The sequence below is a fragment of the Panicum hallii genome, chromosome 6 (genome assembly GCF_002211085.1).
Source record: "Panicum hallii strain FIL2 chromosome 6, PHallii_v3.1, whole genome shotgun sequence".
In the NCBI taxonomy this organism is placed as follows: Eukaryota; Viridiplantae; Streptophyta; class Magnoliopsida; order Poales; family Poaceae; genus Panicum; species Panicum hallii.
Genome location: NC_038047.1, coordinates 37,553,536 through 37,622,905, shown reverse-complemented (window position 1 = coordinate 37,622,905; position 69,370 = coordinate 37,553,536). Strand labels below are relative to the sequence as shown.

Sequence of the window (69,370 nt, the reverse complement as noted above, 5' to 3'; positions counted from 1 at the left end):
GACCTAGTCGTACCCCCAAGTTGTACCCCTCCCTTGCAGTAATAAAAGGGTTTGTGCTTGTTGCTTGTTATGTTGTGTGCTGGTTTGTTGTGTACTACTTGTTTATACCGGCAGAAGGTGGATTCTGCCTTATATACGAGTTAAACAACTTAAACATCACATAATCGTAACCCAAATTTACCCAATCAACAGGTGACCCCCCGGAACGTCGCGAGGGCCTCCCGTGGCCAGAACCCCGTAGCCGCTAGTGCCGGAGCACAGCCCGTTGAACAAGATTTTCCCCAAGGAGAACAAGAAGTAAGCTAGAACTGAGGAAGAAGTCAAGAAGGAGAACAACTACGACCACCCCCACCCCTCGGAGACTTGGCGCAGATAATCCACAACCAGACCCTCATACTGGAGACGCTGGCCAATGCCCTCATTAACCGGCAGCCACGAGGGCAGAATATGAATGACAAGCTGACGGCCTTTCTAAGGACCAAGCCGCCCACCTTTGCCGGATCCTGCAACCCGTTGGATGCAGATGACTGGTTGCGAGTGATTCAGAGGAAGCTCGAACCATTCGAGTGCCAGGACCGGGACAAAGTCCTTCTAGCAGCCCACCAGCTCACCGGAACAGCATTATCCTGGTGGGAAAACTATTGTGCCGCAGCCGAGGATGCCTCTACTATCACCTGGGGAGAATTCGTAAGGGAGTTCCGCCGCTACCACATCCCTTCGGCCACCATGAAGCGCAAGGCGGATGAATTCCACACACTACAACAGGGAAGCATGACGGTGGAGGAGTACACCCACCGGTTCATAGAATTGGCCCGATATGCGCCGGAAGAAGTGAACGACGACGATAAGAAACAAGACATGTTCAAGAAGGGATTAAGCCCAGAACTCCGGACCTTGCTTACCCCACAGATCTATCCGGACTTCAATACCCTGATGAACAAGGCTATCCTCACGGAAAGGGCCAAAGCCGAAGAAAAGAAGGATAATAAACGCAAATTCCTGGAAAGTAAGGCCCGCCAACAGGACTGCTTCCAAAAGCCGAGGAACTCCACCTACACTGCACCAAGATCTCAGGCCCCAATGCAGTATAGGACTCAGTCCCAAGTGACAGGATCACGGACCCCTGAAGCACAGCCTAAGAGTCAGAATACCATGAGGGCCCCGCAGAGCAACACAAGCCTGGTCGCCTCCGACAACAACAATGTTAGGGCCTGTTTCAACTGCCGTGAGACAGGGCACTTCATCGCCAATTGCCCTTATGCCAAGAATAAGCCGGCAACATCGGCCTTCTCCAACACGGTGAATGGGCCCAGACCAGCCCTGACCGGTGCCAACCGAGTGCCCATCCGCAACAACGACAACAGCCAGCAGATGAAGCAGCAATCATTTGGACGAGCCCGCGTCAATCACATCGACGCGCAGGAGGCTCAAGAAGCTCAGGGCGTAGTGCTCGGTGAGTACCTAGTCAACTCAGCTCTGGCAACAGTATTATTTGATTCTGGAGCATCGCACTCGTTTATATCCTCGAGCTATGTGGAGAAACACAAAATACCTACAGTACTACTAAAAACACCCCTATTAACCCGGACGCCTGGAGGCGACATTAATTGTCAGTTAGGTTGTCCATGGGTAAGGATCAATTTAAGTGGGGTAGACTTTCTAGCAGATTTGGTAGTACTTAAGTCTGGGGGAATAGACGTGATCCTTGGAATGGACTGGTTAAGCCGACACAATGGTCTCATAGGCTGCACCGACAAAGTGGTACACCTAACAAACCCCGAAGGAGTTCAAGTGATCTGCCATACCCGGGACAGTGAGTTCGACCCAATGGTGTTTAGCGTGGAAGCCAATCCCTTAGAAGGAGTCCCGGTAGTAAGCGAATACCCAGATGTGTTCCCCGAAGAACTTCCCGGTATGCCGCCGGACAGGGATATAGAGTTCGTCATAGACCTTATCCCCGGGACATACCCTATAGCCAAAAGACCTTATAGGATGGCGGCCTCTGAGCTAACAGAATTAAAGAAACAACTAGAAGAACTGCAGCGAATTGGCTTCATTAGACCAAGCTCGTCACCGTGGGGAGCCCCAGTGCTGTTTGTCAAAAAGAAGGATGGGAGTATGAGGCTGTGTGTAGATTACCGAGCACTGAATGAAGTTACCATTAAGAATAAGTACCCCCTCCCCAGGATTGATGACCTGTTCGATCAGTTAAAAGGAGCCAAGTACTTTTCCAAGGTCGCCCTAAGGTCGGGATATTTCCAGCTCAAAATTAGAGAAAGTGACATCCCTAAGACAGCTTTTGTCACCCGCTACGGGCAGTTTGAGTTCACCGTAATATCCTTCGGACTAACCAATGCCCCTGCCTATTTTATGAATCTTATGAACAAAGTATTTATGGATGAGCTGGATAAGTTTGTCGTAGTCTTTATCGACGACATACTTATCTACTCCAAGAGTGTTCAGGAACATGAGCAACATCTGCGAGTAGTGTTGGAAAAGCTAAGGATACATAAACTATATGCCAAATTTAGCAAGTGTGAATTCTGGCTAGAGAGAGTAGCTTTCCTTGGTCACATTCTGACCGCTGAAGGCGTAGCAGTGGACCCAGAGAAGGTCGAAGCGGTCTCCAACTGGCAGCGGCCGACCAACGTTAGTGAAATTAGAAGTTTTCTTGGACTGGCCGGGTACTATCGGAGGTTTATTGAGGGATTTTCTAAGATAGCCCGACCCATGACGGAACTTCTTAAGAAGGAGAAGAAGTTCGCCTGGACGAAAAATTGTGAAAGAAGTTTTCAAGAATTGAAGCAAAGGTTGACAACCGCCCCAGTGCTGACCCTACCGGACATTCATCGGGACTTTGTCATTTATTGTGACGCATCCCGACAAGGATTAGGGTGTGTACTGATGCAAGACGGGAAAGTCGTTGCATATGCTTCCCGCCAACTCAGGACTCATGAGCAGAATTATCCGACCCATGATTTGGAATTAGCAGCCGTAGTGCATGCCCTTAAGATTTGGAGACATTACCTGATTGGAAATAAATGTGAGGTTTACACCGACCACAAGAGCCTGAAGTATATCTTCACCCAGCCGGATTTAAATCTAAGGCAAAGGAGATGGTTGGAGTTGGTCAAGGACTATAATCTGGAAATTCAGTATCACCCCGGAAAGGCGAACGTGGTAGCCGACGCCTTAAGCCGGAAAACCTATGGACCCAAGGATGACCATCTATGCGAGGAAATGGCACGATTAAATGTGCATGTTGTCCCTAGAGGCTCCAGTCAGGTGCTGAACGTCCGATCAACACTAGAGGATAGGATCAGAGAGGCTCAAGGATCGGATCAAGAGTTAGTAAAGATTTGCAAACAAACTGGAGAAAACAAAGCACCGGGTTTCAGAGTGGACGATAAGGGAATGTTATGGTACGAGAACAGGATTTGTGTACCCCAGAATGGAGATTTCCGGCAAATAATCATGGACGAAGCCCATAACTCGGCCTACTCCATCCACCCAGGATCCACCAAAATGTATATGGACATAAGGCAAAAATATTGGTCGAATGGAATGAAGGCGGATATTGCAAGATTCGTGGCTCATTGTGATACTTGCCAAAGGATCAAAGCCGAACACCAGAAACCGGCAGGATTATTGCAACCCTTGCCCATCCCGGTGTGGAAGTGGGATGAGATAGGAATGGACTTTGTAGTGGGTCTACCCCGAACACAGAAGGGACACGATTCCATATGGGTAATAGTGGATCGACTCACTAAATCGGCTCATTTTATACCCGTACGAACCACTTATGGTGGAGAAAAGCTGGCAAAGCTTTATGTAGAAAACATAGTAAAGTTACATGGAGTGCCTAGCCGAATTGTCTCGGATAGAGGAACCCAATTCACCTCTAGGTTTTGGAGGAGCTTGCATCAAGCCATGGGCACCAAGTTAGATTTCAGCTCCGCATATCACCCACAAACGGACGGTCAAACCGAAAGGGTGAATCAGATTGTGGAAGATATGTTGAGAGCATGTGTTCTGACCTACGGAAATGACTGGGAGCAGAGTCTGCCTTATGCAGAATTCTCGTACAATAATAGTTACCAAGCCAATTTGGGCATGTCGCCATTTGAAGCTCTCTATGGAAGAAAGTGCAAAACTCCCCTAATGTGGTCGGAAGTGGGGGAACGTACCCTAGTAGGACCCGCACTCATAAAAGAAGCAGAAAAAAGAGTAGCGGAGATCCGCGAGAAATTGAGGGCAGCCCAGTCGCGACAAAAGAGCTACGCAGACAAGAAGAGGCGGGAAATAAGTTTCAACCCAGGAGATTTTGTTTATCTCAAGGTCTCACCCATTTGAGGAACGCGAAGGTTTCAAGTGCAAGGAAAATTGGCCCCTCGATACATTGGACCGTATCGGGTTCTAAAGAGAGTCGGAGCAGTAGCATACCAACTGGAGTTACCAGAAGAAATGTCGGATATACATCCAGTGTTTCACGTCTCGCAATTAAGGAGATGCTTGAGAGTGCCCGAAGGTGAACACGTGCCGGTGGAAACAATAGACCTGCAACCGGATCTGCGATACCAGGAAGTACCGGTCAAAATCCTGGACACTGTCACTAGAAGGACAAGAAACTCTGAGGTGCGGATATGCAGGGTTCAATGGAGCAGACACGGAATAGAAGAAGCAACCTGGGAACGCGAGGAGGCGCTAAAGAAGGAGTTTCCCCATCTATTTAGGAATCAGCCGAATCTCGAGGACGAGATTCATTTAAGTGGGGTAGGTTTGTGACGCCCCGAAAATTTCAAATTTAAACTACGCGTTAAAGTGTCCTGACCGAAAATTTATTCGTCGTAAAACCCTGACTCTCTCCGTTTCACCGTCACACTGACGGCCGACGTGAGCCTGACCGCCGTCCCATCCCGCATCGCTCACGCGCTAGAGTAATTCGTAAAAACGGTTCGACGTCAAAACCCTAACCCTAACCGGATCGCTGTCCCGTTCCACATCGCTCGATGGCTTGTCGCTCACGCGCGACCGCCCGCCGCGATTAGCGCCGGTGCTCCTCGTGCAGCGCACGAAATCCGCGTGCGCGTGGCTGACCGGCCACGGTCGCCGCCGTGACCGGCGCCGACGCGCCCCCCCCCTCTCCCTCTCTCCTTTTCCTTTTCCTCTCTCCCATTTCTTTTCCCCAATCTCTTTTTCTCTTTTTCTCTTTTCCTTTCTTCCTTTTTCCTTCCTTCTTTCTTTTTCCCCTTCCTCCCTTCTCTCTTTCTTTCCTGTTTCCCCTGCCGCGTGCCTGAACGCCGGCCGGCCGCGCGCCCGCGCTGCCCCAGCCGTGCTGCGCGCACGCGCCCGCCCCGCGTGACCCGCGTGGACGTGCGCCGTGCCGCGCCGTCCGCGCATCGCGCCGTGCGCCTGGCCCGCGCACGCGCGTGCTCGCCCCCGAGCGCGGCCGAGCCGCCCGCCGCGACGCCGCGCCGTCCGTCGCTGGCCCCGGCCCGGCCACTGCCTCCCCGTGCGCACGCTGCGGTACGCACCGCCCCGCCCCCTGGCCGCGCGCCACGCCACGCCACCCGCGCACGCGCGCGCGCCCGTCGTCAGCCGCGCCGCCGCCGCTCTTCCCCGCGCACCCGCGCGCGCGCCCGCCCTGTGCTCGCACAGCCCCTTCCCCACGTGCCCTACGACGCCTCGACGCCCTCGCCGCACGCCGCGTCGCGACGACAGCAAGCGGCCGGGCGGCGAGGGGCGGCGGAGAGCTTCGGTGCACGTCGCGCAGGCACGGGAGAGGGGGAGGGAGAGGGAAAAACGGCCGGAAGATTCCTCACCACCACGCGGTGCACCGGGGATGGTCGATTGACGGCGAGCGCAGCGGGGCGGCGGGCGGGCGGCCCGAGGTGCAAGCGGCAGAGGCGGCGGCGGCGCGGCTGCTAGGTTAGGGCGCGAAGGGCGGCTACGGCTAGGGTTTAGGGAGCGGGGGAGGTCGAGCGGCCGCTTAAAAAGGGGGCGGCCGCGGCGCCTGGCGTGGCGGGCCCGAGGCGGAGACGGCGCGGAGGTGCGGTCGAGCTCGGACTCGAAACAGAGCCCCGGTCGGTGCGGGGAAGGAGGATCCGACCGCGGGGCCACGCGCCAGAGAGAAAGCGGGGAGAGAGCGAGGCCGCGGGGGAGAGAGCGAGGCCGCGGGGGAGAGAGCGGGTTGGGCCGGGGCGAGGAAAAAGAATGGGCCGCGCGCGCGAGGGAAGGAAAGAAGAGAGGGAAAGGCCGCGAACGGCTGGGCCGGGGAGTTGGCGGGCTGCGCGAGGGGAGAGAGGAGGAAGGAGAGGGGGACTGCGGGCCGGGCTGCAGAGGAAGAAGGAGAGGAGGGGGTGGCCAGCCGGGCTGGGCCCAAAGGAGAAGAGAGAGAGGAAAAGGAGACAAACAAACAAAAAGCTTTGAGTTTGAAATATGAAATTGGAATTCAAAGAAAGACAACCAAATATCAATGCAAAGAGCATGAGATGCACAAAATATGGTTTTCCCTATATTTATTTATACTTTAAGAAAATTGTTATCAAAAATCATGTAACCCTTTAACCTAACATGCCATTCAATTTATTTTTGTACTTTGCAAATTAGGGTGTTACAAACCTACCCCCTTAAAAGGAATCTCGTCCTCGAGATTCGGCTGGGCTAGCAAAGAGCTGGGGAAAATTGCCTGTAACTCATCCTCTCGTTCCCAGGTAGCCTATCCTCTGAATGGTGACTCCACTGAACTCTGCACATTCGTATCCTCTTACTCCGGGTAGCCCTCTCTGCTATGTCCAGTATTTTGATCGGGGTGCTCCTCATAAGTCAAGTCTCCTGCACATCAGTTCTTCCAGTGGCAACTGCTCCTCGGGTACCCTCAAGTATTTCTTCAACTGAGAGATATGAAACACATTGTGCACGTCTGACAACCGTGCAGGTAACTCTAGTTGGTAAGCCACCTCGCCTTTCCGTTCTAGAATCTTGAACGGACCAATGTAACGAGGCGACAATTTCCTTTTGACCTTGAATCTGCGCAAACCTCTGATAGGTGACACCTTCAATATACGTAGTCACCTTCCTCGAAGGTCAACTCTCGTCGTCGAGTATCTGCATAGCTTTTCTGCCTCGACTGAGCCACCTTCAGGTTCTCACGTACAACCTGTACCTGCCTTTCAGCCTCTTCAATGATCTCAGGCCCGAACAACTGACTTTCACCTGTCTCACTCCAATACAGCGGAGTCCTGCACTTCCTGCCATATAGTGCCTCAAACGGTGCCATCTTTAGACTGGCCTGATAACTGTTGTTATAGGAGAACTCTGCGAACGGCAAACTCTTATCCCAACTGCCTCCATGTTTCAATGCACAAGCTCTGAGCATATCCTCTAACACCTGATTTGTCCTTTCGGTCTGCCCATCTGTCTGCGGATGATAAGCGGGAGCTGAAGTTCAACTTCGTATCCATTGACTCATGCAACTTTTGCCAGAATCGAGACGTAACTGAGTACCCCTGTCTGATACTATCTTCTTAGGTACCCCATGCAAGCACACAATTCGCGAGATGTACAACTCTGCCAATCGTGCACCTGTATATGTAGTCTTTACCGGTATAAAGTGAGCCACCTTGGTCAGTCGGTCCACTATGACCCATATAGAATCGTAACCATCTCGTGTTCGTGGCAACCCCACAATGAATCCATACCGATTTCTTCCATTTCCACTCCGGCACCTTCAAGGGTTGTAACAATCCGGCTGGTCTCTGATGTTCTGCCTTAACTCTCTGACACACATCACACAATGCCACATGAGCTGCAACGTCACGTTTCATGCCATAACCACCAATACCTTTCCTTCAAATCCTGATACATCTTAGTACTGCCAGGATGTATAGAATAAGCTGAGTCATGAGCTTCCTGCAGAATTTTCTCTCGGAGGTGATCCACATCTGGCACACATATCCTCTTTCTGAACCATACTGTTCCACGTTCATCCTCGGTAAAATCTGGTGCCTTACCTGCTTCTATCATTTCCTTTATCTCCTGTATCTTAGAATCCTCAAGCTGACCCTTCCGTATGTCTTGGTCAAGGGTCGGCTCCACTTCTATAGTGATTCCTTCCGTATGAGCGATGAACCCCAGGTTGAGTCGTTCAAATTCCTTATACAATTCCCGAGGCATCTGACTAATCATCGTCGCATTCACATAGCTCTTGCGACTCAAGGCATCCGCAACCATATTTGCCTTCCCTGGGTGGTAGTGTATCTCCAGATCATAATCCTTGATCAGCTCTAACCACCTTCGCTGCCTTAAATTGACGTCATTCTGAGTGAAAATGTACTTCAAACTCTTATGATCGGTGTATATCTGGCATCGGTGACCCAACAAATAGTGCCTCCAAATTTTCAGAGCATGTACCACTGCTGCCAACTCCAGATCATGCGTGGGATAGTTCTGTTCATGCTTCCGCAATTGACGGGATGCATATGCAATCACGTGTCCCTCTTGCATCAATACACAACCAAGACCCTGCTTAGAAGCGTCACAATAGATATCGAAACTTTTGTAAATATCGGGCATAGCCAACACCGGTGCAGTCGTCAACCTCTTTTTTAGCTCCTCGAAGCTGTCCTGACAAGCCGCTGACCATATAAATTTCTTGTCCTTCTCTAGTAGTGATGTAAGGGGTTTCACTATCTTGGAGAAGCCTTCAATAAATCTCCTGTAGTATCCCGCAAGTCCTAGGAAACTCCGAATTTCCGAAACTGTCGTGGGTGGCTCCCATTTCAACACATCTTTTACTTTCCCTGGATCCACTGCAATAACTCCGCCTGTGATGACATGACCCAGAAATGAGACCTCATTCAGCCAAAATTCACACTTGCTGAGCTTAGCATACAACTGATTATCCCTGAGCTTCTGCAAAACGAGCCTCAAGTGCTCCTCATGTTCCTCCTCATCCTTGGAGTATACCAGAATATCATCAATGAATACCACCACAAACTTGTCGAGATACTCCATGATCACTTTGTTCATCAGGTACATAAAGTAGGCTGGAGCATTAGTCAACCCGAACGACATCACCGTATATTCATATAATCCATATCTGGTAGTGAATGCTGTCTTGGCAATATCTGAAGGCCGTATCCTCAGCTGATGATAACCTGACCTCAAATCAATCTTTGAGAATACCTTGGCTCCCCTCAGCTGACAAAACAAGTCTTCTATACGCGGCAATGGATACTTGTTCTTGATAGTTACCTCATTCAAGGCCCTGTAGTCAACACACATCCGCTGTGTACCATCTTTCTTTTCAACGAATATCACAGGTGCTCCCCACGGTGATGAACTAGGATGAATGTACCCCTTACCTAGCAATTCTTTCAGTTGTTTCTTAAGTTCCTCTAATTCATCAACTGACATTCTATATGGCCTCTTAGCAATAGGTGCAGTACCAGGTAAAAGATCTATAATAAATTCAATATCACGTTCGGGTGGCATACCTGGCAAATCATCCGGGAAGACATCCGGGTACTCGCTGACAACTCTGATATCCTCCATCGAACTTGCCTTCAACTGATTCACGGCACAATCTGCTGCCGACGGAAGTGTTGCAACAAACTCGAATCTTTCACCTTCTGGACTAGTGAGAAGTACTGACCTTTTGGCACACTGAATTACTGCATCAACTTTGCTCAGCCATCCCATTCCGAGTATGACATCGATTCCCTTGGAATCCAGCACCACAAAGTTTGCACGGAACTCTCTGCCCACAATTTTGAAATTGACCCCAAGACACTGATACATGGCCTTCATATTTCCCCCAGGTGAACTAACTAGCATGTGGTTTGACATAGAATGCACGGGAATGCCATGTTTTGCAACAAACTGAGCGGAAATAAAAGAATGCGATGCGCCGGAATCAAACAAAACTAAAGCAGGGGCAGAGTTGACTAGGAACATACCAAACACAACGTCCTGAGCTTCCTGAGCGGTCTCCGCAGCGACATGATTCACATGCCCGCGGACGTAGTTTTGCTGACCCTTGTTGCTCTGGGGTGTCTGCATGTTGTTTCGGGGCTGTTGCTGCTGCTGCGGTGTCTGCCTCTGTCCACTGTTGTTAAACTGGCCTGGAGTGTTCTGGCCATTTCCCTTGGGACAACGGTTTGCATAGTGTCCCGCTTCACCACATCTGTAGCAAGTATTACCACCGACGGGAGCAGTGGCATTGTTTCTCATCGGTGTGCCCGTAGGGGTGCCCTGGCGATTCTGCTGAAAGTTGGAGCGCTGCACTGACTGACTGGCATGTTGAGCTTGCTGCTGCTGCTGCCCCTGTTGGTTGAAGCGCGGGTACTGACTCTGCCCGAAGTTGACATTCTGTCCCCCTGAGCGGAAAGGTGTTCCCTGCGGGGCGTTGAAGCGAGGACGTGCATTACTGCTGAACTGCGTCGGTGACTCGTACTTCCTTTTCTGCTCACCCATCTCCTTGCGAGCATGCTCCACCATGATGGCTTTGTCCACCATCTTCTGGAAACTGTCAAAGATGTGCACCATTAGTTGATATTTGATGGGACCAATCAGACCCTCCCTGAAGTGATCCTGCTTCTCCTCATCATCTGCGACATCTGCAGGGGCGTAACGAGACAGTTGGATGAACTTGTCACGATACTCACTCACGGACATTGCCCCTTGTTTCAATGCAAGGAACTCCTGCTTCTTGAGCTTCATCAGGCCCTTGGGTATGTGCTGCTCCCTGAATTTGCTCCTGAACTCCTGCCAGCTGATAGTGTCGGGGTTGTCATGAGCTGCTGTGTAAGCATCCCACCAATCTGCAGCGGTCCCTTCCAGTCTGCCCGAAGCATAAAGAACCTTCTCCCTGTCGGTACACTGGGCGAGGTTGAGCATCTTCTCCACAGTCTTGATCCAGTCATCAGCTTGGAGTGGATCTGGTGAATGAGAGAATGTGGGAGGCTTGTGACTCATGAACTCCCTGTGCCTGTCCCTTGCTGGTGGTGGTGGAGGTGGTGGCGCTTGGTTCATCTGAGCCTGCATGTTGGCGATAGTGTTCGCCATGTTGGTCAGCAGCTGAGTCTGGGCGGCGAGGAACTGCTCCATTCCTGCAGGTGGCGTCTGGTGCGGTTGACTTGGTGGCGGGTTGGGGTTGGTGTTGTTGCGCACCCTCCGTCGCGGCGCTGCAGGCTGATCAACTCCTGACCCGGACCTGGTGTTCACCATCTGATTGGGTTAGAGAAAAGAGACTCATGAATTCAATCATGGAAAATGGATAGGAACAAGGGCAAGATAAAGATAGCAACGAAAAAAAAAACAACCCCAAAATTTTACTAAACTATATATTTGTATTAATAACTTGATATGGTTGTGGTCATCACTCCACAACTTATCGCAATCATTACAAAGATCCAACTCAATCATTGTCACAAAACCAAGCACACTTTCACATTAATCTAATTTAACACACTATTAAGATCGTTCGTACTAACGATTACAAAAGACTCTTAGAAAACTCCTATCTAGAAAGATAATTTACTCCTATCTTAACTCCTAAATCTATCCTCTAACGGTAGCTGGTGCGGTAGCCGGGCTCTCCATAGTGAATGCGCTTGCGAGGGGGTGACTCCGGCAAATACTCCTTTGGTTCAATGCTGTCACACTCCGGAGGTAACACTGGATCTCCTCTCAGCCGAGCCTCCAGAATTGCCTTCTCCCTGATGGTCCTCATCAGCTTCTTCTTGACCTCCTGGATCTCTGCCCCGGCTGCATCTAGATCCGTGCTGAGAGCGGCGACCAGCTCCTGTGTAGTATCCATGAGCAGGCTTCCTTCCCCAGGGGGTGGAGCAGGAATCTGCGCACAAGTAGCTCCCCTCTTGCGCTGTGGAAACTGCGCCCTGGAGCTCTTCCTTGTAGGCGTAGCAAAGAAAGTAGAGTGCCCTCCTGGCAGCTTCACTAATCCCTGCCTCCAAAGTCCTCCTGGGCACCTCGTCAATGTGCTTAGAGTATTCCACCCAACATCCAGGTCTCTCATCCGGGACGCAAATCAACACAGACACCAACCATTCTTCTTCCTGCTGTGCATTCCTGAACAAGTGAGCCCCAAAATGTGGCTTTCGCGGAAAGCCAATCCTCTGCATGGCCCTCCAGAGAAGTGCGGGGAATGGACCCTCGGTAGATTCCAAGTGAAGTATCTGCTTCTCGTAGCGAGGCTCAGGTGGTGGTGGGTTTGTGGTGACAGCTGGCTCCGGACCATCATCTGGATCGTCATCGTCATCTCCTGGCGCATCGGAGTCCTCAGCATCACCCTTATCCTTGTCTCCATCTGCAGCACCTGAATCACCTCCATCCCCTCCTGCAGGGCCCTCATTGCTGCCACTTGAGACCTCTGGGTGGTCGTCTGGCAACTCCATGGGCTCCTCCTCAGTGTCAGTGTCCACCCATCCTCCATTGGAATGGTCGTAGTGATGGTCATCCAGTGGGTCGGACACTTCCTGCGAGTGATGAATTGGATGCGGTGGTCCACGGGTGCTCTTACGGGCAGTCTGCCTGATTCTGACCATCTGCAACAGAAGAGGACAACGCAAGAAATAGGACATTTTAAGAGAGTGCTATGGGTGACCTTAAAGCAAGATAGCATTTTTGTAAACATCAACACACTTGAGAGACAAGCATGAGTTCGAGGACAAAAAGATAGAAATAGTGATATAACCAAGAAATAAGCAGTTTTCAAAAACAAGCAGGCAGAAGCTTGGCTACTAAGCAAGATAAGACTTAAAATTCGACCATTACTAGCTAGGCTAACGTCCTACAGTCAACACGGCTCTGATACCACTTTTGTCACACCCGGTTTGGAAAAAGTAACCGAATGCATCCCATATGTGCGCCAGGATCAAGTTCCGCACATACAGTAGACGTCACAAGCGAATATCCGAACAATGCATTAACGAATAAGAGTATAATAGTACTTTATTACATGACCGACAGTCTTAACCTTAAATGAATAAACAAACGTCGATAAATAGCAGCGGACTTCAACTTCACAGGCAGTTGACTGGAAGACACTCGCCTAGAAATCTCCAATATCTTCGGGAAACTCCGGAAAGTTATCTTGTTCTGAGCAGCATTGGTTTTAATAAAGCAAGCGTGAGTACACTTATGGTTGGTACCCAGCAAGTGGAGTAAATTATATGACATGCAAGGCCAAATCAAGGATAAGCTGACATGGTTTGACTGCGATAAGCATTTTAGTTGGTCCAGTTTTATTTAGCAAGCATTAACTAGGTTTAAGTTTATACCAACCCTTATATAAAAACTGATTAAATAAATAACAACATCAAATAAAGAACATCAGCTTAATTCATTCTTCAAGTTCAATTATCATGTGAGGGTCCAAGCCGCTCTTAACCGTGAGCACGGCTGATATATCAGTTTTCACTCTGCAGAGGTTGTACACTTTACCCACAGCTCGTGTTTCCCTTTATGCCCGGGTTTGCAAGGCCCTTAAACACTTCCAAGGTGAGTGGCAGGGATTCACTACGAGGCCTTTACAAAGATTCCCTAACTCATGATAATCCGCTAAGGTTTCAAGTCAAAGCGGTCATAACTCCTCCTAATGAGGTGGACGCCTTACCCAGGATCATATCACACCCTCAAGAGGAACGAGCTATACCCCGACGATGCAACCCCTCTTGCCCTTTCGGTAAGATCATCATAAGCCAAGGTTTCTAATTAATTAGCCAAGACCAGAGCCATATAGTACTGTGGTTGTACTGTTTTCCTGGGTGGTTCTCCATGTTCCAATTCATTCGATAATCTTATTCATCGCCATAACAGTATTCCAAAGGACATGAAAGATATAGGGGGCAACATGATTTCCAACCATCCAAAAACTATTAATAAGCAACTAGCGTAGCTATAACATAAATAAAACAACCCAGGTTTAAACAAGGAAGTTAAATAAAATCTAGTCATATCCTTAATTGGGTTCCATCATATTCTAGACACATGCATGCATAAAAAGTAAAGGTGTAATTGTGATATTAATAGGACGGAAATATGATCAAGGACCACTTGCCTTCATTAGCAAACTGCTGCTGCTCAGGAAATTCTTCAAAGTCTTGCCCCTGCGGATCCTCGAACTGCGCACCGTCTAACATCGCACACAAGCACATACAAACAAGCAAACAAAATAAAATAAGAACAGTACACCAATCAATGAAAACAGAACAAAATAATATTTTAAAAACATTGTACAAGTCGTAAGGATCGCGTGAGCGCAAGAATCGATGAAATCGGAGTTAAAACGGAGAAGTTAGGGCTAAAACAGGGTTTCAGGGGCTTATCTGCGAAGATTTGGATCTAAAAGGACCTAAAACAGAGAAACTAGGGGCTAGATCGTAATTAAACCCTAAACAGAGGGGTTAGAACGCAAAACCTAAGGATATTGGACGGCGGGTTCGATTTTGAAAAACCTCAGGGGCCTAAACAGAAGAATTAGGACCTAAACGCTAATACTTTTGAGCTGGAAAGGACGGCGGGTTGATTTCGGGGAAACTTAAGGGCTCATCTGCAAAAATGCCTCGGTTGACCGGTACCCAACTCTTTTGACCCGAGGCTGGATCTGTTGCGGGCCGATGGATCTAGATCGGACGGTGGGGCCAATCATAAGTACAATCCGTTTCAATCTGAACTGCACAAGCCAGCCGAAGCCAGCATATAACCATCTCTCTCACCAGACTCGGTCGTATAGTGACCAGCACTAGCCAACTGGATCCGTTTCAATCCAAGCCGCATAAGCCGGCCGAAGCCAGCATATAACCATATCCCTCACCAAATTCAGTCATATAGTGACCAGCCTTAGCCTACCGATGCAAATATTCACAAGCTCGAGGACTGGGTTCAAGCACAAGTGAAGCGTCCCCCCATTAGGGAAGACATAAAAGTGTTACTTTATCAGTCCCAGGAGGCTGATAACACTTTTATTACATCAGATGGTACATCACCGTACAACTCTTCGCGGCAATGGGCAGTGAAGCGCCACTATCGCGAGGATTACAACTAAACCCCACACTACTACACTAGCTACGAAAAGGGGATCATCAGAGTCTTGCGCCATGCGGAGTTCCAATGGTGACCTCACCCACAGGCAAGACTGGGTGCAGGACGGAACCCTACTCGACGTCTTCGGGGATGTAGTCTGGATCTTCCACTGCAACAGTAAGAATGGGGTGAGTACGAACGTACTCAGCAAGTCCAATCGCACCCGCGGAGGGGGTATAACAGAATTAAATGCACAGGATAATCCAATGATAAGGTTATAGTTCATTTGCGGTAAAACTCGGTTTTATGCAAAGGTTCGTTTAAAACATTTTTAAAACAAGTTGTTAAGCATCAAGGGGCACATGGTATTGACCCACACAGGATCCAAGTTTAAAACTGCTACCGGACTCCTCGTCCGTCGTAGCACACGGCACAGCTGCCGGACACTTCCTAAACAACCCACGCCAGTCCAACCATTCCCCGAGAGAAACACTAGTTATGTGACCACACCGTAACTTGCCCAATACCGTGGGCACGGCTATTCGAATAGATTTTAACTCTGCAGAGGTGTGCAACTTTACCCACAGGTGGGGTACCACAGCACGAACACCTTGGTGCCGGTGCAGATCCCATCAAAACCCTTACCCACCTTAGCTAGACCTGGCTAGCCACCACGGGATCTATCAAGGGGTCATTTGACCTATCACCGAGGTTTAATCGGGGCATAAGTCACACAGAGCTTACCCCGTCTCCTTGATCACCCGTTGCTCCCAGCTCTCCTAATGGCTATCAGACTAACTAGTGGGGTTAGGCTAAGTCGTTGCCCATACAACGGTCAAGTGGTTTGCACGACAGGAAGCTAGGTGAGACGACACATCAACTCGGTCCTTAGGGGTGACAAGATGGATATCTCCCTTCCTCGCTCAACCACACAGGTACGAGCACACCAACGGCAAATCACACAGAATTGCCATCCATCCCGCCTAACTCGTTTTTCAAAACACATTTTATCCCTTCCCACACACACACACACTTTCTTTACAACACCAGGTGGTCAAGGTATGGGTATCACAAACAAGGGTGGCTATCCTACCATGTTTTCAATAAGCAAATCCATGCAATTTTATAAAGCAGGCCACTGGGTTGTGTTTTATAAAAACTAGGACAGAAACATGCATCAAAGGGTGGAGTTGAACTTGCCATCATCAAACCCTTGCGGGAGGTCCTGATCGAAGCACTGTCCCTCGGGTTCGGGGTCGCAGAACTGGTCCTCGTTCGCTTGGTCACGGTCAGGACCTTCCTCGTTCACTTCGTGTCCTACGACGCAAACAAACAGGCATACAATCAAGCAAACGAACTAAAAGCTTTTATCGTTAAGCTTGAATCGGAAATAATTTAGTTATGGAGATAGGGTTAATATTTTTGGGTGGTTTCTTAATGGCATGGCTAGAACTATACTAGAAAGAGCGTGGTAAAGTTTCAGGTCGATCGGAGGTCGTTTGGCACATAAAATGACGAGGCGAAGGGGGTTTCAGGGGCTAAACAGGGGTCCAGGGGCTTATTCGTAACTATCTGGAAAGAGCAAGGACCTATTTGCAATTTCTAGGAATACTCAGGGCACGCTAAAGGGTGTCGAGTGTATCTAGATTTATGTATTAGAGGGTTCAATTTAAATTAATAGAAAGAGCGAGGCCTCTTTTGCAAAAAGGGAGTGAATAGAGGGGTGTTCATGGAAGGGGGGTTTTGGGTAATACAGGGAAAGGGAGGGGGCTCTGGGCAAAAAGCCCTTTCTTCCTCCCCCTTCACGGGAAACAGAGGAAGGGGGAGGGAGCCTCTGCGCCGGCCGATTCCGGCGGCCAGGCTCGGCGGCGGCTCGGGGTTTGGGGGGGGGAAGGGAGAGGGAGAGGAGGGGACTCGATCCCCGGCCTCACCTCGGGTCGGGGCGGCGCGGGGAGGCGTGCCCACGGTGAGCGGCGGACTGCGGCAGAGCTGCGGGTGGCGGTGGTGCTGCGAGCTAGGGGAGGCGGCGGGTGGTTGCGGTGGAGGCTGTGGGGGAACGAGGAGCGGGGCAGGGGCCTATTTATAGGCGGGTTAAGGCGGTGGGGAGGCGGGCGGCGTGCGGTGGCTCGGCGGGCGCCATTAATGGCGTGCGGCCGCTTGCGGCCATCGTGAAGCGGCGTGCGGGCGGCGGGGTCGTCGAGGCGTCGTCAAGCACGTGGGGAGGAGGGGCCGGCGCTGTGCGGTACAGGGGCGGCGCGGGCGGCGAGGCCGGGGCGGCAGTGGCGGGCGGCGCGGCGGTCGTGCGGTTGTGCGTGCGTGCCGTGGCCGTGCGCGTGGATCGCATGTGCGCGCGGTCCGGCGGTGCGCGTGCGTACGGCGGCGTGCGCGCGAGGGCGGGGCGGCGTGGCCGGGGGCCAGAGGCCGGGCGGCGCGGCTCGGGAGCTCGGGAGCAGGGGAAGGAGGGAGGAACAGGAAGGAAGAAAGGAGAAAGGAAAAGGGAGGGAAGGAAGAAAAAGGAAAAAGGAAAAAAAGAAAAGGGAAGGGAAGGAAAAGAGAGGGAAAAAGAAAAGGAAAAAGGGAGAGGAAAGAAATGGTGTGAAAAAGGAAAATTTAACGCGCGCCGGCGGTATTCGCGGTGGCGACCGCGCGGCGAAATTTCGCGGTGGCGACCGCGGCTGGTCGGCCACGCGCGCGCGGCGTTTGCGCGCTGCGCGAAGAGGAAAAGGTGACGTGACCGCGATTGGATTCGGGTGTCGGCTTCGGCTCCCGGGGAGTTAGGGTTTCGACAAAACGGTTCTTGAAAACGAAAATTTTAGCGTGTAATTTATGGGTAAGTTTTCGGGATGTCACAACATGTCACATTCTGTCAACTCCCTAGGCACATACTTTGGAAACGAGAATAAAATCCTCAAGAATCCTTTGTGCGATTTTGGGAAATGAGGTCAACGACACATGATTGACCATCCAAATCGTCGAACAATAGAAACCCACTCTGGCTAGCCTTAGCAAGCCCCTGTACCACCTTGTCTGTTGGTGCAGTGCTGCGAGGCATAGGGACTGATTCAAGCACATGACGCATTCCGTCAACTCCCCAAGCACATACGCTGGAAACGAGGATAAAATCCTCAAGGAACCTTTGTGCGATTTTGGGAAATGAGGTCGACAACACATGACCATCTCAATCTCTAAGCACACGAAACCCAGGGACTGATTCAAGCACATGTCACATTCCGTCAACTCCCCAAGCACGTACGCTGGAAACAAGAATAAATTTCTCAAGAATCCTTTGTACAAACTTGGGAAATGAGGTCAATGATACATGACCATCTCAATCCCTAAGCACACGAAGCCCACACCGGCTGACCGAACGAATTCGGTTTGCCTAGCCGAAAACCATGATGTTGCCGGCTATGGCCGAACACACCGTGGTTAGGAGGGTGTAGCTACGAGTGCTGGAAACAACCTGAAACACATGGCCAGACATTGTTTCCCCATCACCCGTTCACCACATCGGCTCCCCCCTACTATACCCGGGGGGCATCCCCCCACCCAAAAGTTCTGGGAAATTTTCAGCCTTCTGGGCGCATAGTTTTGGGGGTTTGCCTGAAATGCCTATGATAAGGCGAGATAACAGGTCTGGGCTCAAAACCTGGGCAGTTTTCTGTTTGGGGTCACGTGAGAGTTCGTAAACTCAGCCTCCGTCAGTCGTAGGCTGTTTTTTTCCATTCTTGAGCCGTTTTGTCCCCGTTGAACCTAATTGCATGTTTTAGAGCCGTTTTGGGTCATTTCCATTTTTTTGCCAAGTTGACATACCGATTGGCCGTTCGGCCTAGGTTTTTTTGCCTCTCGTGACCTACAACACACGTGTCACGGCTAAATTCATCCCTCCATCTTCCGTTTCTACCCGTTTGCATATAATTCCATGTCTGGGTGTCGTTTCCAAACATTTTCACCGAAATCGGCTGCTTTCGTTCCGGTCACCCGTCAGCCCGTTTTTGGCCTCCCGTGAGCTATAGCACACGGTTTTCGACCGTTTTCACCCGTGGCCGTTTTCATCCCTCCATCCTCCGTCTCCACCCGTTTGCATATGATTCCATGTCTAGGTGTCGTTTCCAAACGTTTTCACCGAAATCGGCTGCTTTCGTTCCGGTCACCCATCAACCCATTTTTGGCCTCCCGTGAGCTATAGCACACGGTTTTCGACCGTTTTCACCCGTGGCCGTTTTCATCCCTCCATGTTCCGTCTCCACCCGTTTGCGTATGATTCCATGTCTAGGTGTCGTTTCCAAACGTTTTCACCGAAATCGGCTGCTTTCGTTCTGATCACCCGTCAGCCCGTTTTTGCCTCCCGTGAGCTATAGCACACGGTTTTCGATTGTTTCACCCGTGGCCGTTTTCACGGAGTTTTCACCGAAATCGGCTGCTTTCATTCCGGTCACCCGTCAGCCCATTTTTGGCCTCCCGTGAGCTATAGCACACGGTTTTCGACCATTTTCACCCGTGGCCGTTTTCATCCCTCCATGTTCCGTCTCCACCCGTTTGCATATGATTCCATGTGTGGGTATCATTTCCAAACGTTTTCTCCGAAATCGACTGTTTTGGTCCGATCGTCGCCTAAGGTGAATAGTACGTTCTTAACCGTCCAAGTACTTGGGTACTTGCTGACTTGTGTTGTTTTTGCCTTGTGTGTTTCGCTTATTTTCACTATGGCTTACTCGCAACGTCTTTGCCCGTCGCGGCGAGCTCGAGCCTGAAGATGTGAATGGGGGTAGAGGGGGGAGGGACGAATCCGTGCGACGCGGGGCTGGCTCTCAGTGGATCGTGGCAGCAAGACCACTCCTTGGTCCGTGTTATATTAATAGGGACATCCGTATCGATGGTTTTATCATAAGGTGCCGGCGGAGTCCTATCCGTTAACGAAACCCAGTGGCCATCTTCTAGTTACTCGACAGCAGGACTAGTTTACACGGCAATTAATCTTTTTAAAAGAACACTGAAGCACAATGGACTGCAAACCTTGGAGCCCCCCGTTTTTTGAGGCCATACCTTAAAAAGGCTTGAAGGCGCATTTTGGAGATGAATTGATTTTTGAAGCATCGATCGAACTGGGAGCAAACTTAAAGCAGACTAGTACGTATAACAGTACACAGTTCTTCTCTTCCCCTCCGTACCGTTTCTTGTTTGCAAGTTCATGCACCTGATGCCAGATTTTGTAGCTCAAAACCAGCATCTACCATAAATGCATTCCCAACAGCTTGTTAACCACTCCTGCGACCATTACAAGCGCATGGATAGATACTGCAGAACAGCATTAGCTTTTTTTTGTTACCTATGACACTAAGGTAATCAACATCAGCTGGATTTGGTGGCTTGCTGCTTTGACACTGCACCTTGGTTAAAAAGAAAAAAGAAACACAGGGGTGTGGACTCAGGCATGGGTTAGCCTCCAACAGTCCAACCTCTCACCTAATGCTGGATGGATCCGATAAGGCCACTCCACCAGCTGTGGGCGCCGCTTGACGGACGGCGAATGAAGCGGCGAAGCAACAACTACTTAGTAAAGATCACAAGCTTTCATTGATGATGGAGCATGCGCAGGACTCGCTTTTTGGCAGAGAAGAAACAAGCTTGTGACAGTGCCTTCAAGAATGTGATCCCCATCATCAGTGAACAGGAAGGAGCTCAGTGAGCCATGAAGGCCTCATCTTTGAGAGTTTTTTTTAAAAAAGGGATAAAAAAAACTAAAATTCGAAAAAGGGGTGGCCGTTGGAAAAATTTAGAGAAATGGGTGCCTCCCGCCCGCTGAACGGGCGGGACGCGTGGGGCCCGGGACATCCCGCCCACCCAGAGGGCGGGATGTCACCCGAGGACCTCTTCGCAAATAAATTATTTGCGAAGAGGTCCCTGGGAGGGCATCCCGCCCAACCAAAGGGCGGGATGCTATGCTGATGAGCATCCCGCCCTTTGGTCGGGCGGGAGGTCCCCCCACCGGCTATTTAAGCCCCAACCTGCCCCAAAAATGCCATTTTATCCAGCAAAAATCAGAAAAAAGAGAAAGAGAGGAGAGGAAGAGAGAAGAGGAAGCGGCGAAGCCCTGTCCACACGTCGATTTTGAGGTATATTCTCGTTCTAGCCATATAAGTACTTGAAAATAACTATAATTTAGGAAATATTTGTTAGAGTAGTTATGTTTGGAATAGTTTTAGTATTTTCATTTGTTTTTAGTATAATTTATAATCTGAATAGTTTAGAATCTGTAAAATATAATCTGAGAGTCGCTGAAATTTAGGATCGTCGTTCGTTGTGTATTAATATGTAGTATAACTAGTTTATTAATGATTGACAGATATGTCTTCCGAGAAGGGTATTTTCAGTATATATTACGGAGAAGGAAATGTGATTTATGGGCCGAATGGGGTAGATTTAAGTGAATTCAACTGTGCGGTCAGAGGAATTACCAGACCGCACGAGAGGACATTTGAATCCCTATGCAACTGGTTAATGAGGGGACTAAGGATTAATCAGGAGACACACACTGTGAGTGTTCAATGCGTCATAAATCTTACCACTCACGCTTTGATCTGGGAGCTTATGCCACTTGCAAGCAACGAGGACTGGTTAACTTATCTGCAAAATGCAAGTCATTGGCAGTGGCCACTGGTACTCCTTGTCAGTGTGCACCAAAACCCTCCTTTGATAAACATTGAAGCTGGTCCGGGGGATGAAAATATTGATGAAGAAGTCGAGGAGGCAAACATTGAGGCAGGTGGCACCGCAGCACCTCAATGCGTGGCTGATGAGGGGGAGAACATACCCTTTATTGTTGAACAGCTGCAAGACGAAGAACGTGAATTGGATGAAGCAATGAATGCCGATTCGTCTGATGATGACGATGATGTGCCTCAAGATTGGGTAAGCAGCGACTTCAGTCATCTTGTCGTAGATGACGGATGTAGCTGGCCTTCGGATTGCAGGGAGAATGAAATTATCCAGGGTGCAAGGTACCACTCAATTGAAGAGGTGAAGGAAGCTGTTAAGTGCTGGTCTCTCTCTCTTATGCGAGAGTTTAAGACAGTCGAGTGCAAATCTCGTAAGTACGATGTGGTATGTGTGAAGGATGGCTGTCCATGGCGGGTGCATGCCTACAAGGGTAAATGGAAAGATTATTGGGAATGCTCCATTGTCACTCAGCACACTTGTCATTTGCCTGGGGTGCAGAAGAGCCATCGCAACCTCACGTCGCAATACATCGCAAATGAGATGTACGGGACGATAGTACAGAACTTGTCATATGAACCAAAGTCTATTATCAGGTACATTCAGGAAAAGTACAAGTATACCATCTCATACAGTAAGGCGTGGAGTGCAAAACAAAAGGTGTTGGAGATGAGGTTTGGTACGTTCGAGGCTGCATATGATAATGTTCCTCGAATGCTGGCCGTCCTATGTCAGAGAAATCCTGAAAGCTACTATGACCTGAAAACTCTAGACAGAGGAGAAGGTCCGCCCCACATATTGCAGCGGGTCTTTTTCAGCTTGGGTCCATGCATTAACGCATTCCATCACTGCCGGCCTATCCTGTGCATCGACGGGACCTTTCTCACAGGAAAGTATAGATTGCAAATGCTGACAGCTATTGGAGTGGATGGAAATAATCAATTGCTGCCTGTTGCTTTTGCTTTTGTTGAGAGTGAGAACACAGACAGTTGGTACTGGTTTCTGGAACGGGTTAAGCTTGCAGTCATTCGGGATAGGGAAGATGTCTGCCTGATTCATGATCGTCACGCCGGCATACTGAGGGCAATTCTAGATTTGCAGCAGGGGTGTGTGGAGACCGGAGAGCCGCCCAAGTGGCGTGATATTCGCAGTAGGTGGTGCATGAGGCATATCGGTGCAAACTTTTTCAGGCAATTCAAGAACAAGCACCTTATGGATATGTTCAAGAGGCTATGCAAGGAAACGAATCAGCAAAAATTTAACAAGCAGTGGCAGAAACTTGATGAACTGACCGGGAAGAAAAGAGCCGAGGACGCATCAAAAAACATAACTGCACAGGATGAAGCAGAGGCTTTGTGCTCTTTGCCAACAGATACTGCACGTACTCGCAGAAGATCTGGGTCAGCGGTGAAAAAATTTTCTGAATGGATTGAGAATGAACCTAAGGAGAAGTGGGCGTTACTTTATGATACCGATGGTGCAAGGTACGGTATAATGACCACCAACTTCGCCGAAGTTTACAATTGGGTGCTGCGAGGTGTTCGTGGGCTTCCACTGGTTGCAATTGTTGAATTCATTGTCCGCGGGTGTACCGATTACTTTCGGGAGCGGTTCACTAAAAATCAGATATTCATGCGAGATCCAGACAGAAATTTTGGATTCAAGGTAACAGAATATATGACTAAGAAGGCAGAAAGCGCCCGGCTACACCATGTACGGCAATGTGGAACACAGGAGCTCAAGTTTGAGGTATCTCCTAAAGATAGGGCGCGACATGGCATGAGACGTCAAACTCCTGTAAAGGAGTGCATTCTGAAGTTCGATGGAACTTGTTGTTGCTCATGCATGAGGCCCAAGTTGCTGCACTTCCCTTGTTCTCATGTAATGGCTGCTTGTGCGGATATTGGACATCCTGTCGATATATATGTTTCACATTACTTCAGAAAGGAGACAATTGCTAGCACCTGGCAGTATGAGATCTATGGGTTCCGTTTGGTTGGATCGTTCACTGAGACAGCGAATCCTGTTATCTATATTCCAGACCCAAGATCATCACGGGTTAAGAGAGGACGCCGTCAGTCACGGCGTATTCGTAATGATATGGATGAGTCAGAGCTCCGTCCGAGGATACAATGCTGCAGTGCATGTAATCAGATTGGACACACGTATAAACGTTGTCCAACCAATGATGCTGGCCCCAGTTGTGCTGAAGCTGGCCCTACAGGTGATGCTACAGATGGAAGACCTCCGGTTGCATCAAGAAGTGGGAGACGTCGCCGATCGAGTGCTAGTACGTCATCAGGCATCATTTAGTTGTAATTTTATTTAAACGTTGTTTGCTCATATGTAATATTTGCTGCGTTGAGATTCTATCAGACCTAGATACGTATTTGTAATATTTGCCGCATTGACTGAAGACACAATATTTGGATTCATGTATTTGTAATATTTGTAATGTTTATTATCATATTATTTTATTTTAAATGGCTTCATGTATTGTACTACCGTAATATTTAGATTCTACGTTGCAAACGTTATCGTTTAACTATCTTCGTACGAGTTTTAGATACCGTAATCTTCTTTGGAAAATTGAATTAAAATTTTATGTGCATACATAAGAGTATGGCGAATGAATCTTATATTTGAAAAAATTCTGAATTTCAAATAGTTTCTGAAACAAATAATCTAAGAAAAAATATAACAAAAATGGACCAGGAGCATAAGATTATAGGTTTTAGAACTTTATAGGTTTTAGAACTTTGACTATATATTAGATATTAAATAATATCACATTAGAGAATAACAATAGATTTTAATTAGAAAAGGGTTATAATTAGGTTTAGTTAACATTTCAAATTTGAAAAATTCAAGACAAAAGAAGTTAAATTTATATCAAATTTGAGTTTGAAACTTTGCACAAAGGTACCTAGAGTTTATAGAATAGTCATACCAAACTTCATAAACAACAAAGCATGAAATCCTAAAGTTATGCATAAACTTTTCTTAATCTTAGTTTTAAAATAGGAGTAAAAGTATTTTGTTTCAAACTAAACTCCATTAACAAAAGTTATAGAGTTTGAAATCTACTTTCTAACAAAACTAGTTTTGCTATTTTTGGATTTTTCTGTGAATTGTTACGAATTTTGGAAGCCAGAAAACACATACACATGAAATAACAATGCACCAGGAGGCATCCCGCCCAGTGGCCGGGCGGGAGGCATCCCGCCCAGTGGCCGGGCGGGAGGCCTCCTTCAGGGACCACTTCGCGAATGAAAAAAGTTTTCTTATTCGCGAAGAGGTCCCTGGAAATTTTTTTTGAGCATCCCGCCCTATGGTTGGGCGGGATGTCCCTTTCCGCCCTCCCAGCGGGCGGGAGGCACCCATTTCCCTAAATTTCTCCAACTGGCACCCCTTTTTCGAATTTTGTTTTTTTTTTATCCCCTTTTTAAAAAAAAGTCTCATCTTTGATTCTTTCCATACTCTTGCGCATCCGCCGGCGACGACATTGGCTGACGAGCGAGTTACAGGCCCAGCCCAACTTCAAAACATGGGCTTAGATCAGTTACTTACGAGCGGGCTCGGCTCGTTCAGATAACGGGCCTCGGCCCTCGGGTCAGCTCGCTACCACCACTGTTTTCTGTTCTGATCTGATGGCAACACCAGTTTGATTGCAGCCCCTCAAAAAAAAAAACTGTTTGATTGCCACAATGCAAATTTTTACAACACCACGCCAAGGAGACTCTGAAGGTTGAAATTCAAGGTTCAGCAGTAGTCCCGTGGTGTAAATTGGACTTTACCCCCGGCTTAATTTAGAAAACAGAGTTTACATATGCTTAATAGATTGCTCAGGTTGTTGCTCATCATACATGTCTGCACTGAGTTTTCAAAAAAAAAATACATGTGTGCATTGCACGCGTACATTTATGATGAGTACGTTCTTTGTCGTCAGCAAACAGTACTAGCCCGGAACCGGAGAAGCATGATCATGAGGGCATGTATTTGGAGAAGGTGGATGAGTGGCTCCCTCCATTTTTTCCTATCTTTATAGCAAAGCCAAAGCCAAAGCCGACAGTACGTACTAGTCTTAGCTTAAAAGAAGGAACACTAGTCAATAATGACCAGCATGCAGAAAGGCACCTTGCCAAGTCTCCATCTGTGCATGCCATCTGACTGAATGCCAATGCCATTTTATAGTACTGATTGGTAACACACACTGTGATTTTCCATTCCCACTGATCGGAGGATTCAGGATTGGATCAGTCAGTTCGCTAGGCGACTTTTGATTTTGATGCAAACAAAGCAGAGAGAGAGAGAGAGAGAGAGAGAGAGAGAGAGAGAGAGAGAGAGAGAGAGAGAGAGAGAGAGAGAGGGAGACGCACTCGCGTGCTGCATGCTAGCTACAATGCTTGATGCATCATGGAGTGGTGTCTGAAACCGTGCACGGATGCTGCTTTTTTGATACTTGTGATGATGCCCAGGAGGCTGGCCATCTAAGTAAAAAGTTGCGGGAATAATACAGGGGGGGGGGGGGAGATGTGCGTCTGAAACTCGACCAGCGAAGCGACAATGATGTCCAAAGGCAAAGCTGAGACCTGAGAGGTAGATCCAATCCTCCATCCAGTGCATCTGAGAGGAACAACATTGACCATGGTAAATGTTACTGTGTCAGCCAACGACTGACTCCTTTCTCATAGCCCCCAATGCAGCTTGATCAAGGCGGCAGCTGTTGGTTCGGGCAACCGGAGCGTCTGGAACAGCAAATGTTGGCACCAAACTTGATTAGATTCGATCTGACCTTCCATCAGGAGCTGGCTGAGGAATCCTCCATTTCGCACAGAATCGCACCCGCCCAGCCCAACCGAACCTTTTTCTTCCCCGTCTGCACATGGACTGGACCTTCTCCTCTCGGACATTCGCTCTCTTCGGTCCCCGATGCCCGTCCTCTGTCTGTCGGGATTTTTTTATCGCGTACTTATACTAATCGACCACTTTATCACTAGTTAACGACAAGGTTACCGTGGAGATGGAGAAGTAGAAAAGCTGGATTTCATCTCCTTGCTCTTCGTCCTGTCCAGTTTCTTCTGCTGCTGCTCCGGCGGCGGCGGCGGCGAGCAGGCTGTGCGGGCCGCTTCGTGCCTCGGGCAGCCAGGTAGGCTGCCGAGCTTCGGGTTGGGGAGAAAAGGAGGCCCTGCCCTCCCCTCGCTGTGGCTGAGACAGAGGCGGACCTCGCAAGTCCCATGGCTTCCGCCTTCACCGCCGCGGCTCTCCTCCACTTCCAGATGTTGGTGCTCCTCCTCCTCCCTCTCCTTCCACCGTCCGCTGCGCAGCCTGGTGAGCCGCCTTCCATCCCCATTCTCTGCTTCTCGTCTCCAAAGATTCGGTTTTTGCTTACGGCGCCGCCGCCCTTTTTCCGCCCCGCTTACGCGTTCACAGTTCTTGGTCATGCTCATGCGTGAGGAGATTTGTGAAATTGCAGGCCGCGGCATGGCAGCAGTAATTCCCTGCTTGATTTGCGCCCACAGCTTGCGTTCCACACCTAAATCTAAGCTGACTAAGCAAGCTAGTGTAGTGGCTTGTACTGTGTTAGTTCTGCATCTAAACCTCACCACCTTTCCCCTTCCCATCACGCGCTGCAGGTTTCATCAGCTTGGACTGCGGGGGAGCTCGTGATCACACAGATGCCATCGGGATCCAGTGGACCTCCGACGCCACCTTCGTCTCCGGTGGCCAGACAGCACAATTGCTGGTCCAGAACGGCCTGCAGGGCCAGCAGTTCAATACCGTGCGCTATTTCCCCGCGGACAACAGGAAGTACTGCTACACCATGAACGTCAGGAACAGGACGCGCTACCTCGTCAGAGCCACCTTCCTCTATGGCAACTTCGACAACAGCAACGTCTATCCAAAGTTCGACATTTCCCTAGGAGCGTCTCCCTGGTCCACCATTGTCGTAGATGACGCCACCACCCCCGTGGTTGAGGAAGCAATTATCTTGGCTGCTGCTCCAACGCTCAGCGTCTGCCTCTCCAATGCCAGCACAGGACAGCCCTTCATCTCTACTCTCGAGCTCCGCCAGTTTAATGGTTCACTCTACTACACCACTGATGAGACGCGCTTCTTTCTTGCACTGTCTGCAAGGATAAATTTTGGAGCAGAAAGCAATGATTCAGTCAGGTACTAATAACAACACCATGCTCATGCCTTTACATTATACTTAGCTTCATACCAGAGTTCTTAACTAGAGTTCTATGCCCAACTATAAACTTAATATCCTGTATGGCTGCATGTGATTGTTGTTATGGTTCTCTGTCCTGATGAGCTCAAAGGTCCATGAATGCTGTGCTGCCACATGTCAAATTTCTGATCATGCTTCACTTTACTGTCATAACTAAGTTGTAATGAAAACAGATGATTGAAGAGCAACCTTTTCTTGTTCCACAGATACCCTGATGACCCATTTGATAGAATCTGGGAATCTGATTCTGTGAGGAGAGCAAATTACCTTGTCGATGTTGCTCCAGGGACTGAAAGAATATCAACTACAAAGCCCATATTTGTCAGTATCAATGAAGAACCGCCCGAAAAGGTCATGCAAACAGCAGTAGTTGGCCAGGATGGGTCCTTGAACTACCGACTTGATTTGGAAGGTTTCCCAGCAAATGCATGGGGCGTCTCATATTTTGCAGAAATTGAAGATTTAGCACCAAATGAAACGAGGAAATTTAAGTTAGACGTCCCTGGCATGCCGGCACTCAGTAAACCGACTGTTGACGTTGAAGAGAATGCTCAGGGAAAATACCGTTTGTATGAACCAGGCTACACGAACTTGTCACTTCCGTTTGTTTTCTCCTTCGGGTTCAGGAAGACAAATGATTCTTCAAAGGGGCCTATTTTGAATGCCTTGGAGATTTACAAATATGTCCAAATTACTATGGGATCTCAAGATGGTGAGCAATTGTCCATGTTTCGGCGACCTTTTCTTTTTCCTAGCTACAAGAGTCCCTTATGTTTCAACATTGTACATCAAACAAAGATTTCCATTTTTGACTAAATTGATGTATGTAACATTGACAGCAAGTATCATGGCCAGCATGGTGTCACGATATTCAGAAGCAGGTTGGGCACAAGAGGGTGGCGATCCTTGCTTACCAGCATCATGGTCCTGGGTGCAATGCAGTTCAGAAGATGCTCCAAGGGTGTTCTCAATGTATGATAGCTAGGATATCATTCCACCTTCAGGTTTTTGTCTTCCTTAGTAAAACAGTATGTGACACCTGATAATTTGTTTTCGTGCAGCACATTGTCTGGGAAGAACATTACAGGAAGTATCCCAGTGGAACTGACAAAGTTATCAGGGCTGGTTGAGCTGTAAGGACTGAAAACTTTATCTTTATCTTGTCCAAGTATATGTTCTATTGACTGATCTACTTATTTCTGTAAATGCAGAAGGCTTGATGGTAATTCATTTTCTGGCCAAATTCCTGATTTCAGCGCATGCCGTAATTTGCAGTATATGTGAGTTTCCAGTTATTTTGATAATATGTTATTCTGAAATGATTCTACTAATACGTGGTGCTTTTCTTCATTCCAGTCACCTTGAGAACAATCAGTTGACTGGTGAATTGCCACCTTCTTTGGGAGACCTGCCTAACTTGAAAGAGCTGTAAGTTTAATTCTTGTGTGCACCTTTTCTTAATCTGTTCCATACTTTGGAGATCATAGTACAGTATTTCTTCAATTTCCTTTCCTTTCTATTTTATCTTTAATTCTTTATTAGTTTACAATTCTGTCTTTTCCTGCTCAAGAAACTCGAACGACCGTTGATGATAGTGATTTAGTATTTTTTTTTCATATGACTACATCTGTGCAAGGGTCTTATGGAAAGGGCCACTCTTATGAACTAAATCTTTTGCAGGTATGTCCAAAACAACAAGCTGTCTGGACAGGTTCCAAAATCACTTTTCAAGAGAAGCATTATTTTGAAGTTAGTTTCATTTTCCTTCAAGCAGATTATTTATTTCAGATCATAGTTTCATTTTCCTTCAAGCAGATTATTTATTTCAGATCATGCTTTTGAGCACTACTGTGGCTTGAGAACCTTCACTCTTCAGTGGCACCAAAATGCTTACATATGTAGATCAAATAGTTATGTTGTTCTTAGGATGGTCGCATGACTCCCATCTGTTCTAATTTGTTACATGCCTGCAGCTTCTCAGGCAACAGTGACCTTCACATCGTAAACAATGGCATTAGCCACACCATATTAATTATATGTGTGGTGATTGGGGCCATTGTGTTACTGGGTGCTGCATTTGGATGTTATTTCTTTACATGTAGGAGAAAGAAGAAACCTCATGAAGGTACACACTCTTCAGCTCAATTGACACATCTGATATTATGCTAGGGCATGCAGTGATTCTTTTTCCATCTCCAGACACGGTTGTTATTGCAGCACCTGCAAAAAAACTTGGCTCATATTTTAGTGAAGTAGCTACAGAATCAGCACACAGATTTTCTTTATCTGAAATTGAAGATGCTACTGACAAATTTGAGAGAAGAATTGGCTCTGGAGGGTTTGGCATAGTATACTACGGAAAGTTGGCTGATGGGAGAGAGATTGCAGTCAAACTTCTCACAAATGACTCCTATCAGGGCATCCGAGAATTCTTGAATGAGGTGTGTTTCTATAATAACCTTATCGTCTCCTATGAATGTTTGGGAAAACGAATAGTCTGAGATGCTAGAGCCTGATCTGATGCGATTATCCCTGTTTCTTTATGATGTAATCACCCACTAAGTGGAAAAACAGTTGCATAACTTACATAGCCTCAGTCTGTTCTAAAATTAGTCGAAGGCAACACTTCTGTATATTTTTATGCAATTCGCAATTACTGGCAGCCTTAAATCCGGAATTTGAAGTATTCTTGCATATATATCTTTAGCGCCCCTTTCATTTTTCCATGCCAATCAACTGAACAATTGCATAATGAAAGTATTGCATGCACCATTTTCTTTTCATGCTTGATTTTTCTTCTGCATGGTTTCTGTGATGAATTGATTAGTTATCTGACTAACATCTCGTTTCAGGTCACATTGCTTTCGAGAATACATCATAGACACCTGGTTACATTCCTTGGTTACAGTCAGCAAGATGGCAAGAACATACTAGTGTATGAGTTCATGCATAATGGGACACTAAAAGAGCACCTTCGTGGTAGGTCCACTTCCAACTGATGGTAAATCTACTTTGTAGGATCAATTGTAAACTGTCAGTAGGTGGATTCCCTATGCTGTTGATTTTACATCTTTAGGACTCGCAGAGCATTCCTTTATGCTTAATTAACCGAGCTCGAACACGTTGTTAGATCAGATTCTCCATAATGATAGAAAAGTTTTTGTTGTATGTCGAATGCTCAAATGCCCCTAGTTTTGCTCTTAATAGCTTATATTATTCAGTGATAAGCCTCAGCAGCAACATGGAGTATTAGATGACTGCACCCTATAGTGAAAACATATACAAATGAGTTTAAACTTTTGGTGGTGTTTCTCAGGAGCTTCTGAGGAAAAAATAACTAGCTGGCTGAAGCGTCTTGAGATTGCTGAAGATGCTGCAAAAGGTGTGTGCTCTGCTAGTTTTGCAAGACCCTACTTGTATATTGAATATGGACAATTAGCCGCCATGCTGAATATGATATGGCTAAAAAACAGGTATAGAGTATCTGCACACAGGATGCTCCCCAACAATCATCCATAGGGACCTCAAGAGCAGCAACATTCTCCTTGACAAGAACATGAGAGCAAAAGTTGCAGACTTTGGGCTATCAAAACCTGCAGTGGATGGGTCTCATGTATCGAGCATCGTTCGAGGAACAGTGGGATACCTGGACCCAGAGTAAGTCCAAGCAATCTGTCTGAGAACAGCATTTTGTATGATTCTCTAGCATTGTGTCTGAAAACCTTTTATTTATGTTTTGTTGTGGATAGGTACTACATCTCGCAGCAGCTGACAGAGAAGAGTGACATCTACAGCTTTGGCGTGATTTTGCTGGAGCTCATCTCAGGCCACGAGCCAATCTCAAATGACAACTTTGGGCTCAACTGCCGTAACATTGTTGCATGGGTAAGAAGAGAACAATAACTATTTAGCTTTTGTGCATTTTGTTTCCTGTTCCATTAGTGCCATTAGTGAAGTACTAGTGATCGATAAATGGACCAAAAAAAACTGAACGAACTTGGCAGGCTCGATCGCACATCGAGGGCGGTAACATCCATGCCATCATCGATCAATCTATGGACAGAGGCTACGACCTGCAGTCAGTGTGGAAGATCGCAGAGGTGGCCATAATGTGCGTGAAGCCCAAGGGTGCACAGCGGCCTCCCATCTCGGAGGTGCTCAAGGAGATCCAGGACGCCATCGCCATTGAGCGGGGACCCCAGGAGATGCAGCGCTCCACCACTATCCAACAGCAGCTGCTCGTGTCCAGCAGCAACAGGTCCATGGGCGACTCGTCATCGGTGAACAACAACCTGGACTTGGAGAACAATGGCGCGTCCTTCGACGAGCTGCTCATGCGCCCAGGTCTCAGATGAAATGGCAAGAAACCACACGGGCCATAATTTTATATGAAGGGGTTGTTGTTGTCAACCTGAGTCCTAGATGTCGGTTTCATTCGTGTGCTTGCTCGTAACTGAACAGTCCCTGAGCTGAGCTGTGTGTAAATGTGCAAGTAATTGTTATGTATGGGTAGCAAGGAGGAAATCAAGGGAAAGTTTTGGCTGGCACTCAAATCAGTGGATTGCTGCTGCATATTATATTTTTTGTTTGTAATCCCAGTAAACACTTGTGCCAGCCCATAAGCAGCACAACACCACTATCCACCTCAGGTAATTTGGAGATGATTCTTTCATCTTCAGGAATAGTAACTCTTAAGCAAGGGCATGGAAAAAACAAAATACTAGGAGTATACGAGTTATGAGATATGGAATGACTTACATTTGAGGACGAGAAGGCAAAAATCTTCTATTTAAAATCGGAGATGAATTACATTTGAGGACGAGAAGGCAAAAATCTTCTATTAAAATCGGAGATGACTTACATTTGAGGACGAGAAGGCTAAAATCTTCTATTTAAAATTGGAGAGGGCTCCAAATTGTAGATCGTTTTGATGAATTTTTGGGATGTTTTTGCTATGCATCTAGATAAATACAGTTTCTAAATACATACCAAAACTATATATCTAGATTTGCCAAAACGATCTACAATTTGGAACGGAACGAAGGAAGTACTTTTATGACAGTTTTTTTCATGCAATTCAAACATTTTGACCCTGTTATCCAGAGCAAAATCCGTGCTGTGGAATGCTTGAGTGCGTATCATGAGAAATAGAGAAGAGAGGAGCATGTAGCTGCATCACAACACCAGCAAAGCTAGCTAGGACTCGGAGGAGAACGCAAGGCGTCCCCGGCGGCGCGTTCCTCAAATCCAAGCGCCACGCCTCAGTTCTTTCACCTCTTACCGTCGTCGTCATCCCCTGTCTCTCTCGACCGGCTCTCTCTCGTTCAGCCCGATCCACGTCGAGCCCGATGCCGGTTAGCTAGCCTCCAACCAACCAGCTTGTTGCTTGTCCGACTAGCCGGAGTGTCACTACATCCAGAGCTGCCAATCCACCACAGAGAGCACACTCCAATCTGCCGTCCATGGCGACCTAGTAGCAGCTCCAGACTCGCCGTGGTTTTGTTTGCGATTAAACTAATCGAGTTATTAACTAGAATTGTTAATCCGAGCTGTGCCGCAGATTTGCATCGGCGCAGCTGGACGAGCTCACCAGCTTCAAACACGAGGAGAGTATAAAAGGCTCCTGTCATTTCCCGCCATGTTTACACCTCCGGTCCGACCGCGTCCGCGCCACCGGTTCCTCCGCCGCCGCTGATGAACGCGAGGCTGCCTCCGAAGCTCCGACTCCCCTGCTGACAGTGACACCCGCGCACGGCGACGTGTTCTTGCGCCGCGGCCGTGGCCGTCCTCTTGTTCCATGCGCCCGGCCGGCTGCTTAATTGGTTGGTTATTAGTTGCCATTCGCATCGCTGTTCGTTCTTAGTTCGAGGTCCGTATAGCTTGGAGGCAGCGGTTCTGTGCCGGCGATGGCGCGGCCGCGGCGGCCGATCGGCGGTGCCCGCGTGGCGGCCGTGCTCGTGGCGGCCGCGCTGCTGCTCGCCGCCGCGCTGCCCGGGGGCGCGGCGCAGGACCTGACGGGGGACCGCGCGGCGCTGCTGGCGCTCCGGGTCGCGCTGGACCGCGGGGGCGTCCTCCCGTGGGACCCCGCAGCGGCGACGCCGTGCGGGTGGCGCGGCGTCGCGTGCGCGCAGTCCCAGGCCGGGCCCCGCGTCGTGGAGCTGCGACTGCCCGGGAAGCGGCTGTCCGGGACGATACCGCCGGGCACGGTCGGGAACCTCACCGCGCTGCGGAAGCTGTCGCTCCGGCACAACGCCATCGCGGGGGAGATCCCGGCCGACGTCGGCAACTGCGGCGAGCTGAGGGTGGTGTCCTTCAGGAACAACCAGCTCACCGGCGCCGTGCCGGGGGGTCTCTTCTCGCTGGCGGTGCTCAGGCACGTCGACCTCGCCCTGAACCGCCTCACCGGCGGCGTGTCGCAGGAGTTCAACCGGCTCAAGCAGCTGGACACGCTCTTCCTCGAGAGCAACGGCTTCGCCGGCGCGCTCCCGGCGGGCCTCTACCTTCCGAACCTCTCGCGGTTCAACGTGTCGTTCAACGCGCAGGTCACTGGCCCCGTGCCGGCGTCGCTCGCCAGGATGCCGGCGAGCGCGTTCCTCGGCACGGGGCTCTGCGACGCCCCGCTCGCCGCGTGCACCAACTCCACGCCGCCGGCGCCTCCGCCGACTCCGTCTGCGGGTGAAAAAAAGAGGAAGCTATCGCGCTGGGCAATCGTCGGCATCATCGTCGGCGCCGCGCTCATTCTCCTGCTCATCATGGGGCTCGTCGCCTGCCTCCGCCGACGTCGGGCGGCGCCGGCCGGGAGGGCCGCCGGTGCGGCGGCAAACGTGCAAGGGGGTACCACGCCCATAACAGTAACCGTGGCGAGGACGGACAGGGACGCCGTGAAGCAGTCGCACGCCCCGCCGATCGCGCCGGCGATGATCAGCGAGGGCAAGAAGCTGGTGTTCCTGGGGAGCGCGCCGGAGAGGCCGTACGACCTGGAGACGCTGCTGCGGGCGTCGGCCGAGGTGCTCGCCAAGGGCACCCTCGGCACGACGTACCGCGCCACGCTCGACGGCGGCGAGCCCGTCCTCGCAGTCAAGCGGCTCCGCGAGGTGCCCCTGTCTGAGCGCGAGTTCCAGGACAAGGCGGCCGCGCTCGGCGCCCTTCGCCACGACAACCTGCCCCGCCTCCGCGCTTACTTCTATAGCAAGGAGGAGAAGCTCCTCATCTACGACTTCGTCGGCGCCGGCAGCCTCTCCGCCCTCCTCCACGGTTCGTCCCGTTCCCGATCAACCTCGCGTCTTCGATCTCCTAGTGTACCCGCCATGCCATTTAGATTTGTTTTCTCGCTTCGCAGACGGTGGCGCGGAGGGCCGTGCGCGGCTGGACTTCACGGCGCGGGCGCGCATCGCGCTGGCGGCGGCGCGCGGCGTGGCGTTCATCCACCGCGGCGGAGCCAAGTCGTCGCACGGCAGCATCAAATCGTCCAACATCGTCGTCACCGCAGCGCGCGACGGCGCCTACGTCTCCGACTACGGCGTCGCGCAGCTCGCCGGCGCCGCCGAGCTGCCGAGGCGGGACGCCGGGTACCACGCCCCGGAGGTGACCGACGCGCGCGCCGTGCCGCAGAGCGCCGACGTGTACAGCTTCGGCGTGGTGGTGCTGGAGCTGCTGAGCGGCCGCGCCCCCGGGCGCGCCCCCGCTCTCGTGCTCGCCGGCGACGCCGACGGCGTGGACCTGCCGCGGTGGGTGCGGTCGGTGGTGCAGGAGGAGTGGACGTCCGAGGTGTTCGACGCCGCCATCGCCAACGAGCCGCGCGTCGAGGGGGAGATGCTGCGGTTGCTGCAGCTCGGCATGGACTGCACCGAGCACCACCCCGACAGGCGACCATCCATGGCCCAGGTGGAGGCGAGGATTGAGCGCATCGTCGAGGACGCCAGCCGGAAAGCCGACTTCAGCAGCACGGACGGCAGCCGGAGCGCGTCGGCATGATCGGCCAGCCAGCCGGCCTTTGTCGTCAGCTACTTTCATTCATTCTGGTTTTCATTTGAAGTACTTTGATTTGTTCATGTTCCATGTTTTTTTGGCTGCGGATTCTGCAGTGGCATAAGCTCATGCACAAATGTTTCTTGTGACATTCTTTTCCTCTGTTTCGTTAAGCATTACTAATTCCTTGGTATAAATGCATTAAAGTTGCAAATTCAGAACTCAATCAAGTATGAGAGCTAACGTAAGTACTCCCTCCGTTTAGTTTAAAAAATGTCAGACGTCTAGTGTTGACCTGAGTCAACTTTTAACTTTGACTATTTTTATATAGAAAATTACCATTATCGACATCAAATTAATTTCGTTAAATTCACCCTAAGTCCATGAAATGTCTCGATAGTATATTTGTTTGGTATTATAGATAGTAGTAAACACTGCCGTTGCCGGTCCCAAGCCCGCGATGAGAAAATGTGGAGGGTTGTGTTAGGTTTGGCGAACCAGCGTAAAAAATCAGCCACTCTAATGGAAATGAAACCCATAAGAAATTCGTTGGGGCGTAACCCTCTTAGCGACGCGCTACATCGGAACCCGGGTGTGGTGTTAAATGGGCAAGGGCCGGGTCGTCATCCCCTCAGGGGCGTGTCGTATCGTGATCTGGGTACGATGATAAGTGAGCAAGGGTCGGGTCGTCGCAGCCTCTGTGGCGCGCTACATTTGCGCCCGGGTGTAGTGAAAAATGAGCAAGGGTCTTCGCATTTCTCTCGACGGGTGCGAAGGGTAAGGAAGCTAGCCGAGCCAACTAGGATTCGTCTAAGTAGTTGGAACGTAGGGTCTCTAACAGGTAAGTTAAGAGAACTAGTCGATGTAGCAATTAGGAGGCGTGTAAATATTCTATACATGCAGGAGACTAAATGGAAGGGCCAGAAGGCGAAGGAGGTGGAGGGTTCTGGCTTCAAGCTTTGGTACACGGGGACAACTTCGGGTAGGAATGGTGTAGGCATCTTGATCGATAAGAGCTTTAAGGATGGAGTTGTAGATGTTAGGAGGCAAGGCGAACGGATTATCCTAGTGCGGTTGGTCATTGGAGATTTGGTTCTGAATATGTGATCAGTGCCTATGCCCCTCAGGTAGGTCTTAGTGAGAGCTCCAAGAGTCAGTTCTGAGAAGACCTTGATAGCATGGTTAGTACCGTGCCTATCAGCGAGAAGCTCTTCATAGGAGGAGATCTCAATGGCCATGTGGGTGCGACTAATGTAGGATATGAGCGAGTACACGGGGCTTTCGGGTATGGTAGTAGGAATGAGGGGGGGAGGATGTTTTGAATTTTGCGTTGGCCTACGACCTGTTGTTAGCGAATACCCTCTTTGGAAAGAGGGAGTCTCATCTAGTGACCTTCCATAGTGGACAATACTCGAGCCAAATCGATTTTATCCTTGCTAGAAGAGAGGATAGACGTGCCTGCTTAGATTGTAAGGTGATACCTGGGGAGTGTGTTGTCCCCCAACACAAGCTTGTGGTGGCGGATTTTCATTTTCGGATACGTGCCCACCGGGACAAACGTGCCAAGATTGCGAGAACGAAGTGGTGGAAGCTTAGAGGGAAAGAGGCACAAACGTTTAAGGAGAGGATGCTAGGCGAGGGGCCTTGGGAAGAAGAAGCAGATGTAGATGATAGGTGGCTAAAGATGGCGACATGTGTTCGGAAGGTGTACTCAGAAGTGTTTGGTGTGAGTAGGGGAGGCAAGCAGAAAGTGAAAGAGACTTGGTGGTGGAATGACGAGGTGCAAAGGGCTATTAAGGAGAAGAAGGAGTGTTTCAAACGCCTTCACCTCGACAAGAGCGTAACCAACATCGAGGGCTATAGATTAGCGAAGAGGTCTGCAAAGCGAGCTATAAGTGTAGCGAAAGGTCAGGCTTTTGATAACCTTTATCAACGGCTAGGTACGAAGGAAGGAGAGAAGGACATTTATAGGATAGCTAGGGCCCGCGAGAGAAAGACAAGGGATATAAACCAAATCAAATGCATCAAGGATGGGACAGATCGACTTCTGGTGAAGGATGAGGAGATCAAGGACAGATGGCGAGAATACTTCGACAAGTTGTTTAATGGGGAAAATGAGGGTCCTACCTTCGAGTTGGACGACTCATTTGATGATACCAACAGACGTTTTGTGAGGAGGATTCAGGAGGCAGAGATCGGGGAGGCTCTAAAGAGGATGAAGGGAGGTAAAGCAATGGGTCCCGATGGCATCCCCATTGAGGTGTGGAGATGCCTGGGCGAGAGGGCGGTAGTATGGTTAACTAAGCTTTTTAACCTAATTTTCCGGTCAAACAAGATGCCGGAGGAATGGAGGAGAAGTATATTAGTACCAATCTTCAAGAACAAGGGAGATGTTCAAAGTTGTACTAACTACCGGGGTATTAAGCTGATGAGCCATACGATGAAGCTTTGGGAGAGGGTTATCGAGCATCGCCTAAGAAGATTGACAAGGGTGACCCAAAACCAGTTTGGGTTCATGCCTGGGAGGTCGACCATGGAGGCGATTTTCTTAGTACGACAGTTGATGGAGAGATATAGAGAGGAGAAGAAGAACTTACACATGGTCTTTATTGATTTAGAGAAGGCGTATGACAAAGTACCGAGAGACGTCATGTGGTGGGACTTGGAAAAACACAACGTCCCAACTAAGTATATTACCCTCATCAAGGATATATACAAGGATGCGATGACTTATGTTCGAACATGTGATGGCGATACCAGTGACTTTTCAATTAAAATAGGACTACATCAGGGGTCAGCATTGAGCCCTTATCTATTTGCTTTGGTGATGGATGAGGTCACAAGGGACATACAGGGTGATATCCCTTGGTGTATGCTCTTTGCTGATGATGTGGTGCTAGTTGACGAGAGTAGGGCAGAGGTTAATATGAAGTTAGAGCTGTGGAGACACACGTTAGAGTCGAGGGGGTTCAGACTGAGTAGGACCAAGACCGAGTATATGATGTGCGATTTTAGCCCGACTAGGCATGAGGATGGGGAGGTTAGCCTCGAAGGTCAAGTGGTGGCCAAGAAGGATATTTTCCGGTATCTAGGATCAATGCTTGAGAAAGATGAAGATATTGATGAAGATGTTAGACATAAAATTTCAGCTGGTTGGTTGACGTGGCGGCAGGCTTCGGGCGTCCTCTGTGACAAGAAGGTGCCACAGAGGCTAGAAGGTAAGTTCTATAGGACGGTGATTCGCCCGGCGATGTTATACGGTGCTGAATGTTGGCCTACAAAAAGGCGACATATCCAGCAACTGAGTGTAGCAGAGATGCGTATGTTGCGTTGGTTCTGCGGGCATACAAGAAGGGATAGAGTCCGGAACGAAGAGATTCGAGATAGGGTCGGGGTGGCACCTATCGAGGAGAAGTTGATTCAACATCGGTTGAGATGGTTTGGACATGTACAACGGAGGCCTCCCGAGACGCCGGTGCGTAGTGGAGTTTTAAAGCGGGACGATAATGTTAAGAGAGGTAGAAGTAGACCTAGACTAACTTGGGACAAGACGGTTAAGAAAGACCTTAATATCGCTAAGGAATTAGCTATGGATAGGAGCGCTTGGAGATTAGCAATTAACGTACCTGAACCGTGACCTTTGTTATTTTTTGTTTAACTCTAACTCTTCCTTTGGCTTGTGCCCTTTTTATGTTTCTTATTCTTATTTTCTATGGATTTCATCTCTAGCCTACCCCAACTTGCTTGGGACAAAAGGCTAAGTTGTTGTTGTTGTTGTATTATAGATAGTAGTATTTTTATAAACTTTATCAAAATTAACGTTAACAAAATTAGAACAATATTATTTAGGATAACTAAAATGACTTACATTTTGGAACATAGTGAGTACTATGTGAATCAGTAAGTGCATCATAAACGGCATGATAGTAACTGCAACATTCAGATAAATTAAGCACAACTGCTGTTAACCTAGCTGAATGTTCTGGGTTCCAGCTTTCAAACGGGCCATATGTTACAAACAGTTACAAACCTGGTCCATTTCTGGTACTCAAGCTACAACTCCTCTACTTGGATTGAAAAACCACAAGGGCAACGTTTCGTCCGCACAAACGTCTCCTCGTCAAAGCTCTGGTCTTCCTCCGGATACTCGTGCACATGTTCATGTTCATGATCTGTCTGCAGTTTGCTTGAAATAGGCTTCCTTTCTGAGCGTTGACTGCTGAGAGTGTTTTTCTGGATATTATCATTTCCGAGCGCCTCTTCATGACCAAGCCCGTGTGAAGGTGTTTTATAGGAGTCCTTCAATCTCTGTCTTGTTACAATGGAGCAGAGCAACTGATACCATCTGGAGAGCGCTTGAGCTTCCTCCTGCTTCCTCTCCTCAGCTCGTCTCTGCTCCTCTCCTTCTGCATATGCCTAGTAGGAGGTATGAATGCATAAGTATCACATCAATTTTAGAGCTAACAGTGATGGTACGATGGTGCTGAAAAAGATAAGACTTTTAGCTTGCTTTGGACAAAAAGTACATGTATTTATACAGGCTGTTTTCAGAAACGTGCATCTCAGTATCACAAGGATCTCCTAAATTACCAAGCTTCATATATACAATAACTTATCAGAGTCATTAACTGAAATAACTTCACCTTCTAACAAGATAGCATCGCTAAATCATTTCATAGATCAGGTAAATCACGATAAAAAAGGATTATAGGCTCAAACATTCAAAAAATACTCGTCATGCCACAACATACCTCCAGGATAGCATGCTTAAATTCAGTACAGACAACAATTCCGTCGAAAACTGGAAGGCACCGACCACTTCGATAATCAAATCCAACCATGGCAGGAGCATAATCAATGCCAAGTCTCTTGGCAACCTGGAATAATCTTGGTAACCTCAAGTGTACTGTACCAGGTGGAAGGCACTTCTCTGACCACACATCAACTTGGCCTCGTTCATTCTTGGTGACATTTTAGCATCGATCAGCATGGAACACAAGAAAATAAGGACCGAAGGTTCTGAATGGTGAGCCATACTAAAAAATAAGTTACTAATACCTTTGGCACAATGCCATCTACAGCATGAGGAAGTTGCAGCGGTTCCAGTTGCCATTCACCATATAGTTCCAAGGTTGGCTTAAGAGCATCTTCGTTAGCACTTGATTGAACTGACTGAGCATTGAAAGTACTTTTTGGACGTGTAACAAACTAATGGAGGCATTACATTAGTATTGAAAGTTCAAAACTAAGAAAACTAAAAATCAGTGCTGCTGTTATGAACCTTTGCAGGCAACTCGTTTTCTCGGATTTGCAGGCCCTCCCTCAACCATCCATGTCTTGATTGCAGTGTTTGAACACATGATCTTGGATAAACAGGATGCCCTTTGCAGAAGCCAAGAACTGGACCTTTGGGGTGAAGAATTTGGTTCTTGTGAAGCCACTTCTCAAGAGCATATAGGTGATGGTCTTTGTAGGCCTGAATGATTTCATAAATCATTAAAGCCAACCAACAAGAAATTTTATCAGAAGCAAAAGGGGACAACAAGAAATTAGACTAATTTATCCTAAATCCTGCACAGATGTACCTGTTGACTGGTAGGAAGAGGTTCTGTTAGGGCTCTGGTTTGAAGTTCCATGTCTTCAGAATTGTTTGTTGCTGTCAGCTCCATCTGCTTTAGTGGTGCCAAAACATTCTCCCACCACTCTGGATTCACTCTCCCCTGTGCAATTCTGTGCCATTGCAAGCAATACCTGGAAACATGTGGAAGACAATAAAGAAACCAGTTTTTCAAGAAGTTCCAAATCAAGAAACCTCCTATTTTTATAGTGATACTAAAGTATAAGTTCAGCTCGGCAAAGCATAAAATTATTGATACCTGGTACTTTTAAAGTTCTATAAAACAATACAGTGCTCATGATCATTCAATTTATAAAATAATGATACTTGGTACTTGGAATTAGTGTGCGTTAGGGAAAAAAATACTCAGCAGTCATGACAACATTATTTTTACTTTTAATCCTTAGTAGTTCTGCTGTGATTAATTTGGCTGATAAGCAGCGCAAGATGGTGTAACATTTGTGTGTCACTGTCACAAGCACACAACACAAACATAGGTATCATGCAAAAGGCAAACCTTCTTGTTACATCCTTGGCTCCATTTCCAGCAAAAGCAACAACATATCTTAAAGGCTTCTTGCAAACAGCTGAAGAAGCTTCTACTTTGCGTTCAGCATCAAGGAGATCATTCACAACATCAACATGCACCCATCTTCCTGTTGATGCCTGCCCACTGCAGTATACCTCGGCCCAATATAATGGAGCGCCAGCACTTCTTGACCAAACTGCACTTGAGCTTGATGTAGCTTCTGTATTTTGACGCAATTTCTTCTTTGGTAGAGCAGAATCTTGTAAGCTACCAATTGATTGGCTCATATGATTAACTTGATTATTATTTTGGTTTTCAGCAGCTGTAGCTGAAAGAGCCATTTCCAGTTGCAACTCGAATTCCACATCCCCTTTCCGTTTTGGTACTTCAGCATTCCCGGAAGTGGATGGAAGTTGGCTGCTGGCTGATATACAACTACTTTCATTATCTGCTTTTATGCTTGACAAAGTTTTAGATAAACTTCTCTTGCAAGCAGAGGTCTGTTTCGATTTTCCAAGACCGCCTCTTCGTTGATTCATGCTGACACTATCTTGAGTATTATCTTTCAGTAGAGCAGGAGAACTAACCACATTACCATCAGCAGCTGCAGAACTATGTGGTAGTGACCTTGTACAAAGCCTAGATGCATCTTGATTGAGTGTTCCCATCACTTTAGTATCAGGTTTGAGTCCAGCAACATCCAGATTTGTAACAAACCTACAAGGGAATGCATGTTTAGGGATGGTTCAATCATTCAATGACTTCAAACAGAAACAGGTCTGTAGCAAAAACCCATTTTCCAAGGGACATAACCAAGTTTACTTCATAAGGCAGATGGCATGGCAAGTGATGATTGCTTGATCTGCATGGTTATTTTGATGAGGGTGGAAGAGAAATTAAAACATGTCTTAGGTGACTATTGATTCTACTTTGTGTGATTGCCACCTAAATCCATTTACTCTTGCCCGACCTTTTCCTATTCCCCAAATAGGTTAGCAAATCCAGTCATCACTGTAAAAAACAAAACTAATTCTACATATCACAGATATCGTCTAATTTCATTATACATCTGTACGGAATGCCAAAGGAAGCAGCGTGTCATAAGAACTATAAGGAAGCAAAATGATGTATTGCTATCCTATGCAAACAGTTAAGATATTCTTAAACTCAAGCACATCTAATCAGAAAAATATATACCTTGCTGTTAAGTTAAGTGCCCTGAACAATGCCACTGAAAGTGCACAAACCTGCATAGAAGACCATTTGTGTGACAGCTTCACAAAAAGAGGTTATTGCAACTTCAGAGACAATATGAAAGAAAAGATGGATAAGATAGGGCAGCTGATTTCTTCAGTGTAGGGATCATATTCAATACCTCTTCTGCAGTGCCTACACGATCTTGAATAGTGAAACCCAAATTTGATACAAAAGATCCCCTGTGAGTAGATTGTGCGGTTACACAAAAAGTACGATGGAACTGCAAGTACAATACATGCAACTTAAAAAGACTAACATTTTTAAGAAAAATCTTGTCATAAACTTCAAATGTATAGGTGAATAAAAATTAAGTAGAGAAGCGGCTTACCCAGCTCACAAGATTTTGTAGGTTAACAGCTTTCAGGTTTCGAACATCAGCAACACTCCATAGTAAATGGTTCGGTAAAAGAGAGAGAATCGAAGCCTGCAAATAATGTTAGAAACAACACAGGTATGATTTAGCTTCAAAGGCAGCCACAGATCTTGTACTTCCTTAAATTTACATTAGTTTCATTGTTTGGACTTTGGAACATGGAATGGAGTATATATGATAAAGATATTACAAAGAGATGGAGATGATAATACCACTGTAACGGACCTGAATAAGAGGATCATTGCAAGTCTTGTCAACTACTCTACCCCTTGCTATTAGGCAAAGCAAATGGACCTTGTGCACAAGTTCAGCTAACTCCTGAGTAAATCAGACAATAAAGGTAGAAGGCTATTAACTGTGCCACATCAAATATATGCTTACTAGGAAAAGAAATGGGAGCCTGATAGAAAATAATAGATAGTAAGATTATTTTAACTTTTTTTTATCTCCAGTGCTTGTTCATTACAAGGCTTGTGGGAAATAATGATGCGTAGATAAAGGTTTGCCTGTAGCAAGCCTGCAGATAATTCTTTTTTTTTTTGCGAGGAGCCTGCAGATAATTCAATTTTGCTCATCACACAAGCTGGTGTCTGGCAATCCTGAGTGCATACCATAAGGCCAGATGGACAATAAGAGTTTGATTGCCATAAAGTTGTGGCAACTGGTTAAATATTAGGTGACATGTTCATGAGTCTATCCATTCTGAATACATTGACTAGAAATTTCTAAGAGTCATGAAGAAATTACCTTCTCTTCAGCAGTAGCCCTCCGAACAGTCTTCTTGGTAGTAGAAGAAGGCACATCATCATTGAACTCAACAGTGAAGGACTCTCCAAGCTCATGAGAATACTCATTGCGTTCCACATGTCCCTCTTCCCAGTCCATGTCAGCTGCATCATTGTCACAAACAGCCTCCACCTGTTCCTCCAAATTGTTCTTTTCGAGGCCCCCTGCACCGCACCTCTCAACGCTGGCATTATCCTGCGTCTCTGCCTTGGCTCTGCCCTTCTTTCGTGTGTTCCCAAGTGGTGATCCCGCTTCCACCTAAAGAGAGCGATGTAAGTAAATCCCATCATGGACCATTTAGTCTGAACAAAAGTAACATAGGTTTATTAATTTCTACATGATATCCAGAATAGCTCTATGGTACTATAGTTTCCTTTGGGGTGATTCAGTTGAAGTCTGGAACACAATGTATAACCTAGCACAACAAAACCGCACACTTGGACAAGTGAAAGTATGCTGCTTCATTTGACCTGAAGGGACTGAATGTGTGCCCCTCCCTAAACAATCAATTCAAGCCATGGAGAAACCCCAATTGACTTTATAGCAGCTTGATTGACGAGCCTCCCCATGGACAGTTGGACACAGTCATTCGGTCTCATCCTCTGGAATCCCGGCCGCAATGCCCAATTAACTTCCTAGGGATTCTACCAGCACCGACATGCGAGCTAAATTAATACTACGGAGTAGCACGCAGACGCGTGGGGCACCAACGAAAAAAACTCACCTTGGCAGGAGATTTCCCTTTCGCTGCCGGCGAAGCCCTCCGGCGACCCGCCACGCCGGTCGCCGCCTCCGCGCCTGGCCCTGCAGCACAACAGAGTACTCATCTCTAATGGGGGAAACACGCAGCAGCCAAAGGAGAGAGGGACTCCGGAGGCGGGGGATGACGAACCGGCAGAGGGCGAGGGTTCCGCTCTCGCTCCGCTCGCGGACTGGCTCCTGGTCCGCCGCATTTGCAGGCGATTGGAGCTCGTCGCCTCGCCTTGCTGAGGGGACGCAAAAAGAAAACAAAAGGAGGCGGCGAAAGGACGGGGAGGCGAGGGGCCGGCGCGGCCGCCGGCCGTTAGATTTCGGAGAAGGGAGGGGCACCGGGGGGGGGGGGGGGTGGGAGGGGGAGCGCGACGGCGCCGTGGCTGGTGGCGAGTGGGATGGGGGCCCTGGGGGGTTTCGCGCGCCGCGACCGCGAGGCAGCAGGTCGCTCTCAACGGGGGCGGGTGGGACCCGCTCCTTCCGTGGGCACTGGGCAGAAGCAAAGCCCTCCCGCCGCGCGGCAAGGCCGCAATGCGCACGGGCACAGGCGTTGCCATCCGGGCTACTTGGGCCGGACGGACGGCAAGGCTGGCCCATTGAAAGGCCTTTCTAGAAAACACACGGCCCACACGACGAGACCACGTGTAGTCCTCCCCTGCACGAACAAAAAGAAGCATCGATCTTGCTGTTTCATCTCTGGACAGCAGAACCAGCATATTGTTAGTTACATGGACGCCAATGCAATAACAGTAACGATTTCTCCAACATTGACCTATGCACGTTTCATCTGAATGTATGTTTGCAAGAGAGCATCTCTTGAAAGGTTGGAGCTGCCGTGCAGAAGGGGACCCAAATGCAAGGAAGGATACTGGTAACCACGGTCTAGAAAAGGCTGCTCGATCAACCGTGGGCAATCCACAGTACCAACAGCTACGGGACTAATTCGGCTTCTGGGATATGCTGCAAGATTGAAGATTTTGGCAGGATCATGTATGCCGCATAAGGACGTAGGTGGGTATCTAATAGTATTTTTTGGGTCTGCTAATTAATTATGATGGCATGTCACTCTAGCTCATTTCTCCTCCAAATTATTTAAGCAGAATGCTATTCTAATTTATTTTATCAACTTTTATGATCGATCCATTGGTCCAAAATATATAAAACTTGCATCCTAATACCGCAGCACCGAAATCCTGCGCGCACTCTAAAATGCAATTGTGGAGTTATGCACCACCAGCTGTTGCTGCATTGGTGTTGCGATGAGTGATATGTTGAATAGTGTTGAGAATTGGTCTCAGATCATAATGATAAACATGCTTAAGTGTTTCATTTGAGTTTATACAGTTATATATGCTTATGCATGATTATGCTTATGGCTAGACGATGGAGACCGTAAAAGGGAGGCAATAAGTTGAAGACGACGCTTACGATCCATATATAAAGAGGGGTGATAATAGATCATGATTATAAGCAGGGGTGGTAACGGATCATGATGTTAGTGCTCTCTTTATAATCCAACTTAACTCTTATATACTTTTAGCTCAAAATTCTATAAAATAAGAGCCTGATCCTTTCTAAGTCCAACCCTTACATTTTCTAGATAAATTTTTAAACCTTTTACCACCCCTATGTTTAAGTGCATGAATGAATGAAAAGGCAAGTGGCGCCCTGCAATTATTGCAAATAACAAAGTGGGAATAAGAACCATAATGCACGAATTTATAAGATCATTTTTTTTGTTCTGGCAGCCCAGTGTATTAGTACAATCTTTTTGTCTATTTCCTGAAACAAAATACGATGATGCACCTGCATGAAGCGGCCGGAGGAGAGACTTGCATCCAAGTTAAGATGGTCCAAAGTCCAAACGCCAGCTTTATGTATCCAGATATCGTCTCATTCTAGTCTGAGGGGACGATAGCGGTCGCCGTCCGAGGCGGCTCCGGCGGGCAGACCATCAGGTTGGGATCCCACGTTTCGCAGGACGCTCCAGCGCGCAGCAGCTGGATACCGCGGTCGCCGTCCTCGATCGTCGCCAGCGCCGCCGTGCAGAAGCAGCTGGACACCGCCGCGCCGAAGGCCGTCGTCTCAGGCTCATTGTGAGCTTATACATGATGACTTAGCTCTTGGTTATTTTTCCGGTGAATGCAATAATCAAACGATATTGTTCCTCTTCACGTTCTTCCGTACTTCATTTGTTTGAAGTCTTGGGCCTTCCGATGATTTTCTTAATTAAGTTTTAAACATGTCTTCCACTTCCTTTGATCGAGGTGTTTGCATTTATTTATAAGACTAAGGGCATGTTTGAAGGCGCTAAAGTTGAGTGCTAAATTTTAGCACCTATTAGCACTTTATTTTTACTAAAATTTTTAGATCTTAGCTAAAGTTTAGCCCACCTCATTAGCACTTCTATTTGTATACACTAGTGTTAAAGTTTAGCACTTTGAGGCATTAACGCTTCGATCCAAACACCCCTTAAATCTTATATACTAGCTAGCTAGCAAATGTTGTTAGTCTATTATTAATTCCTCCTCCGGTCCGAAACTTATTCTAGAAATTCTACGATAGAATAACAAGAGGTAAAATAACCATATTTGTTTCTATTTTTTACTCCTATTTGATACTAATTAATAATTGATTTTTGCATGCACGTGCACTTTCTAAATAAAGTTAAATGGCTTATTTTTTAGAATAAATTTTAAATTCTAGAATGACTTATTTTTCTAAGGACGCTTATCATTCAACCACTAAAATCACACTTAGGGTGATTATCTGTTCAGTTTGAGTAGACTGGGAGAAGCATGGACCCACATGCGTGCGTATATGTAATAAGCTTTGGACTGAATATTTCGTACTGGAACATGAGATGGTTAGCATTCGGAAGCTAAGGATATTGATCGGCTGCCCTGCCAGGCGTCGCGTGTTGGCTGACTGTTGAGATCAATTCCTAAGATGATTTCCATGAACTTAATATGGAATTCCAAAATCGGTAAATGATGATGCCCTGAAAAGCTCTCCAGAAACTTTTATTAGCACGACTGTATGTATATATATAATTGTATATGCGAGAGAAATCGAGCGGAAACCTTGGGAGGAGTGGTAGTATGAATGTTCCGCTAATCTAGTATCCTTTTGTGGATAAAGGAAGTCAGCAAGCGCATCTGGTGTAGTGGTATCATAGTACCCTCCCACGGTACTGACCGGGGTTCGATTCCCCGGATGCGCAATGTTTGTTTTTTGTAGTCGCTTCCTTTTCTTTTTGTCTTTGCTTATTCTCTTCTTTTTGTTAAACGGATTCGTTGTTAGGACTCGCATTTTCCTGATGGATGAGACTAGTATTTCGATTTCAACCTTCAATGTTTCTGGATTTTGCTTCACCCAATTCAAATACATCAGCAGGCAGCGTTTGATAAGCCATGGAACTGCACGTTAGAATAGCACACCAGCTGCCTAGACAGCCTAGTGCTACTCCAAACCAATCTTATTTCGCCTGAGCATACCTTCACAAGGCAGACACTTTGGGTATGACCATTTGAATATAATGTGCATGCAAAACATTTGATTCATGGACTTCCAACCGTGTGGTTTTAACCTGTAATAACAACTCAAATGTCGTTATGGTAGCGCTCTTTCCACATGTCGTTCTCAGGCTCTCTTAAGCCTCTCTCTCCGTAGGTAGAACTCAAACCATGACACAGCACCAAAATATTGAAACACCGGATCAAATCCTAAGCTGAGCTCTTTCACTCACCAGGTCCATTGCCAGCATTTACAAGAAAACTAAAATGCGCACAACGCAATGTGTCGCGGAAGGAAATGAGGCCGTAAGAGAGCAACAGACTCCACCCTGCTCTGCATTATTCCCAGACTAAGCTATATTTTTGGGGGCACGCAGCACATGATAACAGAGCAGCTGTACAATGATAGGAATATGAATCCCTTATTCCCTTTGCAAATAGAGATCCGAGTTCGCTACAACGAAGCCACCGATCCACCTGAAAACTGAGAGTTGTATAAAGGAGCTAGTGTGTGGAAAAGAGGGCATCTCATGCTGATGCTTCAGTCCGTAGAGAATGCTCCCTCGCAGTACCTGCAAGAGGGATGCAGAAGTTAGTGAGGCCAGGTTCAGTGTTACGCATATGTGTAAAAGCCCTCATGGGAACTAGGAACTGCTTATCAGTAAAGGTAACAATGTTGTCAAAGAATTGAGTTTTTTGCCTTTGAAATGTAAAGCATAAAGAAAAATATTAGGCAAACAAGCCAAGTCATGGCCATGCCAAAAGTGCCACTTCAACAAAACGTTAGCAGCTTGGTCACACAGGTCTTTGTATATATAATGAGAATAACAGGGCTATGAAATTCTATATTGCGGCATTCAGAGACAGCCATGATATGCATGATCCTTCATCAGACATTATTTGAGAATCCTTCACCAGCCTTCTCCGCATGTAATGTGTATATATTATTCAAATTCACGATGCATGGATATCCTAAATACGAAATTGGAATTAGCCAATACAAAGAGAGAAGAAATTACCTGTTGCTAAACTTCTCTACAGCTGTGGATGCATAAAGAAGTGTTTCACCACCCTTCTCTAAAGCCATGTAAAGCTCCCTTCCTCGAGTAATTTTAGCAATCACCCATGCATTGTTTTTTGTTCTGATGCATACTTCAAAATCCTTATCATGACAGGGGTCACTTCTCCTGTATCTTGACTTCTCCAAATCTACTTCTTGTCTTAGCCTATTGAGGGCAAGTAGCGAATCCTGCATAATTTCAGCACAGGTATAAGTCAAGTGAAAAGGACAACACAAGCTAGAAAAAGGTTATTGATCCTAATATAAAGTCTAACACCTAACAATGCACAACAAGATATAATCCTTACAATTTATAGTATAAGGAAGGATATACGTTTCTCAGATGATTGAATGACACACACACACACAAAAAAGAGAGATCATACTCATTGTAGTTTACTCAATACACGATAGTATACCTTTGCCAGGGTGGTAACTTTCCCAGGTGGGGAGGCTCTTGATACCCTTCTGTCCGGATCAACCAGCAAGTAACGATATCCACTAACATGATAAGCATTTTCTCCTCCCCATCCGCGTGTCAGTTTCTGTTCAACAGTGACAATCTTCTGTGATGCCTGCAAGATTGATCAAATTACTGGGCATACATTCAGGGGCATATTATTGAGGAAAAAGAAATAAACAGAGCATGGGTTCTTTTTGCATTGAACAGTGTATTGTAGCTCAGCAGTGCATCACGAGACGCCGAAATGGATGGAAAGCATGCATGGGCCACTCACATTTTCAAGCATCTGCTTCTTCACATGAGCGATGCCCTCTTCTCCATTTATTAGTGAGGAAGCAGGAATTAGCAAAAGGATAGTGAGACTCTTGTGCTGATAAATGCATAGGTACATGCGCTCCTCTGCCTGCTGGAACCAGAGTATTGGAGTCAAGGGTACAGCACCACGAACTTCTGTAGCTGCGAAATCAGGAGCAACAAAACCGTCCTTTCCCTTTGAAAATTTCTCACGCAGGAGAGGCCTGAAATTATGATGCATCTGATTTTGTCCATCAGGAGAAGTATCACGAGATCTACTATGGTACCTTTCTCCTGCAGTTGTTCCATTTGATGAACTTGAAGTAGGGCCTGCATTAACAGAAGTTCCTTTCCGCAAATAGGACCAAGAGCTTGCATTGGAAGATAAGGCACGAGGAGTTAACCTCAGGACAGCATAAGTATATAGGTTTAAAGTATCATCCTGTAGAAAGAAAAAAAAAACTCCAAATCCTTAATGACAAAAGAACCAAATGCTCGTAAATCAGCCAAAGCAGATCAAATTCCAAGCGAAGTATTGATTACAGTGACCATACCGGAGGCAGAGTTGTAGACACCAATAGGTCTTCAAATAATACGAGCGATTGGCAGGTGATATTTCCAAGACATGATCCAAGAACTGTGGTGAGTGACTGAAACACTAATACATCAATGGTTGGAACGAAAAAACAAATATGTACAACTACTGCAATTTGCAAACAGTATGATTCTAGATGATACTGCAAATATGACATTTACACACTACTGCTGGAGGGTAGTCCAAAAGGACAAATGCTGTTTGAAAGAGTAAATACTGATCAAATCATTCCTGAAAGATTTTTCCAGAAAACAACCTTCTATTTATCTAGAACAACTCTCTGTGTAATTACCTACAATAAAAAGCAACCGTATCTAACATAAATATAAGGCACAACTAATGAATGTCAACAGTAAGCCTTCCCAAAAAACATATTAATAGATCAGCCAAGAAGGCTTTGTGCAAACCAAACCCATAAAGATCGTCCTCGAATATAAGGGACTCTGAGTTTGTCCTTAGTCAAAAAAAATTTAAGTTTGACAAAGTTTATAGAGAAGAAAAATAATAGTTATTATATCAAATGAGCATCATTAGATATATCATGAAATATGTTTTCACAGTTTACTTCAACGATGTCGTAGATGTTAATATTCTTCTCTATAAATTTGGTCAAACTTAGGATAGTTTGACATAGGACAAACTCAGAATCCCTTGCATTTGGTCAAACTCAGAATATGCTTCGTTATGTGGAAACAAGATATAGGAGCTGTGATAGAATTTATATCCTAAACCAACCAGTTTCAGGATAGGAACTGGTTTATACTGAGTGAATCAAAATTATCCCTTATACTGAGCGCATTCAATAAGGAAGCCAAACTTTTCAGATAAAAGTAGTTAAAGGTAACTAAACACAGTGGAAATGTTTTAAACTAATCAGGGGAGTAAGAGAAAAAAGGATGTTTCTATTAAAAAATGATAGTAACAGAAATACAGCTTACCTGAACTTCAAGTGCTACTTCTCTTGGTATTGTGAGCATTTGGATTGTTCCCCTCTCCTTTAGGCTGTCACGGTAGGCTGGGAACTGTAACTTTTTACCAACATGAAAATCTGCTCCAGAGCATAAAACAACAGATATATGTGGGATTAGATTACCAAATATTTTCAAATAGTATAGTAAGCCTCTTTTCAAGGGCAACAATTTTTTTGCACCCTTGCAAATTTCAAGAGACCATGACAACAAACATAATTATAACAGCCGTAAACAAAAGGAAAACTAGACTCACCACTCAAATAATCTGTGAGAAATGTGCGGAGGTGACCACGGGCAAGTTCGGCACTGGGTTGCCTGTCAAGTAAAGTTCGGATTGGTCCATGGAACATTGTGAAAAGGGAATGGGCCTCTTTAAGGATCCCTTGCAGTGCACCACAACGCCAGGTCGATTCGTTGTCCTTGGTTTTTTCCACAACCTACAAATCAAATTCCATGCTAACTATAAGTGAGCACAAGATGGCTAACTATAAGTGAGCACAAGATGTTACAATCATTCAACTCACATTGGTGTAAAGGGGGCAAAAACAATTTTGCAAGAGAAAGAACACAGGTAATGGTCGCTGATCTATCGCATGAAATCTGTATCCTCTGCCTGTTTTTGGTTGACGAGATTTAACCATCGGTTAAACTGAGAGAAAATGGCCATTCTTTTGGCCCGTTTATGGCACGTTTGACTAGCCCTGTGTATGTTTCTACCTTAAAACGGAAAACCCTCAGATTGCCTTCTAAAACGAGCTAAAACTGGGGGTCCTGTTTTTCGGAACTGCCTGCTGCAGTTCCGAGATATCCTTCCCTGCCTTTTCAATTAATAGCTCGAATTCGTATCCTCGGGCAAGGGAAATATGCTTAAACTAAACTAATGCTACCCTCGGAAAGGGTTGTTCCAAATCCAATAGCGGAACAGCGATAGCGAACCTTGCTGCGGATGTGTAATAGTTGTTTGACTTTTCCAATGACGGTGTAGGTTCGTAAAAAAAGGGGGTTCCTACGAGTGAATAAATGGCGAGCTTTAGACCATACGCTATCCCTTAGACCAGGGGAAGGTTAATATGTACGCATGACTTTGTTTGTTGGGTGGGATGAATCGGCATGGGCGCTAAATGGAGTCCTAGTTCCCTCAGGAGAAGATCACATCTCCACAATAAGCCTCATGCTATTTTGGAAGATGGTTCTGTGAAAATATAGACATAGCCAAGTTAAACCTACATTGGCATTGTTGTATGACATGAAGAGACAGGGAAGGTTTTGGTGCCAGCATAGAAATACTCTCCTAACTCTAAAATTAATATCATGAGGCTTTAGTGACCAGTAATATTCAATAACAACAATACAAGGTATTCATGATGTTCTTTAAGTGAACTATCAAGTAATCAACTTCCACATGTTGGTAAAAAGAACAATGCTGCCAAGAAGCATACTCAGTGACATCATGGAAATAAAACATTTATGCATGAACAGTAGTGAACCAGAAGAACTAGCAAACAGAAATGAAATGCATGTAAAAACTTGAAAACCGAAGTTCACCTAAACCCAGAGGCAAACTATTAAAGTATGCATAGAGTCGAGATCCATTACCAGAACCATCCAAATATCAGGTTCCGCTTGATAAAAAACTTGGGAGCGTTTCTCAGATTCTATAACTTCACAATCCTCTTCAGGAGAAAATATTCTGCACATAACTAAAACAGGAGAAATAAGATGAATAGACCCAGAGAAATTAGGCAATAGAAGAAATAGCACAAACGAACTCATGAATATTTAGTGACTTGTTGGGATGGATAGTAAAAGACTAAACAAAAGACATAATGTAAAGCACAAAGGAAATGTTGCTTTTGAAGAGTCCCGATCTTCTGAACTCATCCCGCATGTCAGTTGGAGTAATCATCAAAAGAAGTGGAGTTCTCTAGAGCTCTACTAGAATGTGTGAAATCTCGACAAAACAAACTAATGTGCAATTTCTGCTACTTAAGTTAAGATGCAAAATATGCATATGCAAGCCTTTTGACCACTACAATCTCATAGGAACAAACACTTGAGCTTTTACTACGCTCAGAACAGGTCCCAATTTTGCTGTTGGTTAAAAAAATTTAAGCTGGATCTCACACCGCAAAATTACTCACTAATGTTTTGAAATGAAACAAAATTAATCCACCTTGGATTCCCATTGCATGCCGAATTTGCATCAACATGGATTTTATAGATATCACATCTTGAGCTCAGGATACAAGGCTAGGTCCTGTTATGCTACTCCACGATGGTGAGTGCAAATTCTCTTAAACTAACTTTCAGGAACATAACAAGGAAACAAGTTGAAGGTCGCCAAATGGACGATTCGCTCGAGTAATGCAGTAACCGGCTAGCGTCGGCGAGGGAGGGCGGAGAAGGCGACCTTGTGAAAGTGACGATCCCCTCGCAGAGCCCGATGACGGAGAGCTGGAGCAGGATGGGGCAGTCGGCGGGGTGGAAGAAGAGGATCTTGTCGAGCTCCTGGCCCTCCTGCTGCCCCCTCCGGAGGTCGAAGACGCAGAGCTGCGCCCCGTCGCCCGCGGCGGCCGCCGAGAGCCCCATCCGGAACCGCGACCCACCGGAGTGGGGGGTCACCCGCGAGGGACGGTGAGCACAGCGGCAAGGGAGCGACCCGGGGAGAGCTGGGGCGACCTCGCGATCCGAATTGCGGCCTGCGGGGGCTCGTCACCGGGGGAAGAAGGGAGATCCGGCGGGCGCGGCCAGTAGGGTGGTTGGGTGGCGTGAGGTCGCGGCCACGGTGGTCGGGAGAGAGGAGGGGAGGGGAGGCAGGCGTGGACCGGTGGGATGTGGATGCGCCGGTCGGTCGGCGGTGGTGGTGCGCGGACGAACGGCCCAATAGGCACGGGCAGACGGGCCCATACAATGTTGTCTCTCCTAGGCATTAGCGGACGGGCCGGTGGAAGTCGTGACAGCGCAGGCCGGCCTCGAAGTTTACGGCCCATTTGCAGGCAACCCTTTTCGTTTTACTTTTTCTTTCGGGTTTGTGGTTTCCTTTTATATTCATTCCCTTCCTATTTTCTCCATTTCATTTCTATTTCTAACCCTCGTATCGGTATTCCTTCACCGACATATGATACCGTAGGTTTTTTCTCTTTATGTATCTTTCTCCTTTCTTCTCTTCTCATGTTCTAATTTTTGTTCTCATTTTCTATTTTTTTTACATTAAATTTTTATTTCCCTTTCCTTTTTTTTCTTCAAGTTCTCTGTACATTTATTAAATCATTTTTGTGTTCTCTTTCCTTTTTATTTATTTTTATTTTCAATTCTCATGTGGCCATTATTTCTTTAGATTATGGTTCATATCATTCATCTTTATTAATATATGATCGGATGCTAATAAACTTACACTCAATTGTTTTTGCAGTGAAATTATCTGTTTGCATGGGAAAAGATTATTGCTCAATGGACACTAATTTGTTTGCATCGTAGTAGAGTAGTTAGTTGGCGACTTAAACTGGTTTATTTATTCATTTTTGTATTTATTTTGTTGGCATGTAATAATAATATGTCCGTGAAGTGGATATATTTTGTTTGCCTATAATAATAACTTGTTCATCTGTGGAGCCATTTTATTCACTAATTTATTCATGATGGTAAATTATTTATTAATTTGTAGATTAAATTATTCCGCATGCGGATCTATTTTGTTTATTTTGTAGATTCGTCTGTTCGTGATGTTACGTTATTTGTTCGATTTGTAGACTAAATTATTCCTTGCTCATGTGTCTAATTTGATAATTGTTTATTCATACAGCAGTGGTAGTAAATGATGAATCAAGCACCAATTAATCACACTGCAATCTCACAGCAGGACATCTCTTTTGCCACTACGTGCACCAACTCCGAAAGATGGTGATACGTACGTGGTGGCTGAACGCTGGGCCGGGCGGCTAGCTAGCTAATGCCACTGAGTCTTAATGTTACCTGCTGGTCGATCTATAGCCCTTGCAGCAAGGTTTTGTTGCGTAATGCGTTGAACTGATATCAAATTACAGTACATTGCTAGCTACTCGAACACAAATATATGTATACAGTAAACCCAGACGCTAATAAGCATATTACAGTGCTCCTTCCGTTCCAAATTATAGGTCGTTTTGACAAATCTAGATACATAGATTTGTTATGCATCTAGATATAGACATAGATTGTGTCTACATACATAGTAAAATTAAATTTATGTATCTTAGTTTGCCAAAACGAACTACAATTTGGAACGGAGGGAGTAAAATAGTAAATCAAACACTGATCAATACATCATCATGAGTTGACGCAGAGACAAAAACACATTTGTGGATCAGTTACACAACACTGGTCACTAAGCGCACGTGCACGTACGGGCCGCTGCAGTAGTATGCTGCTACATAGGCGTGAATTAATGGGCTGCGGTAAAAGAAAACTAGATATTGTCGCGCTGCATGTCCACTCCCTCCTCATTTTCCTGTCACGACGGAATTAAGCAACGTGTTGCAACCGCCCCTCGGTGCACGCACGGGCACACGTACGGCCGATCGAGTCAAACGCGTTTCAAAAGAGAGCGCCGCCTAGCTATTGCGACGCTTGCACGCGTTTGAAGCGTCCCGGACTGTAGACCATTGCTGCACCGTCGGTAGCGTACGTGTGTACTGCTGCCGCATGCCAAGAGTACTGGTGACCACGCCTTTAATAAATTAGCACAAGTGTCGTGAGGGTTTTCTCGCTTGTACGTACGCTCGTTTGCAGAGAGAACCCCCACGACATTCCACTCGTATTTTTCACACGCGTCTGTGGTCCTTTTGAATTTTATGAAATCAGCTAAAAAATCCCTATGGGATCCAAACAGCTTGCATTATTGCGTGTGGATTATTATAAAAAAATCCAGCCATCCAGATTATTTAGAGAGAGCGAAACGGATGTTAAGGGCAAAAGCAATGTTAAAATCCAAGGATCCAAACATCCCAAATTATTCTTCTTAATTATAATCCCTATCGATCATGTTTATTTTTATAACCCTTAGTGCATCCAAGCATGTGCTTAGTCTTGTTATTATTAATAACAGCTCTCTTCTCATATCTCAGCCCGCAAAATCACTGCATGTACGGTGCCGAGTGGCGGAAAATATGCATCCATGCATACCCTGGTCCTGGTGCACAACTATAGATGGGTATTTTATTCTTCATTTCTTCAATACAGTAATCTGGCAAGTGCAAGCACCCCATGCTCAGGAGGCACACATGACTAGCGAGGCAGTGTGTTATTAGCAGTATGGAGATGAAGAAAACTTATGAATGGGATACAATACAGTACCTCCATTTCACATTAAAAATATATACTAGCTCTATTTCTTTATTTATTTTTGCATGCTACTACCTCTATTTCTAAATGTTTGTTGAACGGAGGTAGTATGTACTAGAGAAGTCCGAACTACAGAACAGAGAATCTAAGAAATCTCTAGTACACCTTGCTGATTTCAAACTATGGAGTTCATTCCTTTTTATTGGCCGTATTTTAGCTATCCAAAATCAAATTTTTACTCCAAATTCTTCACATTTTTAGTGGAGGACATTGGAACTTATTTACTTTAAATATTGTGCAATTGTGCCCAAGTACAGACAATGGACTTATATTCGAGTCATGAGGAAGTAGCTAGAAAAGAAATGCACAAGAAGGTGCACTGTACATTCAAGAGTTAAGTGAGTTTGACGTTTCTTTGTATATTTTTATATAACAGTTACAAAACAAATATCACAACTTATTTACTTATGTGAAAAAAATATCAAAAAACCAACATGATTGACTATATATGTGCCAAAATAAAGTATGCTGCTCCGATAATAAATTATACAAATTTTGTGGGTGTAAAGAACTGGAGTTCTTTTTTACTATGTTATCAGATATATAAAAGTTTCTTACCGTCGTTGAAAAGACACCAAGCAAGCAAGACGTAACACTGAAAGGTACTTCCAAAAGTTGCTACTTTAGCTACAAAACTTTGAAATCTCCAAGGCCAAATCTTCAAATTTCGTTCTCCTGGTGACATTCCAACGTTGGACTACAGATCTCTATTTACTCGATAAGAACATCATGAATTGAGCTAGCTACAGTAACTGTTAACTCTGCATCTAGAGATCCCTCCCGATACTTTTTTACATAAAAGTTCAAAAGCAAATTTTTAAATAACGGTAAAAAGGTGAAAATAAAGGTCACACCGCGATGAATGAGCAACAGCGCTATACGCGCCGTGGTCCAAAGCTAGCCATCCCCATCTGCACGGTGCCAAAAGGCCCCATGCAAATGAATGTGGCATGGCGCTAGGCAGGGAGAGGAAAGGAGAGAAAGAGAGAGATCTGACAAAACATTCAAGTGGGCACAGTAACATCACACAGATGCTACACAGAACATGCCTTTATTTCCTTTATTTTCTTTGTGCTGTTGCCATCTTTTTTGCCTATCTCTCTCTCTCTCTCTCTCTCTCTCTCTCTCTCTCTCTCTCTCTCTCTTCCTTCCTGTGGGCTGTGGTACTGGTTACACTGAGCAGAAGAGCTGACAAAGTAAGAGAGAACGATAGAATGACATCAATGAGGGGACAGACAAACATGGACCACTGCTAAAATGATTTTGCAATCCATTGCTTTATGATTGGGCTGCCTCCTTTTGCCATCCTTTGGTCCTTTTTTTGTTTGCACCATTTTGTCCTATTGCGACCTGAAAAGGATAAGCATATATGTGATAGTAATATTTTTGTTAATACTCTCTGTTTGGAAGAGGAGGAACACTTTGGGAAGTTTTGTTCACATTTGTACTAGATCCCATGGATTTGGATCCTATCACCACCTTTTTATACTCTTCTAAAAAAACACCACCTTTTCTATAAAAAATAAGTCCTAAATATTCTCAAGGAGTAGTGTAATATATTGTTAATACTCTATATGACTTTGTGGTTCAGAGTACGTGTTGCCAACTTCTGTTCCTTCAACAATCTTGCAAAATCAGTAACACTATCTTTTTAAAAGCACAATAGGTTTGATCCAACTTCAACTCGTAAACCTACCTCTGTTGAAGTATCTGTGATTCACCCATCTTTTCTTATCACCTACCTATGCAGTTCAAAAATAATATTTCAAGTTTGTTGCATATAGTAGCTAAAACTTTCTATATTTTGAGTGGCTCTCTCTAACAGTGCTGGGAAATGATGTGGAGGGTGCTGTATATAGAGACAATACTGCATGCTGATGGGGCAATGAACCGATTTTCTTGCTAATGCCTAGTACGGTGCAGAACCATAATATGCCTTTGTGTTCTTCGTTGGTGCTTATTCGTTCTGTGGTTCTCAACTACATAGGATGGAATTGTTATAAAGTATATATACACTTGAAAACAATACAACATTTTATGATTTTGTACAACAAGATATGAAGCGATATAAAACTTTACATCTTGTTTGTACACCCATATGGATGAAGGATCACACCATGTGTCTTTGTAGTTGCTTTCTGAAAATGCACCGAAAAGTACAAAGTGGGTGATTCTCGATAACTTTTGCTATACATAATTTTTTTGTAATAGTGGGCACAACATTGCTAGAGAAAAAAGGAACAAAACAATTTTGGGAGCTCTTGGAGGTGTGCAAACCATCTTTCTCCATGTATCGCATTACCTTGTCTAGAATCATATTACCTTGAACATAAGGCTAACACATGTATCACAATAATAATCATGATGCTCTTTAATATGCACATAACATTTATTTTAAACTGGTGGAGTAGTTTAGAAAATATTAAGCTAACTTGATGACGAAATTATGAGAACCCAAAAGAATAAGTATGTGGATACATACGCATCACAAAACAAAAGGAATAATCATCATCTGGTTAGATTTCCTTTTTCTTTTCCACGTGCCACATGATGCATTCATTAGCACCCCACCCATCATGATGTACATACATTTTTAAGCTCCCTTCTCTACATTACCCTCATGAACAAACTACCATATATACCTTTGCAAGACTATGATGTGTCTTCTGACCAAAACAAAACTAATAATATCCCATCTTTTGTTTCATCGCATTGCTAAATTCTTGACCGACCAAAGTATCGTAAGCAGTATAATTGAAGTGTTGAACTAATATGCAATGCACGTGTATATATAGCTAGCGCTGCTAGTCATGTTCCGCAACATTCCAGTTCGCTCGCCCCAGCGTGAACTCCAGGCTAGGGCTAGGGCAGCTCATTTCATGGTTGGGTACCTGGTGCAAGCCAACTGACCCACAAGGCTCCATATCCTGACCCAAATGTGCAATCATATGATTATTATGAAGTGAGAGATATGAATTGAAGAGAAACAACGAGATTAATGGTACCTCAATGGTGGATGATATGCCAACTGAACGATGGGTGTCCGCATTGCATGCAGCTGGTGGTGGCCATTGATCTCTGAAAAGAAGTTTTGTTTGGAAAATTAATTTGCTGCTAAGCTATAAGGTGTATAAGTACATGCAGCCTGCCGTTAGCAAATGCTAGTATTACTACTGCATAATGCTCTACTGCTTGTACTGCCGCTACCTTTTGTGCCATGCTTTAAATTCAGACTAGTCAAGGACAACAATCAACACAAAATGCCTAGGTAGTCATAGGTCACGTACAGCTCCTTAATTTCTAGCTAGGAAATAGGTCATTAAAAGGGTCACAGTGTTGGTGTACAATTGTTTTCACTTTTCAGTACATGAACAGCTCCAATCTCATGGGAATGCGCCTAACTACTACATATTGTGTAGTTCGATTAAGCCATCATGCATAGATCACCCAATAGCATGCATGTTTCTAATTCGAAGATGATAAATTTTTTTATTGGTTTCACCCTTTTTATTGTACTTTGTATAGATCGTTAATATTCCTTTCAAGACATAATGATGTCAAATTCTTGTACTTCATCGGCATATCAAGATAAGAAAATGTGACTGAACCCTTCATGTACAAATATCTACCACTTTGGATTACACAAAGTTAACATGTTTGAACATTGAGTGCCAATCTATCTTGAATAATTTGAATGAAATTGTTGAAAATGTTATGAGTGTATGACTATATTTGTATTCAAAAGTAGCTTCAAAATATTATAACTTTACTTAGTATGTTTGCACATGTACCACAATATATAAATATTAAACTAGTGTCTTGGTGACCATGTCACTATCTTAAATGATAAAACTTTGTGACTAGAGGGAGTAATAAACTAACAAAAAATTTCCTAAAGAAATTCAGTATCAACACACCATCTCACCTTGATATTATCACCAATTGTTGCAACATAATTTCCTCTGTCCTGCCTATTCATTTTAAAATTTAATTTCCTTCATTATATGTCATGTTTTATTGCTTCCTCAGAATATCAAGGAGTTGCCACTGAGGCAATGACCCGATGAACTTTCTTTTCAAAAGCTTAGATCAATCCTTTTTTATAACATATTTCAAATTAATTATATCACTTAATTATTTGCAAAACTCAAATGATTTTTTATGTGCCCGATGCCATTAAAATAATTACAAAATTTTAAATGCCATCCACACATCTACATACCATATTGATCAATGTTGTATCATTCTTTTCCAGAAATGACAAACAATATAAAATTGGATTTGTGAATCCCAAATTCCTAGCCTGACCTCTTTACTATTTCTTTAACATTAGTATTTTTTTATTTAAAAATACTAATATTGTTTTGGTACTGTCATGTAGTATACCTCGTAGAGCTCCTTGGGGTAAGCATGTGGATAGTTTTTTAGAAGAAGCATATGAGATAACACAACCACCACATTTAGTCAAGAAATATGTAGTCTTGGAGCACTTCAATATGTGGGGATCTAGTGACAGCAGGGGATGGTGGACATGTGTACAAATTCACCTGATCGGCACTTTTTTTTGTGAACACTGACTTTAGCTGGCCAGTTATATTGACAGCAAATATCATCGATCCTGGAACCGGATGGGCTCACAAGAAAAGGCGCACGTAGGAGTGTGTAGAACAATGTACCATAATCGACATGCATGCTTTATTTTCCTCCTCTTTTCTCCTAATATGAATAAGAACATTCCTTTTTTTCGAGTGAAATAGGAACAATAACATATCATTTGGTACTCTCTAATTCCTCGCAAAAAAAATAACGTTGGTACTTCTAACGGTTTGTATTCTCATCAAGCAATGTGAGAGGTGAAGAGCACACAACCAGCTAACAACAAGAATACAAGATGGATGACAAGTGCTAGACTTCGAATTCACATTTGTAGGTGTGCATGTGCATTCAAAGTTGTGACTTTGTGAGAGGTCAAAGGAGCCCCTGGTCCCTGGAGCTAGCGGCAGCGTCGCAGTGATAAGAAAAGGCAAAAGCAGCAGCCTCCTAGAGAGAAAGATGAGAAGAGGACAAGGCCTAATCCCAAGAAACTACAGTACTAGCACAGGCTCTTGCATTGGAGGTGCCATGCTGCTGATCAAGTGAGTCAATCTCTCTCTCCCACTACCTCTGTGTGCATGTGTGTGTAGGGCCTATCTTCTTTTGAGCTTTAGCCGTCTCAGATCGTACAACTTCTGCTGACAACTTTAAAGTGCAAATAAACTAACAAAGTTTCGGAATTTTTGCTCTTAATAAGCTAATTGTGATTGTGATCGCGTTATCTTATGATGATAAGCCACTCTATCTCCAGATAAAGAAGCAAATAAACAGTTCAAATTCGCGCAACAACCAGCAGGCGGAACGAGATCTAAGACATGATGATTAGGAAGTGTTCATACCTTGATGAAGCGCCGCTGCGTGCCCGGCCGCCATCGGAATCCTCAGCCGAGGAGCACTCAACATCGCCGCCGGCATGGCTCGCTGCACCCTCCGAGGAGGCGGATCGGCGGGTGAACGGCTGCGGGCTCGCATCCTCGCCAGCTGATGGAGCCTGGCCAGCATCTGGGAGGTCGTCGTCGCCGGAGCCACCGCCGTCCACTGGACCTAATTGATGTCAAGGAATCACAGAGATGGCAGCTTGACAGTGAGTTTTTTGAGGAAGAACACTTGATAGGCCTTTCATCAATGGAGAATGTGCAATGGGTGGTTTAATTTTCTTACCTGAGGAGGTTGCAGGTTTGTCAGTGCTCTTCACGGTCCTATACATCTGTAAAAGGAGCATCAACAAAAGAATGACCAAGAAAGCAAAGCTGCAGACACACTATCTGCTTGGGACGGAGAAGAGGGGAAAAAGACTTGAAGCGCAGCAGATCATAAAGGTTACTGATGAAAGAAATGCATGGCAGCGAAACAGAGCACCAAGAACTGTCCAAAGGAAATTGCTATGGCCTCTCTCTCTCCCTCTCGCTCTCTCTCCTCTCTCTGCTCTCCCTCCATGTTGCCTGGCTGGCGGGCTGAGCGCTCACTGCTTTGGGGATTGGGCGGCTTGCAGGAGCAGACACGCAATGCATTATTGTGCAATGATGGCACCTTTTCTCGCACACACGCCCACACATCTCATCTCTCTCTAGAATCTCTCTCTAGGCTCTAGCAACTAGCTCCCCTTCTCTCTCTAGGGATGGCAGTTTCATGGCTAATCTGCACAATCACGTCTGACTTTCTCTCTCATTCAGTCTCAGTCACTGAACACATCCATCGGAGTCTGTGCCCAGGCAGATCAAGATTTGACCTTCTTGTACATGAGCCGAGCCCCAACAAGAAGGAAGAACAGATGAATAAAACACAAAATTAAAGAATTGAAAGAGGAGCCCCCAACAGAGCTCGGAACTCAACCTGCAAATGGCTCTTCACATGCGCTAGCGTCAGATCCTTCACGTCCATCAGCTCCAGCACCGACTTGGGCGTCGCCCCTGCGTGCCGGAGAGAGGCCAGGGGAGGAGATGAATCCCGCATGAAATGATCCGAGATTATGGCCAAGAAAAGGTTTTGGATTGCTGGAGCTGATGAGTAAGCCGGGGAGGAGACTCACGCTCGTGGCCTCCGAGGAGCTCGACGGCGTGGACGAAGCGCGCGTGGAGGCTGCTCGTCCACCGCATCCGCGGCGCGCGCATGCCGCGCCGGGAGGCCGGGAACTTGGGCATGTAGCGGGCCGAGGCAAGGCTGCCGAAGTGCTGCTGCTGCTGCTGGTGGTGCCCGCCGTAGCCGCGGAACGTGTCGGCGAGCACGCCGTGGAGGTGGAGGCGGCCGGTGCCCGACAGCATCCGGTGGTACGCGGACGGCGAGAGGAACGCCGCCGCGGGGTCGGACGCCGAGGGCGCCGCGGCGGGGGACGTCGTCGTGGAGCGCAGTGACGAGGGCCACGACGAGGCGTGGTAGGGGTTGTAGAGGCCGACCTTTGGGTGGCCCTGGCGGTACTCGCCGGCGCCTAGAAACGGATGGCCGGCGGCCCTCGGGCTGCTGTAGACGGGCACCCCGTTGATTGGCCGCGCCCGCGCCGCCTCCGTCGCGGCGTCAAGCGAGAGCCGCGGCACGGTCACCGGCACGAGCGACGCCGCCTCCGCCGTGGCTGCGGAGGTGGACGACGACGCGGCGTTATTTGCCGCTGGCGGGCGCAACCGCCACGGCAGGACGTCCCCAGCCGCCTCCTGCCGCGGCGGCGGCGAGAGCGACAGCTCGGTGGACGCCGTGGATCCGTTCAGCCGGCGCCACGGGTCCCCTCCCGCGGCCGGCTGCGCACCTCGCCCCCCACCAGCGGCGGCGCCCAGCCGCCCCGGCGCGGGCGGCGGCGACGCGGCGCTGCTCGGCAGGCTGATGTGCAGCGACAGGTCCGGCGCCGACGCTGCCCGCGCCTCCATAGATGCAGCCCCTCCGATCCCTTGGCGGCGGCTAGCGTTAGCGCTAGCGTAAGGGAGGGAAGAAAGGCAAACGACCAAGGTTCTTGGTGGTGTTCTTTGGGAAATGTTTGCTTCTGCTTGCGTGTTTGCGGTGTGTGTATGGTGCCTCTTTTTTTCCTCTCCTTTTTGTGTGTGTGTTGCTATCAGTATCACACTAGCTGCTAGCTTAGAGCCAGGGCTTTCTCTCTCCTGTTCGTCCCTCTTCCGATCCTCTTGAGATGTCAAGGAAGATGAGATTTTAGGGCAGCTGAATTCAATTGGTTTCTTGTGTTGTCAACTTGTCTCTGTTAGGTTATGGTATTAAAGGGCCGGAGACATGTGAGAAAGAGACTCATCAGATGAGTATAAATACGCACCAGTGAAGAGAGAGAGAGAGAGAGAGAGAGAGAGAGAGAGAGAGAGAGAGTATGTCTACTATATAAGAGGCCAGGGTCGCTGGTGCGCAGGCACGAGAAGATGACAACCCTAGCGGCGGGACCACTGCAAGTCAAGATCGAGTGTATTCATGAGTAAAATCACCAAAGCTACACATGCTCTCAAAAATAGCTATCATGAAACTAGATCTACGAAAACATACTTTTCACACTAGGGTGCCCTATCCCTAATATTAATAATTTTATATGTATATAGTTGGAAGAGTGGGAGGAGTACAACATTTTGCTTTCCCACGGCGTAAGGAATTAGGTTGCAAGGGTACCCTACGGCTATTTAGTATGTGTTTTTTAATGAAACGATACGTAGTCCTCCTATGTGTTTGAAAAAAATAAATATATGCTTAACCGTTCCAAATGGTGGAAAAGTACCATGAAACATGTTTGGACTTGTACATTTTCGTGATGCCACTAGCTATTTTCTGCAGTTTTCTAGTACCAAACTAGGGCCACCATCCTTGTCTGTCTTCTTTTGCCCTCTTCTCTCAAGGTGGCAAGAGGGTATGTTGGGGCTAAATCCAGCTGTTTTTTTGTGTCGTCAACTTGCCATGGTTAGGTTTGATATTAAGAAGTCTTGAGGCAGATGAGAAACTAGAGATGGATTTGTTTTCATCTAGCTAGGGGTGTAGGGAATGTGAGTACTATGAGAAAGGCTAGGTTTGCCTGTGTGCACACACATGAGCAAGTGACAGCCCTAACAGTATCAAAACAAGTCCAAATTATATTTTTGTTCATATTTATTTATGATCAGGACAAAATTTCGTTTTATCTAGCAAGCTGAATATTTCAAATATAAAGTTTCACAATTCTATCTGTATGTAATAGTACTATTATGGTAGTGGCTACCTTTCTCCATCCAAAATAAAGTGCCCTTCTTTCCTGTTACACTAGCTTAGGTAGCTTCAGGTTGAGTATCAAAATCTTTCATGTTAGCTTGCATGTACTTTTTTCACATGTGAGTACTTAATTAATGTTTTAACGATATAACATTATGTTGGCATATATACGTTATTTTTGTATATGACGCAATGGCATGCTGGAAAAAACCTATTGTCATATATTACATTTTCTATCAGGAAAAGATTAAAAAACCAAGTTGCAACTTGGGATTTTGGTAAAAAAATCTCTTCAACTTGCACGTTGTTGGTTTACCCCTACGACTCCCATAGTCCCATTATATTGAATGTCAAATACCCCCTGACTCTAACCGACTGCAGGAAGGTGTTTGTATGACTTCCGAAATGGCATTGGAGCTTTATAAGGTTTTCTGCTCTGGACCACTAATTGAATATTGGTTTTCTCACAAAACCCTTAAATTGTTGGTCAATTGTTGTACTTTTTTTGCTTTTATCTTAAATAAATCCTTTAATGTGTTTGCTTCCTACATAAGCTAATGCATCAATAATATACAATACATGGAAACAACCTTACGATGGGTTGAGCTCCATTTACTGGTGTTCAATTTGTGATATACAAACCCGCCTATTTACATATGCATGTGTGCACTGAATTTTCTTAGAGTGCACCGTACCCATAATGGCACGTATGTGTGATTATTGAGGACGCAAACCTTCAAAATCTAAAATTTTGGGGTGGTTGAAGATGTGAGTTCAAGCTTGTGCAGTTGTGATTCGAACATTTTCCCCATCAAGCCCTAAGGAGATTTGCGCTATTTCTTTCTCTGCCCATGGCCTGAGTCGTATCGCCTCTTTCTCCATCTATGTACCCCAAGGAGGGATGGAGGATTGTCGGAATGTGATGGTATATGCACTCGCACGGGTGTGTGTGCGTGAGTGTAGTGCGGTGTGGTGTGTGTATGTACACGTCATCCATGTGATCAGCCTCAAAAGAAAATACCCTATATCTCTTCATTGCGGTTTCGGGATTAGATGAGTGTGGGGTCTAGTGGCCCCCCTTCAAGTTAAGATTGTGCCGATGTCTATACGCTTTAATTTTAGGATGATGCGGATATGCCATGGCCCTAGTAGAAGAAAATGCACCAAATTGGTTGTACTTGTTGGCGCTTCAGTTGAATGAAAATGGTCTATTATTTTACACATTATCAAACCAGCAGGTACCGCGGTCAATCAATCAGATTTTTCATGATTATTGTATTCCCAATGATAGTATTGCAGGTTTATAAAATTCAGACAAAATTATATTGTTCTGAATCTGAAACTCAGTGTCCTTTGCGGCAGTGGGGCGTGATAGTGATACATTGATGTCAAGTAGTAGCGGCCCTTGCACAATCTGGCTGGAAACTGTCGTCCTCCTGTACCTTCGCCGATGCGTTCGAATGTCTGCTCGCTTTCAGCTTATTCAATCTTTGACAATGTGTTTCCTCATCATGTTAGTACAAATTAGTTAATAAGACTCGATCAGCAGCAGCAGCCAACAGAATTAATTAAATGAAAGATGATCCCCAGACCTTTGCGTCCAGAAGCTGCAAGCGTTGGTTGTTCATGGATCCCCAGAGATTCCGATCCTGCTCCGGCGCCGGCCCAGCGACCTCGCTGTCTGGGGGATTTTTGTGCCATCCACGCGTGCCCATTCCCCATAGAAAACGGAGGCATGGATGACACGGCGACAAGCCCAGCTAGTTTGACTCCGATCCCCTGTGCCTTCCACATGCTTGCAGGTTGCATTTGCATGTGAGCCCGGCCGTATGGTCGGTCGGTGATGAAGTGCAGACCCCCCAAGGTTACATCACGGCCAGTGCATGCCTTCCTCACGCATTGGAAATGGCATCTCGTGGATTGGGTTGGGGGGCCGTCGTCCTTCGATCCCCTAGCTCGATCCTGTTAGAGTTGAACTGAGAACGGGATACCCGTAGTCTGTCCTATGTTTGCAAGTTTAGCTTAATTGGTTGGATTTCTGTGTTCTGAAAATAAACTTGCAAGTGGGGCTGGTTGTTGAGAGGTAAATTAAAGGATATCACAAGTCCTACTGGGGCTGGTTGTTATGAGAGAAAAAGCAGTGTTTCATCTAGATAAAACTTGGGGTGTACTATGTTTTCAGAACTTGGAAACTGCTCCAAATAAACTTACATTGGGGTCAAGTTAAGTCTCACCCTCCAATCCTGCACGTTGCGTACTAAATGTGATAGCCAGCCTATAAAACAAAAAAAAATTATGCACTAGAGTATGTTGTTTCAGTCATCTACTCAAAACATTCTGGATGGGGTGCCACTCTTAGAAATAAAAAATTAAAATCACCGTTGGGATTGGCCTTAATTTGTACAGCTGGGATAAAATTCTCCCATTTTATGTACTCTCTCTCTCTATATATATATTTTCCATTTACAATTTGAGTCCATACGATTACTGCTCTCATGTTTTCAATAGCTTTTAAATGTGAAGGGTAGCTTGCCAACTGAGCAAGGTTTCTTGTGGTGGATCTGCCCACCCGAGCTCGAGTCTTCAAATCATCACGTGTGCTCGCATGTTCATGGATTTATTCCAGGATTTAGCTGGCGTGATTCTTTTGGCGTGCACGTCGATAGCAAGACGCCTGTGGTGACTTCGTCCATCTAAGAATCTGCCTACTCAATATCTTAGAGATGTTCATAGAGGTAGGATTGTGTATGTGTATTTATTAAGGTAAGCGTGCGTGCTTAGAGACTGAAAATTCAAGATTGTCCTTGTCTACTGTTGACACTACCTAACATGCACTATGTCTACGACTCAGTTGTGATATATATTTATCATTGCCAACCCTTAATACAAATGGGTACTAGATATTTATTACGAACAAGTAATTATAAATAGTCCTTTTGTCCATGGAGAGATTGCAATTTTTAGATTTTTCCAGATAAATTCGTGATGGGCATGAAATGACCTCATTTATTAACCATATCTAACTAACCAAACTTTCTAAAATTATGAACAAAAATTAATTT

General features: G+C 46.3%; 5 protein-coding genes and 1 non-coding gene across 11 annotated transcripts; 3 read left to right on the top strand and 3 right to left on the bottom strand.

Annotated features, from left to right (window-relative positions):
• Positions 1 to 26,588: 26,588 nt before the first annotated feature.
• LOC112897401 (probable LRR receptor-like serine/threonine-protein kinase At1g67720) lies at positions 26,589 to 32,661 on the top strand. Its single transcript, XM_025965689.1, has 15 exons — positions 26,589 to 27,093; positions 27,399 to 27,936; positions 28,204 to 28,709; positions 28,837 to 28,969; positions 29,059 to 29,130; positions 29,209 to 29,277; positions 29,354 to 29,425; positions 29,678 to 29,746; positions 29,971 to 30,122; positions 30,197 to 30,438; positions 30,850 to 30,976; positions 31,314 to 31,379; positions 31,471 to 31,654; positions 31,747 to 31,882; positions 32,002 to 32,661. The coding sequence occupies exons 1-15, from the start codon at positions 27,000 to 27,002 to the stop codon at positions 32,350 to 32,352; spliced, it is 2,811 nt and encodes a 936-aa protein (XP_025821474.1). The 5' UTR covers positions 26,589 to 26,999; the 3' UTR covers positions 32,353 to 32,661.
• Positions 32,662 to 33,345: 684 nt separating this feature from the next.
• Positions 33,346 to 35,971, top strand: LOC112898274 (probable inactive receptor kinase RLK902). The gene is made up of 3 exons (XM_025966630.1): positions 33,346 to 33,351; positions 33,877 to 35,251; positions 35,337 to 35,971. Exons 1-3 carry the CDS (start codon positions 33,346 to 33,348, stop codon positions 35,969 to 35,971), a joined length of 2,016 nt encoding a protein of 671 aa, XP_025822415.1.
• A 3,915-nt stretch (positions 35,972 to 39,886) lies between these two features.
• On the bottom strand, positions 39,887 to 45,622 carry LOC112897649 (DNA repair protein RAD4). Of its 2 annotated transcripts, none has more exons than XM_025966002.1 (13): positions 45,420 to 45,622; positions 45,252 to 45,331; positions 44,489 to 44,785; positions 43,967 to 44,059; positions 43,697 to 43,792; positions 43,487 to 43,588; positions 43,309 to 43,385; positions 42,100 to 42,828; positions 41,551 to 41,716; positions 41,247 to 41,441; positions 41,024 to 41,173; positions 40,717 to 40,926; positions 39,887 to 40,381 (listed from the first exon to the last, which is right to left on the bottom strand). In XM_025966002.1, exons 1-13 carry the CDS (start codon positions 45,478 to 45,480, stop codon positions 40,019 to 40,021), a joined length of 2,619 nt encoding a protein of 872 aa, XP_025821787.1. In that variant the 5' UTR covers positions 45,481 to 45,622; the 3' UTR covers positions 39,887 to 40,018. The 2 variants fall into 2 exon arrangements, with proteins under 2 accessions (XP_025821787.1, XP_025821788.1); XM_025966003.1 differs by having other exon boundaries at positions 43,309 to 43,358.
• A 2,807-nt stretch (positions 45,623 to 48,429) lies between these two features.
• TRNAG-CCC lies at positions 48,430 to 48,500 on the top strand. The gene has a single exon. It is a non-coding gene; the product is annotated as a tRNA-Gly (tRNA).
• Positions 48,501 to 48,799: 299 nt separating this feature from the next.
• Positions 48,800 to 55,002, bottom strand: LOC112897003 (vacuolar fusion protein CCZ1 homolog). 3 transcript variants are annotated; one of them, XM_025965163.1, is made up of 10 exons: positions 54,586 to 55,001; positions 53,772 to 53,865; positions 52,429 to 52,612; positions 52,143 to 52,252; positions 51,164 to 51,259; positions 50,897 to 51,051; positions 50,590 to 50,833; positions 50,272 to 50,427; positions 49,812 to 50,041; positions 48,800 to 49,364 (listed from the first exon to the last, which is right to left on the bottom strand). In XM_025965163.1, exons 1-10 carry the CDS (start codon positions 54,762 to 54,764, stop codon positions 49,334 to 49,336), a joined length of 1,479 nt encoding a protein of 492 aa, XP_025820948.1. In that variant the 5' UTR covers positions 54,765 to 55,001; the 3' UTR covers positions 48,800 to 49,333. The 3 variants fall into 3 exon arrangements, with proteins under 3 accessions (XP_025820948.1, XP_025820947.1, XP_025820950.1); XM_025965162.1 differs by having other exon boundaries at positions 50,590 to 51,051; positions 54,586 to 55,002; XM_025965165.1 differs by having other exon boundaries at positions 50,590 to 51,051; positions 53,772 to 53,875; positions 54,586 to 54,703.
• Positions 55,003 to 58,601: 3,599 nt separating this feature from the next.
• Positions 58,602 to 65,332, bottom strand: LOC112896375 (probable transcription factor RL9). 3 transcript variants are annotated; one of them, XM_025964315.1, is made up of 7 exons: positions 64,177 to 65,332; positions 63,981 to 64,057; positions 63,309 to 63,354; positions 62,987 to 63,191; positions 60,560 to 60,632; positions 59,634 to 59,692; positions 58,602 to 58,904 (listed from the first exon to the last, which is right to left on the bottom strand). In XM_025964315.1, the coding sequence occupies exons 1-7, from the start codon at positions 65,000 to 65,002 to the stop codon at positions 58,895 to 58,897; spliced, it is 1,296 nt and encodes a 431-aa protein (XP_025820100.1). In that variant the 5' UTR covers positions 65,003 to 65,332; the 3' UTR covers positions 58,602 to 58,894. The 3 variants fall into 3 exon arrangements, with proteins under 3 accessions (XP_025820100.1, XP_025820099.1, XP_025820101.1); XM_025964314.1 differs by lacking the exons at positions 58,602 to 58,904; positions 59,634 to 59,692 and adding an exon at positions 60,030 to 60,481; XM_025964316.1 differs by lacking the exons at positions 58,602 to 58,904; positions 59,634 to 59,692; positions 63,309 to 63,354 and adding an exon at positions 60,030 to 60,481.
• Between the last annotated feature and the right edge of the window lie 4,038 nt (positions 65,333 to 69,370).

Coding starts and splice junctions, on each gene's coding strand:
- LOC112897401 (XM_025965689.1), top strand. CDS start 27,000: ATGGCTTCCGCCTTCACCGCCGCGGCTCTCCTCCACTTCCAGATGTTG. Junction 28,970..29,058: donor GCTCCAAGGGTGTTCTCAAT/GTATGATAGCTA, acceptor GTTTTCGTGCAG/CACATTGTCTGGGAAGAACA. Junction 29,426..29,677: donor CTGCCTAACTTGAAAGAGCT/GTAAGTTTAATT, acceptor AATCTTTTGCAG/GTATGTCCAAAACAACAAGC.
- LOC112898274 (XM_025966630.1), top strand. Junction 35,252..35,336: donor CCTCTCCGCCCTCCTCCACG/GTTCGTCCCGTT, acceptor CTCGCTTCGCAG/ACGGTGGCGCGGAGGGCCGT.
- LOC112897649 (XM_025966002.1), bottom strand. CDS start 45,480: ATGCGGCGGACCAGGAGCCAGTCCGCGAGCGGAGCGAGAGCGGAACCC. Junction 43,589..43,696: donor TACAAAATCTTGTGAGCTGG/GTAAGCCGCTTC, acceptor TTGTACTTGCAG/TTCCATCGTACTTTTTGTGT. Junction 40,382..40,716: donor TTAAGCATGCTATCCTGGAG/GTATGTTGTGGC, acceptor ACCTCCTACTAG/GCATATGCAGAAGGAGAGGA.
- LOC112897003 (XM_025965162.1), bottom strand. CDS start 54,764: ATGGGGCTCTCGGCGGCCGCCGCGGGCGACGGGGCGCAGCTCTGCGTC. Junction 51,052..51,163: donor TGTCTACAACTCTGCCTCCG/GTATGGTCACTG, acceptor TTCTTTCTACAG/GATGATACTTTAAACCTATA. Junction 50,042..50,271: donor AAGTTACCACCCTGGCAAAG/GTATACTATCGT, acceptor GAAATTATGCAG/GATTCGCTACTTGCCCTCAA.
- LOC112896375 (XM_025964314.1), bottom strand. CDS start 65,002: ATGGAGGCGCGGGCAGCGTCGGCGCCGGACCTGTCGCTGCACATCAGC. Junction 64,058..64,176: donor GCTCCTCGGAGGCCACGAGC/GTGAGTCTCCTC, acceptor TCCGGCACGCAG/GGGCGACGCCCAAGTCGGTG. Junction 63,192..63,308: donor CAAACCTGCAACCTCCTCAG/GTAAGAAAATTA, acceptor GACATCAATTAG/GTCCAGTGGACGGCGGTGGC.